The following is a 71,400-nucleotide window of genomic DNA, read 5'->3' on the forward strand; positions in this document are numbered from 1 at the left end:
CGGCCCCGCTCCCGGCAGCTGCTTCCACCCGGCGAGCGCCAGCAGCAGGTAGGGCCGGGGGCGCGGGGAACGGGCCGGGGGGGCCTCCGTCTGCCCTCCCTCCGCCATAGCGCTGAGGGGGCCGTGAGGGGGAGTCTCCTTCCCGCGCTCCCGGGACTGAGGGAAAAGCGGGGGGTAGGGAGGGAGGAGGCGGCGGGGGCCCCCTCAGCCCCTCAGCCAGGGGGGAGGCGGGCGGCGGGCGGCTGGTCCCGGCTGGGTGCGTCGCGGTTGTCGGTGACTTCCCTCAGCACAACTTTTGCGGTGCCTCCGTTGTGACAGTGACCGTCCCTCGGCGAGCCTTAACCCGCCCGCTGTGTCGGTGGCATCCCCCGGGGAATGAAGGGGCAAACCCCCCCCCGAGAGCGGCCGGTGTGGGCCCGGGGGGCGGCGGAGAGAAGCGGGGCCGGGAGGGCTCCGCCACCCCCCCCCGGGTCCCGGTGAGGATGGTGGGGGTCCCCGAGGGGATGGGAACAGCGGGGCTTTTGTTTGTTTTGTTCTTTGCCCGGGGGAAGAATGTCTGAAAGCTCTACTTGAGTAGAAATTCCCAAAACGTAGACACTTATAAACCCTATTTAAAATGTTTCCTAGGAAGAGTGTTTAAAAAAAAAAAAAAGTTATGGGGATGACTTGTTTCAAGGAGGCCTCATTAGTAAGTAGATCCTCTTTGAATGAAACTGCTTTGAATGTTATTTGCTTTTTGGATGTGAAAAATCCGACTTTTGCTAACAAGGATGATACTAGCAATGTTTCCCCTCGAGTCTCTTATTTTTCTTACTGATCATTACAATTTCCATTTTCCACTACCAACTTTCTGCATGATGCAAGTTTATCAGCAAATATAAATATATGTCTTTTGCTGGGGTATGGCATGGCTCAGCTGAGGGTATCCGGCTCTGGAGTCAAACGGGGGTGGGGGATCCTTAAATATCTCTTGTCCTTTAGGTTTCTCAAGCTATTTTACAGAATAATGTGTAACATCTGTCTGGGCAAATGAAGTGAAATCTGAGTGCTGAGGAGTGGGTCTCTCACAACCTTGGCTTTTGCAACTGGTTTCTCTCATCTTGTCCGTGAGAGAGTTTATTCCGTATTCCCCGCTACAGAGAGGTGAGAGATGGAAGTTTAACCCGTGCCATGAGCAGAGAGGAGCAGAATTTGCCCCATTTAACATCTACTCGGCAGGATGGCTGCTGCTGGCATCCCTGCCTCCTCCCTGCCCGCCCCAGGCTGGGTGTGCTAGCTGTGGTTCCAGGCTCTGGATTGAACTGGGTGGATAATGAGAATGCTGTCCTCTGCGCTTCTGCATCAACCCCGGGTGTCAGCGTTAGTTTATCTGTGCCATCGACGGGCCCCTGTTGCAGGACTGACTTGCTGGAGCGCTGAGATGTCCAGAATTCAGCAGGAAGACAGGGCAGGGATTGTAGTTACGTCTTATCGGTGGCACAGGTGGATGGTGAGCTTCTTAAATATAAAGTGTTTAAATACAGGGAGGGATTTTCCAGTGTTTGGCTGAGCGTTTAGGTAACAATTTGTTTTTGTGAGAGCTGAGTACCTGCAGCGTCCCCAGGAGAACGTCTCCTGGCTCTCAGGAGGGTGGAGGCTTTCTCCAGCTGGATGAAATTCCAGTGCTATGGGGAAAACAGTGGGGAAATTAAACCAGCCATCAGTCTTTGGCTGCTTCTCAATGCCTAAAGGGTGACAAAGCAAAAATGCTGCTGCTCGTTTCAACTTTGATTTTACAGGCACAAATCCAACCCGTTTGTGAATTTGTTCCTTTCATCGGCAGAGCAGGGGTGGGAGATAGCGCTCCGCAGGCGAGGTTCAGGGGGCTGATAACGTTACCAAGGGGGGTTGCTGCCAGCTCTGGCTAAAAGACAGGCTGCCTGACATGTTCCATTACAAAGCTGGTTTTATAGATACTTTATATACTTCTGTGAGTGCTTCAGCCACTTGCTGAGGTGGCCGTGTGGTCGGCAGTGTCACCAAGGGGCTGGGGGGGCTGCTCCTGTGGAAGAGAAAAGGCAAGAACCTTCCTACAGGACAAGTAGCAGCAGCTGTTTTCAAAGACCCACCTTGAGCCAGTGTTTCCCCCCTTCCCAAGTTCAGATAAAATAACTTTTTATTGTAGGCTGGGTATTTTACAGAGTCCCGGGGGAAGTAACCTTTCTTAAAATAGTGCTATGACATATTTTATTACTCAGGATTTATATCTGCTTTCAACTCACTTTACAAATACAGGCTTTCCATTTTAATCCCAGACTCGGACATTAGTGTTGCTACTGAGAAGCATGTGTGGGAAAGGGGATGTCAGACAGGAATATGCAGCTTCACAAGCTAACCATTTTCCAGTTTTGCTTTGGAATCCTCACACCAAAAGAAATAGGTTTTATCATCTTTTTTTTTTTTTTTCCAAATATGAGCTGAAGTGATGGAGTTGAGACTGGTTGCAGCAAAGCAGAATGTGGTTCAAGACAGATATAAAGTAGCCAGGGCACAATAACTGCTGTCTGGGAAGAGTCAGCTGCTCTTGGTTTTTGTTTGCTTTTGCAGCACTTAGGAATTGCCACGTGAATAATCTAGCTCTGAATTTGTCTCTGCCTGATTGCTATCAAATGCTTTTCATGAAAAGACAGACAATTCTGATATGGGCAATTTATCAGTAACAAGCTGTGTATGATTTCTGTTGATTAGTGGTTGACTCTCCAAATGAAGTATTTGGAGTCCCTTCTAAAAGTTTAAACTGAAACCCAAATTGTATATATTGATATTTTATATATCCACTTGTAATCTCTTTTGAATCCCTTTAAACTTGAGGCTCAAAAGATGTCCTGTGCTGTGGCTCTCAAAGGTCACCGAGTTTTTACATTAAGAAGAAACCCTTAGGTTATCATTTTTTGTGCAGCTTACCACTTTATGTACCTCTGTCATGTCGTTTGTTCTGCTTCTCACAGCATTCGTTCAAGTCCTTGTCTTCTTTTCAGCCTCTTAATCATTAATTAATCACTTCAGACACTAAGACGACTGAGGGAATTGGAAAGAAATGCTCTGGATGATTAATTCTTTTCCAATAAAAGCAATGAGCTTGCCAGAGATCTCAGCTATGAGCCATGCTGGAACTATTTTTCCCAAATCAGACACAAATTCTCTAGGTGGGGATAGTGCACAGCAGTTGAGCCTGAAGCTCAGCTGAGTTTGTTAGTTTGTGAAGCATTTTTCCGTCGGAGGCTCCCCAGAACAATGGCAGTGTGGAAAGGCGTTACGGTTGGACACCATCCGCGGGGCACGGGACTGGAGAAGCAGAGAAGTTGTCACACTGGTTCATTCATATCTCATCTCCCAGCTCACAGCAGATGTTTAGGCAAAGGAAGAGAATGGAAAAATCAAGGGCACCTTTTCTCAGGTGTGTCTTTGTGACTTTAGGCAGTCAAGTGATTAGGGATTTCCTGAATTGAAGATTGCATTCAGGTTGTAAAGATTAATAGCTGCTAATCAACCCTTCCCTTCTGAATTTATCTCAGCTGTTTCACCCCACTGGTAGTTTTGTCCTCCTGGGCACCCTATGAAAATGATTTCGAGTTTGTGCCTGCAGAGAAGTACTTCCTTTGATTTCCTTTATCATTGCACATGTAACACAGGAATCTGGTTCCATCTTTTCTTATAGAAACACCACTTTAATGTGATAATTTCTGTTTTCAATCTGCACTGCTGCCTGTGTCACTATCATGGCCAAACTGAAGTCCAGACCTGAGTTTCCAATGTAAGGGCAATCAGGAGGCTGCTAAGCCTTTCCTGGCCTGTGGAATTAAGAGGTCTTCAGCAAGACTGCCAAGTAGAAGAGTGCCTTCAGTGAAGCGCTTTAAAAGGGATGGAAAAAAAGTGAAAATTAGAGTGAGACCCTGAGATGGGTTTGTGACCTTAACTCAATCTCTGGGTGTTTGCTGCTCGCTCATCTGCTGAGGGGAAAATGGGTGAGGAATGATGGGGGTGGTGGAGGGGGGCATGGTGGTGTTTGGTGTTTTGGCTTTTTGAGATTAAAAGCAAATGAACTGGCATTAGGAGCGTTTGAACAAACTTTGTGCACCAGGCCTGGAGTTCAGAGGATATGCGTCTGCTTCCCAAGAAGTCATAGATGGTGGCAGTTTTCCAATATTTACACTACATCCTGCAGTCTTCAGCTCCCTGACAGCTGAAGTACACTGATTGCCAGCGTAGATTCATCAGCCCTCTTATTAGCTGCCTGGCACGCTGCTGGGCAACTCTTTATTGCACACAAACCAGTATGTTCATACCCTCCAGATATGGCCACGCTGCTGGTGTTTGCCTGATTGTAGGAGCCCACCCTTCTCTTGCAGTAGCACAAATCCTGTTACATCCCTCGTTGTACAGAGTCACTCAGAGCATGGTGCCTGCTGGTCCGGGTGCGTATCCAGGGCAGGGGGAGAGAGCTGCCTGATCGTACCTCACTGTTAAATCCCATCAGAGGGGAAATCAGCTCAGACAGTGTTCACAAGATGTCAACTTTCAGTCCTTCACACCAGCTCAGTGAAGGAAACATGGTCAGGAAAGTTAGGAAAGGAAGTAACAGCTTTTAACAGTAAGGGTTTGACTCTCAGCAGGATTGCCAAGTATTTATCTCTGATTATCCACTGATGATGCATTTGCGAGGTTAAATAGAGCTCTGACATTAGTGGAGTTAAATAGAGCTCCAGCAGCTTTTTCCTGGGGTGCTTTGCAGTGCTTGGCAACCTGCAAATGCCAGACTGGAATAACCATACCCGGGCACTGACACGCATCTGAGAGGGCCTGGCGATGCTGGTGGTGTTGGAGTGGTTGATCTGCTTGGTATTCTGGGGACTTCTACCTCTTCGCACTTCCCTCTGGAGAATAACCTTTGTTTTAGTTTGTTTGTTTGCTTTTCCCCACTTTGGGGTAGACTGGGACTTCACAGGTAACTGCATAGTCAGGTTGTCAGACTTTTTGATTGGAATTTGGCGTGTGATGGTGACAGGGTGGAAGGGTTAAATGGTATAGACTGTGAAGGTTTGTGTTTTTTTCTCCTTTCACCCATTTCAAGGTGTTCTTTTCTGACTTCAGGCTGTGGTTTTGGTCTTTCCCTTCCTCTTCTCTTTAGTCCCTCATCCACCTCCCACCGAGAACCTGAAGAGCTGGATCCGCTCTCAGCTGATGTCTCAGCACAACTAGGAGAGGGAGAAACAACTGTTTGCCTGTATTAGGAGCTAGCCAGTCAGCAGGATAGCATCCAAAAACAAAGTTTAAACATATGTTATTTACTGAATGTTTCCACACACAGTAAAAATACAGCTACAGTTCAAAACAGCATCTTTAAAACGCTGGAGGAAGTGAATCATCCCGGGATCTTTCAGGATGGACGGGGGCTGCTGCACTCAGAGCTATCACAGTAGGACTTCCCTTCTCCCCGGCTGTCAGCTTTGAGAATGCTTGTGGTTCCTCAACGCCGAAGCCTGAATCCTGCTAAAAATAAAATATAATAAAAACCCCTCTTAATCACCAGCAGCAGAGCTGCAAACGCTTTTGCTGTGAGGAGGAAGGGAGTATTTTGGCCTGTCTGTTTATAGCATTGCCCTCTTGTGGCTGTGACAGTGGAGATGGCAGCCGGCCTTTCTGCTGCCAAAGATGTGGTGCCAGTGGGTTTTGGAGCAGAAAACAGCCTTCCTGACAAGGTCTGTTCCCTCAAGCCAGAGTCATTAATGCAGTGGCCACACCTGCGTGCTTTAGGAGAACTGATAGCAAAATGGAAAGGGGAACTCTAATAACTCTGTCTCTCCACATCGATTTCCTCTGAAGTGGGTGTCTGTGAAGAAAACCACTTTGTGTGAAATTGGGGAGTGCTGTCTGCTCCCAGGGCAGAGCTGTCTGCACTGGTGTGTGCTGGTCAGGGCTGGAGGAGGCTTTGGGTCACAGCAGAAGGTCTGTCTTTTGCCTGGCAGCAGGGAAATACAGGTAGCAATAACCTTGTAATTCTCAGCCATGCCTTGTGTTCTGGTCATTGTCCCTGATCTAGGAGAATGTATATAAAGTGAGCTAATTCCTGTTAATTCTGAGTTGCTCCATGTCTCATGCAGAGGTTTCTGAGATGGAAAGAGAAATTCTGTGTGGAGCTGAACTGGAAGGCAGGGGCTCAGGGAGGCAGTTCCTGTGCAGACCCCCCCATGGTGGGTTTGCTGTGGGACTTGGACGTGCTGTGCTGCATCACAGTGGCAGAAGACAAAGTTTTGTCTACGTGCTTTTTAGTCACAAATCTTTTATACTCAACCCTACTATTTGCATGTACTTCTCTTATCGTTATCAGAGGGGTAGCAATGGTTGGTGTAAGCCCTTTCACCCCGTCGCCTGTCTGATGCTCACTTCCCCTGCAAGGCCATGTTTCATGCTTCCCTTTTGGACTCCTTTCAGTCCATCTCTTCTGGTTTCCAGCCCTTCTTCTCGGCTATTAGTTCTTCTTTGGGTTATGGATAATGGATTGAACAGGCTTCTGTACCGGAGAGGAATGTATTGGCTGGATCTCAGGGGAAAATCAGTTTGCCTAAAGTTGCAGCTCATTTCCCCTGTAGAGTCAGGACCTGGTGACAGGAGGAAGAACATCTGTGTCATTTCCCTGGAGCTGACCACAGGCAGGGCTTCACCGCCTGCCTTGATGTGTTCTGCCTGTCACCACCAGATCCGTCTACGGGACATGATATGGGATGGCAGTCATATTTTAATGCTCTGGATTATGTCTTCTGGGTTACATAAACACTCCTTTAAGACATGTTTTCAGCGCTGAGCAATGATTTGTGTTTGGGTATCATTCAGTTTTGCTCACAACTCGATGAAAGTAGTTCGTGGTTTCCACCAAGCCAGGCTTACATACGCTGTGTGTATTTAAGTGCATGATTCAGCTCTCACGTATGCTCTTAAGGTAGGGCTATTAAACAGCTGATCCTATCAGCAGATTTTCTCTGGGTATGCTGCAGATGGGAGACTTATATATTCTCCAAAACTTTCTCCCGTGTAAGTAACAATCTTCCCCATTTCCATCAGGGCAACTGAGAACAAACTCAGGGTTTTATGTCGAAGTTTTTTAGCCTTGGTGCATTGGGCTGAACCCTGTGTGTTTACTAAGTGGATCTTATTCAAAAGGTAGAGAGACCAGAATAGAGCTGACATGACTCATAGTGCAAACAAACAGCTGGAAAAAGTGAACAATACTCAAATCATCTGGGTGTTCTAATTTGCTTAAGTGGTTTAGTAGGAATTTTAACTTATGAATGCAAAAACCTACTTGCCAGTGGTACAGATAATGCTGTACTCTGTGTCCAGAACTGTTGATCCAAGTTCTTCTTGGAATCAAATGCAGATTTTAAAGGAAGGGGGAAGCTGCTGAAGGGACAATGCCAGTTGGAATTTTTTGGATTTGTGGCTGGCTGCATCTGTTAAAATGGAGCTGCTCGGAATAGCATTAATGATGCTCCTCTTATAGAGAACTGAAATAGTTTATGTAGTCACTGTGGCTGGGGTAGGAGGAGGCTTTTCCATGCCAATTTTTTTCTTGTCCCAAACAAGCTCTGTTTACTGGCTTCTTCAAGGGACAGAAAGAAAGGTTTGTTTTTTAGTTTTATGAATATATGAATTTAGGGCTGTCTGGAGACTAAAAACCAATCTAATCTATCATTTTAGGTATTTTTCAATGCCTATCAACTTGGCAACAAAGCTAAAGTCCCACCAAATTTATTTTCAATGGCTTACTGAGGAGTTAGTCATAGCATATACTGTTTTGGCAACGAGGCTATGAGGAATATACAAGTATTTTCATTTTCAGTATGCACTGTCATCAGCTGTTAATACTGTGCTGAACTGTCTTCCTTTCTCTATTTTACGCAGCATCATGTATTGAGGTGTTTGTTGTCAGAACTGGAGTGATTGTGTAGTGTTCACTCCCACAATCTTTGTAAATTCATCAGAGTTTTTATGGGCCAGCAAAGGATTGGAGAGAAAAGCGATGGCTGTGGGGGTAGTCAGAAAGTATAGATTCTCTTCAAAGTGCAGAAATAGCTAACTAAACCTGAAGCCAGCAAATAACTTTATTTGTGGTACATTTGGTCTCTTCAGTGTCATTATTTCAGAGAGTGACCTGGAGAGTCAGCTCTTACCCCGGGAGTGTTACTGTCACAAGTACAACCTGGTGATTTCCTTGGGATCTATCACACTGGGAGGATTGTACCACTTTGTTGCTTACAAAACACAGTGACTTATGGTTTTGTTGTTGTTGCAGCAGAAATACAGTAGCGATTTACTTCTGGCATTTGATATAGGAGGTCTGGAATGCTGAGAGACAAGGGAGTCTTTCTTTTCCTGAGGAGATATATTATGATTTCTTTGGAGCAGTCCATATTCTTCAGGCAATTTTTGGCAAATAAATAGAGGGAAAGAGAGAATTCACTGGGTCAAATGCAAGTGTTTGCCCCCAAGGTACAATAAGGGTTGGTGCACAAAAAGCATTTTTGCAGCGTGAATGTTGTGTGGGTACAGACTTTACTAAGATTTACTGTTCTCTGTTAGAAATTCAGTCTGTATTTGGGAGTTATTTTGATGCTGTGTAAGTGTTATCCATTAAAATAAAAAATAATGCAGCCTTTGCCATCTAGAAATGCAGAAATTGTTCCAGAAGTGAGCAGCAGGTGGTTTAGATACTCTGTGGTGTAATACTGTGTTGGCTGCAGACCTTCCTGTGTGGGTTTTGTTTATGCAGCAAGTTTAGACAAATTAACTGAACCTATAATGAACCAGACACTGGAGCTGGAAATGAGAACAACCACACGGTGATCTGGCCAACCTCCACTCATTTCAGTGTCATTTAATTCAGCCAAGCTTTCCTGAGCAGCTCTCTGCAGGTAAGTCCTGACTATATTTGTGGGTATATACATGTGTGAATTGCTACAAGACAACTGTAGCTCCAAAAAAAAATGTTATGCTCGTTTTTGTCTTGTAAGTGGCCAGATCCTGAATAAAAGCTGCAGGAGAGTAAACTCCTCAACAGGGGGGTTTCAAATGTGAGGGAGATGGAGTAGGAAAATAAGCCCCTCACCCCCAGAAGCACTGTTTCTTTTAAACCAGGATGCTGTTAATGCAGTGATCAGACCACTGGGCTCTCAGTTTCATGTAAATATTCACTTAAAATGTCTCTTTCCTTTGCAAGACATAGACCTCTTTACAGCTGAGTCTATTGAAATGCACCACGGCATGCACTTCTTTTCTCACCGACTATTTTTATCAGCAATTTTTCACCTCTTTTCCCATTACTCGTCCTCAGCAATAGTCCAAGGGAAAAAAACACACCCAGAAGCATCAAGTGGCTTTAAAATATATGTGTTCTTTATAGTCTTATCAAAAGTACAAAGTGTCGTGAGGAAAGCCCCGTAAGCTAATATTTGCTGTGTTGTCCAGAGGAGCTGGCTACTAAACATTTACACCCATTCCATCGCATTTAATCTTGCTTTAATAATTATTTAACTTAAAATCTGACTAAGTGTTGTCGTTACTGTCTTGTACATTTTGTCTTCTGAAATACTCTGGCAATACCAGAAGTCAGAGGACGTTTTGGGTGAGTGTGTGCATTCCTCCAGCTTTGGTAAAGCTGCTTGGAATGTTTGAGGTTGAGTCAGGAGCAAACTGGAGCCTAACAGAATAAGATGATATATTTTTTTTTTTTTTCTCCTCTTTTCCCCTCCCTGTCAGTTTTGGATGATATTGTCTTGTAGAAAGATAGTTTAGATAGCATCATTAGACACTTTAGATGGTGATAGGTGTGAAGACGTGATAGATTTGATGTGGAGGAACTAGGCATTAATTTTTCCCCGTAATGGACTTTGTGGCGTGATGAGACAGAGTAAGAGATTCCGGGCTCTGTGTCCACAGGTTTCTCTCGACTGGAACAGGCTGTTCCTTTCGGTGCAGTTGTGCTGGGCCACATGAGCAGTGCAGAACTGGGCACCTCCTTGGCAGAAACAAATTCAGAGGAGAGTAAAGACAAATGGTGAAAGTGCTGATGGCATCAATTTGTGAGGGCATGGAGTGACTCTGTAAGAGATGAGTGGGAGGCACGGCCTCAGAGATTAATGTGAAGAGCACAAATGGAAGTACTTAGGGAGGGAGGCAAAGACAACTGTTTATTACAGGTTGCAGGGTGAAATGAGAATGGAGTTTTGGACTGGATGCCAGAAGAGAAAACTCCAGAGCCCTGGGTTGGAGGTGGTGGAAGCTTCAGGTGCTGGGGCTTCCAACAGCACCATGGCAGAGAGGATGCACCACAGGGCAAGAACATCACGTTTGCTGAGCAGAGAGACTGTGTGGTCTCTCTGACTCCTCTGTCCTTTCCTCTGAAACATGCAGCTTCCAGCCTCAGGAAAATCACTTAATGCTTTTTTTAAGAAGCAATCTCTACATTCTGCCATTGTCTGAGGGCCAGACAGATGTTTCCAGTGTCAGTTTCCCCCCTCACACCAAGTCTCCTGGTTTGTGTTTGGTAAATGGGGGGCATATCCCTGTCATTGTTTCTATAGGGCAGCCCCCCCCATATGGCATTCCCAGCGAGGCCGGTCGGGATTGCGTTAACTGCACATCTGGACACCATAATAACTTGTTGTCTTCCACTGTTTGCTCAAGTCATTGGACTTCTTTTCTTCAGCTCTTGTTTATATCACCATGCAGCCAAGTGTCATTTAGAGGATCCATCTGCACTGAAATTCTGTATTCCAAGCCCTTTCCTTGTTTTCCTTAAATAACTTTCCTTTGCATAAGCTGTTGGCTCTGCCCAGGACCCTTTCTGTGAGTGAGCTGCACAGCTTTATTAACATCAGCTTGAAATTTGCCTTTTCTTCATGTCTCTAGCAGGTCATCCTTTTTGGTAAAGTCCTGGCAGTCCCATCTGGCACATGCCCTTGGTAAAACATCCAAAATACAGATTTCTGTGGCTTGATTTAACAATGCAACATTTGCTGACAGCAGTAATAAACCATACCGCATGTTGGAGTGTGTTACACTCATTCCCTTCTGACATGGTTCAGATTAATTTTTACCAAAGAATACTATAATATACAATTTATTTATTGTAGCTCTCTTTCCTTCTTTTGCCTGTATTTACATTCTGCACCTAATTGGTGATGCAAGTTTGGAGTGAGAGCAAAACTTATAAAATGCCAAGGTAATTGGAAGACCAAATAAATTGTTTTTCCATTATATTATTATTATTATATTATTATTATATTCCATTATTATATGCTTATGAGCAGATTAGAATATATTGTAAAATGGGATGCTACCTAGGTCTTTTTGCCTTCAGTCTGTGAAGTTTGGTGAAGTGTGGCAGTGTCTAGGCTTTTATTAATGAAAAGTGCAAAGTATTTTTCCATTTGGAAGGGACCCATCTCTGTCTAACGTTGTGCAACGCGCCCACCCTGGTTTGGGTGCTCTGCAGCTGCAGAAGCCTTTCACAGCTGCCTTCCTCCGTGTCAGGGATCCAGCATTTATTTTTTTTTCAGTGGGTCTTAGACCTCTGACACTCTGAACTTCCTTCAGAGACATCAGAAATACCAGCCAGACTAAGACATTGTTTTTGTTATCTGTTTCAGTTTGAGAATTTCCAGTGAAATTTTCAAAGGCACATTAACTAAAGCAGTTTCCCAAGGTGACATTTCAAAATAAAATGCATCATCTTGGACAACAGAGGAGCAGAGTGTTCTAATGAGAGAGACAGAGAGGAATCAAATATTTCATGGAGAGTGGAGAAAGCACAGACAAAGTGGGGTCTGATTTTTCCCTTGTGAAAGTTTTGTTCGAGCTTTTGCAGGTGGAGGACTTGGCCCCTTATTTAAGCAACTTTTGAGAGATTCTGAAAGTGGGAACCTCAGACTGTTGTTAATTCATCCCTGGGTATGTTAAGAGCAGCAGAATAACCAGCAGCACAGCCACATGCAGACATGGGTTACCTTCCTCCCAGCTCTCTTCTCTGACCCCCCCCAGAATTTGGCAGCCCCCAGCAGAGCGCTCAGCCCAGGTGGGACTCGGTGCATCCCTTGGGCAGCGTTTGGCAGATGCTGGATCACACACTGTTGCTTGCACCACAGGAGCCAGCCCACCCTCTGGTAAAGCACGGGGCTGTTCCTGGGGTGCTGCAGTGGGGTACAGCTCTTTCTGCACAGTTTACTTACTGCAAACACTTGGAAAATATGATATATTGGGTTGCTGGAGCATGAGATGGTTGGAAGTACGAGCTCTTTACTGGTGGCAGATCATTGGTATGCTCTGATCAGCCATACCAGGTTGTAATTTCATTGAATTGAGTAGTTTGATGGCTGTTATATTCCTGTCACAGGGTCTTGCTACACCCTCAGAAGTGTTTGGTTGCAAAATTATTGAATTAGCTCTTGATCTGTCACCTACGGGGCTGCTAATGCCCTTTCGCTAACGTGAGCTGAAATACATTGGTCCTTGTCGGCCCCCTCCAGAGCCCACCTTGTGTGGAGGTTGCATTCGGTGCAGGACACACAAAGGACATGCTGAATTTTACATCTTGCTCCTCTGACAAGTTCAGAGAGATGAGGGCAGTTCCCTCCATCCTCAGGTTATTCAGTTGTGTCCTTTCAGTGCTTCTTTGCTCTTCCCATCTCCAAAATCCCTTTCTCTGCAGCCCTTGCCATCTGGAACAGCCTTTCTGTTCCTCTGCGTCTCATCAACTTTCCATTTATTCACAGGAAAACTGACAAAACGTTGCCTCTGTCGCTGATGTCTCTTAATTTCTTCCTCTCTCATTGGCCTTATGACTAGATACTTGGCTTGTCTGAACGCAATCGCTGGCTGTAATGGATAGCACATTGTTTTGAGTTATTGCCTGCTGGGATTAAGTGTCTGTAGATGGTTGAAGGAGTCTCGGAGCCTTCCAGCAAAGACTGTTTGCACAAACACGTTACGCCCCTGTATTGCGGAGGGGGTGGGTGTGTTTGTGCCTGATAAAAGATTGGCTTCTGCGCTGCATCTTCACCAGCAGCGAGAGGAGGAGGGAGCTGGGACTCCCTGCAGCTTCTGCAGGAGAAGGGAGAAGCCCATTTGCTCTTAGAAATGGGCAAACAGGACTTCAATTATATTTTTCTCACCATTTTTTGCACGATGGCTCTGAAGCTGAACTGTGTTAGCTCCATGTCTCTTGCAGGGCTTGGATATGTTGTTACAGCAGCTGTTGTGCTTTCAGCTGTGGTAAGTGATTAACGTAACAATTAAACATTGAAAAACTTTTGTTTTTCAATTACTTATAAGAGTCACGCTCTTTTAGCTCTTTGTGAGGAGTCTGTCCAATTTTATAGCGGGAGTTTGGGGGAAAGGAGTTCAGGCTGAGTGGAATCATGCCGATAAAGTTCATTGTTTTCCATCTTTGTTTGATACCTGATTTCGGCTCAGGAATCACCTTGGTAGCTACTTGCTATTTTGCTTTCTAGTTTGTAACATTCTTCATTTCTGCCTTGAAAGCTGAGCGTATTGTACTTTTGTCCATCAGCTACTGTGAACTATCTTCTTTGTCAAAATCCTGGATGCTTTTAAAATAACCTTTTAATTTTTTCTCCTCTGTTATCTGATCCCACTCAAAGGCATGCTGTAATATACGGACAAACTTCCTTTGCCGACGTGATATAAATGTTTTATTTCCTTTCAGTATTACCAAAGTGAACTATTTTATAATATAGTTATAGAAAAGTGTTCATTATGTTTGATAAAGGAATGGATTGCATATTGTTAATAGGTTGCATTAGTACGACAGTAAACATATTAGACCAAAATTGCCAGGTATTTAGGAGAGGACGTTGTGTGTATCAGGGTAATTCCTATCAGGGAGCAGTTACACAGAAGTACTGATGTGGCAGAACAGAAGAGATGTAACAAACCTGTTCATTATCTAACTCTTTGAGATTCACAACATTCTGGATAAGATCACACAGGTTTTAGGAAAACTATAAGTTTATGCAGATGTACAACGTGTATAGTTAACATGGGTTTATTTTGTACAATCTTGAATATCATGCAGCATTTATAGAATGTCAGCATGGGGACTGATCTTGCACTTATGTACCACATTGAAAAGCTGTAAATTAGTAAAGAAAATATGCAGAGTAAAATCAAGAGGAGTAGAGAAAAATCAGAAAAGAGAGTCAGGAATTAGCCAGAAAGGAAAGTTGATTGGAAATTAAAATTAATAGTGGCCAATTGAGAGGGATTCACCTTCCCCCCTTTTTTTTGTTCAGAATTCAGTGCAAGAGGAAAAAAAGGAAATTTCCATTTGTTGCCTGGAACAATAGTTAGGAGATCAGAAGCAATGTAATTTAAACATGAGCTTCCTCGTGCTGTGCCTGTTGAACAACACTCTCTGTTCACCCCTAGCCTGTCAGCATGGTGGAACACGCCGAGTTTGCCAAGGCTGGGAAGGAACCTGGCCTGCAGATTTGGAGGATCGAGAAATTTGATTTGGTACCCGTGCCAAAAAATCTGTATGGAGACTTCTTCACAGGAGATTCCTATCTGGTGCTGAACACCATCCGGCAGCGGAGTGGGAACCTCCAGTATGACTTGCATTTCTGGTTGGGTAAGTCCAGTGGGAGTGCCCCTGCCGAACTGGGAGCCCAAAGTGAACTCTGTTCCTCTCACTTCACCAGCCTTCTCCAAATGTTACCCAAGGAAATAAAAAGACAGGACAGTGAGAAGGCTGCTTCAGGTGCATATGGTGCTGCTCACCTTAAATATTTGAAAGGGTTTCTGTAAAAGTGAGTGCAGCCATCTCTGTACCTAGAAATAGCTTTTTCTGATCAACATGACAGACTAAGGCCATGTTCTCCAGATGCTCACAGGGAAGACAAGATCTCAGATGAAAGGAGTGGCTGAAATCGTTTCTCTTTGATAGGATGGAGGTTGGTTGTTATCTCCCTGACTCAGTGAGTGGGGCTTTTCACCCTGAAGCTCAGAATTCCTTCTGCAGTAAATTCCCTGAGTAACAGGGCAAGGCTTTCTCCACATCCTGAAAACCCGAGACTCTTAGACAACATCATAGTTAAAGCTGTGTAAATGCTTGTATGATGGCTTGTCCTCTCTGCCATCTGCCAGTAGGTTTCCCACACCAAAGAGCTCCCGAGAGGCAAACTGCTGTGGAACTGCTGCCCAGTGGTACCCACAGCCTTCGTAAAGCCTGGTAACCTCTTCCTGCAGGTTCATCTGTGTTTGCTCCACAGCAAGTTTCCTCCCAGGACAGGGGGAAATGGCAAAAAAAAAAGCGAATGATACCTGTCAAAGAGACACTGGGAAGCAGTGGGGCTGCAGCAGCTACAATACTATTGTAACCCTCCCAGAAAAATGTACAGTTTATACCGCTTGGAGTCATGATTAGAAAAGTTTGGAAATGGTTATTCTGCAGACCTTCCAGGAAGCTAAACTTCCCAATAATCTGCTTTCTCCCTGGTGTTTTTGCACAGTTAAATGTAGAGCCAGAAACCTCGCATTCCCTCCAAGTTGTTGCCTTTTCATTTCTTAGGAGATGAAAGCTCTCAGGATGAGCGTGGGGCAGCTGCCATCTTCACTGTCCAGATGGATGACTACCTTCAAGGAAAGGCCATTCAGCATCGTGAGGTGCAAGGCCACGAGTCCTCAACTTTCCTGGGGTACTTCAAATCCGGCATCAAGTACAAGGTAGGTGATGACTGGGTCTTTATCTCGCCAGGCTGAATCAAGTTTGCAAGAAATGGCATCCTGCCCACTGCCCAATTCTCAGAAGGATAAGAATTGCCATTTTTCCAGTTGCAACCATTCTCAACCAGATGTTTTCAATGAGTTGGAGCTGACAGGGTGGAGAACAGCAGATCCCAGTGGGAAACCTTTGGCTGAATTCATAATACACAAGCAAAGCCCCAGGAAACTTTAGGAATCGAGGGTTTGTTTTTCTTCGAGAAGCAGAGGAAAGAACAGTCCCAAGACGTCTGGAATGAATTTGAGAAACAGCAATCTGAGTTAATGGAAACGCCTACCCAGTAGATTTAATTTCTCCCTGCTTACATAACAGAGTTTGACCTGCCCAGTCTCTTTCCGTGTTCAGCCCCCACCTCCTTAGCACACGTAGAGGAATGGTAGTGGGAGTTACTCTTCTGTGCCATTGCAGCAAAGTGGAAGAGAAGGGAAAACATACAGCCAAGAACAGCTCTGTTTCTTAGGAATCCAATAGCACAAGGAAAGTGATATCAAAGTCAAGTGCTTATGTTTCCTCATGTCTAAGACTTCCCTAGTCTTTCTGCTTTGCTTATTTCCCACTCATTTGTTGTTAATTTCATTCACTTGAATTTGGTTATGCTTTTTTTGAGGGTAACTGACGTGAATCCTGTTGTCTGCATTGATAAGTAATTCCAAGTATCTCTTTATCAGCAGAGAAGGTGAATCCTGAGGTTGGGATAATTTCTGGCATACAATGCACATGGAAATACCCTCTTCACTCCCCCAGTCCTATTAGATCCTATTAATACCTAAGCTTATTGTGATCTTCTTCCAATTTGGAGATCTGCAACTGCATTGCATCAGTGTCTCTTAGACTCTTTGGGAATGAATAACTGGGATGTATCAATAGATAAATGCTGTAGGAAAGCCCAGCCTGGGAAAACTGGCTCTCTCTGCAAGCTACTGCTCACTTTCTTTCTTGGGAGAGACAAAAACTGCTCACTGGTAGTAAATCTGTAGGATTTTCAATTTTTTCTGAAGCAACAGCACAATGGTGAATCGTTGTTTCTTCCTTTTCCCCAGGCTGGTGGCGTGGCGTCTGGCTTCAGACACGTGGTGCCCAATGAAGTAACTGTGCAGAGGCTTCTGCAGGTGAAAGGCAGGAGGGCAGTCCGGGCCACGGAGGTCCCTGTCTCCTGGGAGAGCTTCAACACAGGCGACTGCTTCATCCTTGACCTTGGCAGTGTAAGTACCACATAAAAGACAGGACTTTCAGGGGCAGGAGATACCTGATTGGCTCACGTGAGGATTTTTTTCCCCACTCTGTTGAAGCTATCTCAAGTGTTGAGCATCCTGGAGCACTGTCCAGCCAGTCTAACATCTTTCAGTCCCAGCCATGCTGCCAGCTCATCTGGAGAGGGGGTGGTTGTGCTCTGATACTTACATGGTCTTTCTCTTTCCCCCCAGAACATCTTTCAGTGGTGTGGCTCCAACAGCAACCGCCAAGAACGGCTGAAGGCCACGGTGCTGGCCAAGGGGATCCGGGACAACGAGCGGAACGGTCGCGCCAAGGTCTATGTTTCAGAGGAAGGATCAGAGCGAGAGGAAATGCTTCAGGTTGTTCACTTTGTCCTTTTATCTGTGCTGGAGAGGGCAGGGTGGTACGTGGGGGAGTGGGTGGGATGGGTAGACAGGTTTGGTGGTGTGAGGTGTTTGCGGTACAAACACTCCATTCAACGCAGACTCGGTCCTCTGCACCGCTGGGACATCAGGGTGTATTTTCACTGTTGTTGATCTAGAAGTTTCAATTCTACTTGTTCTTGTGGCTGGAGTATCTGGGGAGTAGAGATCCTCTTGGAATGGCTTGTAATGTCCCTTCTCTCTCCCAGGTCCTGGGACCAAAGCCTACTTTGCCACCAGGAACTGCTGATGATGTCAAAGCCGACACTGCCAACCGGAGGCTGGCCAAGCTCTACAAGGTAAAGAGAAACCCTGACAGACACCGTGTGGAGAATGGAGTCATCTTTGCACAATTAGATGGAGCAGGAATAGCAGAGAGGAGCTGAGCTGACCAGAGGACTACTTCTGCCTCACTCTGCTATTAGCTTTTTAGGAAGTTTCATGTATAAACCGTGGTTGCTTAACCAGCACGTCACCTGCTTTCTGCTGGTTTTATCACCATGGGCTGTAGTGAGACAGCTGGGACTTTCCAGGAATTTTTGAGGGTATAATGAATGGGGAAAAAAGGGAGTTTTGCTTTGTGATATCAGGCATTGTGTTAGGAAGCTGACAGGAAAGCCTAAGAACCAGGATCTACCTCTTTCTACATGCATTGAGCATGATGGAGCAGTGATTGGGAAGGCAACACAGTAAGTCCAGGAACTCAGACTATTGAACCCACTTGATAGAGGGAGGCCCATTCACAGTTACCAAGACTGACCCCTCCAGTTCTGGAGCAGCTGGTTTGCTTTAGAAGATATTTCTTGGTTGCTTGTGCACCAAAGATATTTACCATTTTGGATCAATCTTTCTTTGGTCCCAGCAGTATCTGCTTTGCTAGAAGTTCTTGAAATCTTGAGAGTAAATCTTATGTTTTTGTCATATTGTTGCTGTGTCAAAGGTATCCTGTTTGAAAAACAATAGTCTCTGAAGCAGCCAGTGCATTCAAATTTATTTCCCTTCCACTCCCTGAGTTTTGGACTGTTGCCACGAAGCTGGAGGGGGACAGAGGGAGGGTTCCTTATCTAATCTCTGTGCTGTGTTGTCACAGGTCTCCAACGGGGCTGGGAACATGGCAGTCTCCCTGGTGGCAGATGAGAACCCCTTCTCCCAGGCAGCCCTGGGCACAGACGACTGCTTCATCCTGGACCATGGCACAGATGGAAAGATCTTTGTTTGGAAAGGTACCATCGGGGTGTAGGAGAAGCTGGTTCCACATGCACAGGGACTTCAGCCACTTACCAGTTGTTTGTTTCTTTCAAGCTTGTTTCTTTCTTTCTTGTTTCTTTCAAGCTGGGCAGGGGAACATACTTTTGGTGGTGTTGGTGCTTTTCAGGGCAGGTTGGGATAGCAGTAGCAATCTCAGAAAAGCACTCTCCTCTGAAACATCAGGTGCTGAGGTACAGGGTCTTAGTGTAGAGAATTAAAGGGGGAGGTTCCTAGGAAAGAGGAAGAAAAAATAAATTTAATATCCTAAGTAGCGAGGCAGTTGTGCCCTCTCAGCCATCATAAAAGGTATAAAAGAGATTGAAAAGGAAGGCTGGGCCCTTCTTCTGGTGCAAAAGGTAGAAGTACCTGGGACAGGTTCTTCACCTTTATAAAAGTTGACCTCTTTTCTCTCTATTTTCATTAAAGGCAGGGGTGCCAACTCCGAAGAGAAGAAGGCAGCACTGAAAACAGCTTCTGAGTTCATTGATAAGATGGGTTATCCGAAACATACCCAGGTGAGGACGTGCAGCCCAGCTGTGGCCACCCCCCAACACCACTGGGGTTACAGACCATGGACTCCAGGCCACGCTTGTGTTACTGCCAGGCTTTCAAATAGCTCCTGCTTTGGGTGCTCAGCTCTTCTGCAGGGAGATACTGCAGTGCTGCTCCTGGGATTACACTGTCCTTAAAATAGCATTTACCCCAACACAACTAGTATTTAACATTTCTTCCTCTCAGATACTTTTTTACACTTTTTCCATGACCTTCTCCAAAGAGTAAAAAAGAGGAGGCAGAGATAAACCTGCTTTTCCTGCTGTCCCAGCAGTTCTCTGTCAGCTGGAAACCAGGGCTCACCTGAAGTAGGGAGCAGGCGGAGCTGGAGCTGTGTGGGACAGAGGACAAGGCTCCTTCTGATGGGCTGGTGCATTTCTTTCAGATCCAAGTCCTCCCGGAGAGCGGTGAGACACCTCTGTTTAAGCAATTCTTCAAGAACTGGCGGGACAGGGACCAGACGGAAGGGCTGGGAGAAGCTTACATTTCTGGTCACGTTGCCAAGATCGAGAAGGTCCCTTTCGATGCCGCCACCCTGCACACCTCCAAGGCCATGGCTGCCCAGCACGGAATGGAGGATGATGGCTCTGGCAGGAAACAGGTGAGCAGGGTCCCAATCCCTTTGGGGAGGTTTCCAGAATTTTCTTTTGCTACTTGATGCCATCCCTGCAAGAGCAGCGAGACAAATGGAGGCCTGAGAGCCATCAATGCTTCAGTTTTGTAAACGCTGAGGTAATTTTTAACACCAGAAATACCAGCAGGGTCTTGAGAACCTGCTGTAGGTATAGACGAGCTCTTAATTTGACCCAAAAATGCCCCTGGGGGCAATGCTTCACCCAACAGCGTGGACCCAGACTTGTGCCTTGTTCCTCCTCCTCTGTGATTCTCGCTGTTGCCATCACACATGTGATGGGTGATTGTCTCACAGCCCCCGTCTCACACCTGGATGTATGTGTTTGTGCGTAGAAGCAGTGGTGGAGATGAGCTTTGAAGAGCTGAGTGCTGTCCCAAAGCTCACACAACTCCTGGCCAACATTAGACTTTTGAAAAAGTCCTCGATAAAGCCTAAAAGCTCTATTTCTGAGTGTTTGACCGACAGAAATTGAAACGATTGTGTCCAGGTATGAAACGAGCATCAGTGCTGGTGGTGCTTGTGGGCTGACCCACGATTTATCTAGTGATTCTGAGGGTCCTGAGGTTCCGAGGAAGGTTTGGGAGCTCCGAGGAGGAGCTGATGTCCCCCGCAGCCGGGGGTGGTGCGGCCCGTCCCCAGCAGGTGGGGCTGCGGGACCACGGGAACTGGGGGAGAAAATGGAACTGCTCCGCCAGAAAAGTGCTTATTGTGCTGTCCTGTCAACTCGGGCTGTTTCTGCTCCCCTCCTTTTCTAGATCTGGAGAATAGAAGGCTCAGAGAAAGTGCCGGTGAATCCTTCGACGTACGGCCAGTTCTACGGCGGGGACAGCTACATTATCCTCTACGATTACCAGCACGGGGGAAAGCAGGGACAGATTATTTACACTTGGTAAGATGGGATGTCACTGATGGGAGGCAGGAAACACTGGGGCAGTGTGGGGCTGAGAGTCCACCCTTCCAAAAATGGATCGCTGCTGGTTCCCACTCACAGAGAATCCATGGGGGATAAAATGTCACCCTGGATAACCTTCCCTTGCAAACAAAACCCTGCCAGAGGTCTGGAATGTTTTGTTTGAAATAGGACAATGGGGGGAATTACTGTGCTAGTATTTTTTTTTTCTTTGTTTTTTTGGATTATTTTTTTTTTCCCCAGTATGAGTTACTCCCTTCTTTGGATCAAGCCCTAGCTCTTTTTGCAGAGTTCTTACATCTTTTGAGACCACCATAACTGGTATTTGATATTCATCCACCTCGGCTGTGGCTTGTGACTGTTAGAGCTCCCAGCCTGTGCCCGTACGGAGGAGTTTTTCGGGGGGCAGGCTCAGCCCAGGGTGAGCAGAGAGGGCAGGGACAGGTCTCTCACCAAAACCACAGCTGGTGCTGCCTGTGCAGGGGCTGCCTGTGTAGTTACTGGTTATAGCAACCAACAGGCAAGTTTTGAAACTGGCTGCTGGAAAGGTAATGGGGGATAGGCATAAAGATACTCAAGAATCTGTGCTTATTACCTAGAAAATGTTCCCATCTCTCTCTGTAATCACCAAGTTACAGCAAAGGATAATTAATTTCTCTTTCATGTTGAGTGAAGCGCTGCAAAGGTTTGGTAACAAAGGGTTTCCTTATAAACTCAGGTTTTGCCTCGTTTTTCAGGCAGGGGGCTGATTCTACTCAGGATGAAATTGCAACCTCTGCGTTCCTCACAGTGCAGCTGGATGAGGAGCTGGGGGGCAGCCCTGTGCAGGTAAAAACCACACACAACCAAACAAAAAACCTCAAAACCCCAACACAGTGGGAATAAATAAGATAGATGTGTTGTTCTGTGATACGATTGGTAGTGAGAAACCTCCTCGTGCAGCGACAGCCTCCAGCTCTGTAGGTGTTGGGGAGGACACGGGCCTCACCTACGCTTGAGTATTGTACTACTCAAGAAAGTTTTACAAATGGTCTGTAGGAGACAGGAGGGTTTTTCATTTGTTACCCCTGTGCCAGTGGATCACTCCTTGATTAAAATGGAATGGGAATTCTGAGAGCTCTGTTTAAACACGGGTCAGTTTTTGTGTGGGAGGTAATAGCTGAGCTCCTGTGACCAGCTCAGTATTTGATGAAGATTCCAGCTGGAATGTAAAGGTCGTAAAGGCCATTTCTAGCACATCCTTGTTACTTTTTCAGCAGTAGCTTAAAGCTGACAGTAAGTTTCTTTTTCTCTAGAAACGAGTCGTGCAAGGAAAAGAGCCTCCCCATCTGATGAGCATGTTTGGTGGAAAGCCCTTGATTATTTACAAGGGTGGAACCTCCAGGGAAGGAGGGCAGACAGCACCCGCAGACACACGGCTCTTCCAGGTCCGGTCCAGCTCCTCAGGAGCCACCAGAGCGGTGGAGGTAAGTGGGAGTCAGATTCCTGTGTGCACAGGCTGCCAGGGGGACAGAACAAAGGCCAAACAGAGCTTTCTTCTGTAAACTGAAACACAGCTGGAAGACTTTACAAACTATCAAAAGATTCCAATTTTTCCACAGATAAGAAGTGATAATCCTTATTTTCTAATTAGTTCATAAATGAATGCATTTAAGCCATTTTCTCCTCACTAGATGCTGTACCCCACATAGTATGACACTTTTCAAACTGTTGAAAACCATTCAGATCCAGACATTGTAACCTGTTCTAAGCCTGTGTGACAACAGTGCTGAAGACAGAACGTGCTAAATACCCCCTGTGCAAACAGAACTTGTGCTGGGACATGGGTGCTGAGCCCCGTTCCTTTGACAGAAAACACACACATGAAAACCCCCAGTGCAACAACAAAAAGAGAGAGTAAAATCCTGGTCGGTAGCTACGGGTGAGGCAAGAGGACTGTTCCATGTCTGCAGCAGAGTCCCAAGTTTCTGGCTTCAAGATGGCATGTCCTTGTTGACACAGAGGAGATCACGTGAGTGATTGCTCAGCCTCAGCAGCAGGGACACTGCTCCACCACCGCCTCCCCAGCCACTTCTTACGTCTCCTGTCACAGCCATAAAGCCTGGCAAAAGGACAGATCCTGGCATTCTTGCCGTAGGTCGAATGTGCACACAGGAACACACATTTATTTACTCTTCTCTAAAGAGTCTAAATCATCACTCAGATACCGGCAAATAAACAATGTTTTACAGCCTCGCGTGCTTGCGGGGAATACCTGTTTGCAGTTTGTTCAACGATAGGCACTGAGTTTTATTTTGAAATAATGGGTTTTATGTAAAGGACGATTACACCTGACACGGGCAATGGTCTTTTTTTTCAGCTGGATCCTGCTGCCAGTCAGCTGAACTCCAACGATGCCTTTGTCCTGAAAACTCCCTCCGCTGCTTACCTGTGGGTTGGCCAAGGAGCCAGTGATGCCGAGAAATCGGGAGCACAAGAGCTGCTGAAGATACTGGGAGCTCGCCCAGTCCAGGTTTCTGAGGGCAGAGAGCCAGGTGAGTCTGAGACAATTTCTGTATAGCTGCGTGTTCCCAGTAATTATTTCATGGATATTTTCTTTTGCTTCCCAGAACAATGAAATACGGACACAGGCCACAGTAGCTTTATTCTGTTTAACAGTGCTCTCGTGTTTGTAGGCCTTTGGGACTTTCTGACATAGAAGAGTGCTTCAAGTCCCACCCAAGCCATGGTTTCTACGAACAGCTGAAGCACCAGCATCTCCTTGTCTTTTTCAGATAATTTCTGGGCAGCTTTGGGTGGCAAAGCTCCTTACCGTACCTCTCCCCGGCTGAAGGACAAGAAGATGGATGCTCATCCCCCTCGTCTTTTCGCGTGCTCCAACAAGATCGGACGCTTCACTGTGAGTATCTAAGGTGACAGTCAATTAATTCAACATCCATCTGACAAAGCCAGGAGAAACTGGGTCCCGTTGTGCCCCCAGCCAGGCTGCTACAGCTCCTCTCCAGAAGGAGAGCGTGGGCACCATCCTTCTGCAGAGACAGTTGTGTCAGCCCAGCGATCTTCTGAAGCATCAAACTGGCCCTCCCCTGGTTAACAACTAGAGTTCAGGCTCCTCAAAGTTTAACTCATGAATCTTTCAATTAGGAAGAGGCAGCGTTACAAGTCCTGGGTATGAGTGAAAGAGAGTTTCTCTAGCGAGAGAGACTGATTTTGTGTTCTGTGGTGTAAGAACACTCGTGTGACACAGATGGAGTCACACACTTAAATGCAATGCCAGGATCTGGCTTAATGCATCTCACCAACAAGAGGTGAAACCAGAACCTGCATGAACTGGGTTTCTCCTGGAAAGCTGAAATGGCGTTGGAAGCATGAGCTCATCTTAACCTTCCATTTTCCAGATTGAAGAAGTTCCTGGAGATCTGACTCAGGATGACCTTGCCACAGATGATGTGATGCTTCTTGACACATGGGATCAGGTACGTCCCATCGGCCCCGTGACGAGAGGAGCAAAGAACAGGCACAAACTGGCTGTAGATTGAGACCCAAATCACAACAGCTGGAGGAGCTGTGGTGTTAGAGAGCCCTTTCCTTCAGGTGAACGTCACTGTGCGTAAATCAGCCAAAATGCAATTAGAGATGCATTTTTTATGTTTTCTGTAAAAATGTTCAAAAATCTGTGTTTTTCCTGATGTTAAGCTACTGTATAATTGGTTCATGTAGACAAAACACAGTCAAAAAGCTTCTCGTTGTTTACCAATAGCTTTAGTCCCATAGGTCAACAAGCCCAGGTACGGTGTTGGTGTGTGTCACACACCGTTCACTGGGACTCTGTCTACATGATCCTTTCTCTCATAAAGAGATTGATTGTTACTGAAATAATTCATATGGGGTTTTTCATCTTTAGGTCTTTGTATGGATTGGGAAAGATGCCCAAGAAGAAGAAAAGACCGAGGCTTTGAAATCTGGTAAGGACATTTTCCTCTCTGAGCTACCAGTTTCTTATTTCCCACTATCTGATCGTGAGGCAGGCAATTTAATACACTGAGAAACATACCTCAAGCACAACGTAAAACTCAGTGTTGTGACCAAAGAGATCACATCTCTCAAGAAAGGAGGATCCCGAGGTCAGTGTGCAGGGGGTAGTGTCCATCCACCCACACAGCACTCAACCCCTGGCAGTGAAAAGTCCCCTCGGGTGGAGGCTCCCACTGGGTCACAGCATCTTATAATCCTAACGTCAGTTTTCTACAAACACCTTCTGACAGGTGTAGCTAAAACCAGGGAGTGAAAACTTTTACAGAGTCACAGGGTGATATGGGGTTGGAAGGGACCTCTGGAGATCACCCAGTCCAACCCCCTGCCAGAGCAAGGCCTCCCAGAGCAGGTCCCACAGGAACGTGTCTGGGGGGGGTTTAAATGTCTCCAGAGAAGGAGACTCCACCACCTCCCTGGGCAGCCTCTGCCAGGGCTCTGCCACCCTCACAGGAAAGAAGTTCCTCCTCATGTTTAGGTGGAACTTCTTATGTTCAAGTTTGTGCCCATTTCCTCTTGTCCTGTCCCTGGGCACCACTGGAAAAAGACTGTCCCCATCCTCCTGACACCCACCCTTGAAGTATTTATAGGTGTTGATCAGATCCCCCTCAGTCTTCTCTTCTCCAGACTAAAAAGACCCAAGTCCCTCAGCCTTTCCTCGTAAAAGAGGGGCTCCAGGCCCCTCATCATCTTTGTAACCCTTTTGCGAGTTGGTTGGTTGTTTAAATGAACAATCTGCAATCATCTCTCTAACACCCAATTAGCTACAACGAGGCTGTTTCAGCTCTTGCTCCCTGACTCTCTGAGATTCCCTTCTACTTGTGTGTTTCCAGCCAAACGGTACATTGAAACCGACCCCTCCAGCCGAGACAAGAGAACCCCGGTCACAGTGGTCAAACAGGGCTTTGAGCCCCCCACCTTCTCCGGCTGGTTCCTGGGCTGGGACGACGACTACTGGGCTGTGGATCCCCTGCAGCGAGCGATGGCAGACGTGGATGTCTAAGGAATGAGGTTTTTCTTTTTTTTAAATGGAGCAAGTTTAGTGCCTTCAATGCCTTCACGAGCTACTTCCTCTTGCAGGATGCATGTTACTAAGGCAATGATGTTAATAGCCAATTAGCTGTGCAATAATTACCGAAAACAATCAATCATGACCAGTCATTGACCCTACTCCTTGCTTTGATTATATTTAATACAATAAAGCTTGTATGGAATAGGTGAAAAATAGAAATGGTGGGGTTTGTTACGAAGAAAACATTAAGTGGAACCTGTAGATCCCACATTTGAACTTGTTTGAAACAAAACACCTTAGAAAATGAAACCACCTTTGTGCCATCTTTTGCACGTGCACTTTTTACTAAATGGTTACAGAAATTATTTTGGGGGTTCTGGAATTGTTTTGCTTTCCCCTCACCAGAGTTATTAGCACTCAAGAACCTGATAAATAAACCGTATTCTGCTCTTTTGGAAAGTCACTCATTACTCATTAGTAAATAGCACAGGTTTTTTATTCAGGATGAGAGCAAAAAGTCTGCTTCTGGTGTCAACAACAATTCCCAGGGGTGGCTGTCTCCAGAGCACCCTGGGAGTTACAGAGTCACTTGTGTCCCCAAGGAGTCCCCTCGAGCTCTGTAGTTACCGTTTCCTGCTTCCAGTGCACGAGCACAGTAATGCTAATTACTACATCTTTGTTAATTGTATTTCTCCACCTTCTCCCTGCAAAAAGTCGAGCTCAGGTTCCATTAACTGAAGCCACTGACTGTGCACTGCCTTCATGATGCTTGTGAATGTTTTTTCCCCTCTGCAAAGAGGCAGAAGAGGAACAGCCCAAAGGGGCATCCAAACAGCGGCAAAGGCACAGTGTGTGAAGGTCCAGTTAAACAGACCCATCAGGACAGAAGTGGTCAGAGAACAGTGATAAAAACCACCTTAGGAACTTTATGCTGGCCTGTGGGTATCACTGATCTCAGCTTTTCATTTCCACCTCCAGTAATTAAAGACCCGATGCCAACTCAGTGGTGGTGGTAGCTGAAAGAGCCTCCCCAGCATTTAGACTCTCAACTCTTCTTATTTTAATCTGTAATTACATCTACTAAATAGGTACAAAATATGAATACAGTTTCACAGACTCGCAGCTCAAGACTAGATGAGCTGGAGGTTACATGCTTTTGGTATGAAGTGTAAGCCCTCAGTGTCACGACAAATACAAATCTGCTCAGAAGCAGCATCGACAGGTAAATCACTAATTGGGTAGAACAGATAAAAGCAGTGCAGCATCTTCTGCTATAATCACCCCTCTGCCAGTTACAGAGATCTCAAGGCCTAGAGAAGCAGGTTTTAGACCTGGATAAAACGCAGGAGACAGATAGACAGTACTTTGGCTTTTTAAAATCCTTTTAAAGAGAGACAGATAAAGGCATCCAACAACTTTTCAGTACTTTAAAGAATCATAAATTTATACAGGGACACCCCCATCCCAAGAGAACAGCCCATGGGTGACTGCAGGAATCTTGTGTCTGTGACTACAAGTTTATATCATTTGTCTGTGCCAGAACAGAGATGGAAAGTTCCACCAACAGCTGTTTCTCATGAATGGGGGATTTTAGGGAGTCTGAGCTGGATTTTCAGAAGTGCCCAGAAGAGGATTCTCACTCCTGTATCAACTTCCATCGCTTCCCTTGTGTAAGAACCAGGCCCCACAACAACAATCTGATGACTTTCATCACATACAGCTACACCCCAAGAGAATAGAGTCAGGGCTGTTCCACTTTCCCTACAGGGCTACAGACCCATTTATTAAAAGGAACACTTCTCTTTCCAAACGTTGGATCATCTCATCTTCACCACTGATGGTTTTAGATACTATTTGAAAAGGGGAGCTTATTAAAGGTGCCCCATCCAGGGCAGTATGGATATCTGTACCCACTTATTTGACATCACAATCTGCTTGTACTCATTTTGAGAGGTTTTCAAATTTAAAATATTTTGATTGTCCATATTCACAAACATTACACATAAGCTGTATAACAAACTTGATATAACAGAAGAGGTTCCTCGGCAAATCCACTTTGTTAATGCCTCCATAAGCTATAATACACAGGGAGTTCAGCCTTGCAAAGATTTGCTGTAGCTAAAAAACCCACCCCAAGCTCCCTCCCCCTGCTCCTCCTAGTGTTTTGCACCTATGATGCCCTGCAGCATATCGATGGGCAACGGGAAGACGATGGTGGAGTTCTTTTCCGCGGCAATAGTGGTCAAGGTCTGCAAATAACGAAGCTGAAGAGCAGCAGGAGACTCCGTAATGACCATGGATGCCTCTTTGAGGGCCCTGGAAGCATTCATTTCACCCTCAGCTGCAATCACCTGGGGAAGCAAAATGAACAAAATTGAATTAATTCTGGCACAGTAATAAACTAGGCTCTAGGCTGACTTCAACCTTAAGCCATAAACCAAAGACACTGCTCATCTCATTGGAGTGACCTCCCTGTACCATGTTCTTTGGCTGGTTCTGCCTTTTCTCTCAGACAGAAGTAACTCCTGTTTGCTCCAGGGCCCTGTGTGCCAGTTTTCTTCCCATTTGGTGTCACAAAAGCTGGCACCACGTCTTGAAGGTGCAATGGGTGCACATTTTCATAAGCTTTTGTGCTTCTTTCAGTGCGCCCTCTCAAGAACAGATGGCACTCCCCATAGAGATCCGAAAACACTTTTTACTTAAAGCTGTATTTTTTTGTCTCTACAAAGGCTTGACAGGTAAATGGCACATTTCTACTGGGAAAATACCTTTTTATTCCCTTTCTTTTGTGGTCATGCATTTCTTTACAAGCAGGGACCTTCTACATTGAGAAGGCATTTTGTGGCATTAGATGAACTTAAGTAAACCACCCTTTGCTAAGACAAACTTTTAGTATTTAGAATGCAGAATATGAAGAAACAAACAGAAAACAAAGGACTTGCAGAAACCCAAGGCTAATCAGGAAAAAGCTGGAACTAAGTTTGGCTTCTAATTCCCTGCAGGCTCCAGCTAATAACCTCTAAATTGTTCTGTTTATGATTTGCTCTTGGAGTGCGAGAAAAAATTGAGATTCTGCTTTTCTGAAGGAAATCTCACCTGCACAAACCACAACGAAACAGAGCAAGCACTTGGACATAAAATTCCTGCCCTGCATTCCTATTTGCTACAACACAGTCTGGCTGAGAATCTTCATCCTCTCCATCACCACATTAAATTACTCATGAAGAAAACCCCAAATGTTGTTATTACCTTAGCTCTGGCCTCCCGGGCAGCCTCGGCCTCTGCAGCCATCGCTCTCTGCAGCTGCACAGGTAACTTCACATCCTTGATCTCCACACGTTCCACCTTAATGCCCCAATTATCTGTTGCCTCATCAAGCGTGGCCTATATAAAGCAGGACAATTAATTAAGCACCTGCCTGGCTGCAAACAAATCTCCATATTTGAAGAATGACCAAGAAACCAAATTAATTATCTTACAATGTTTAGACTTTACGGGGTTTTGTATTTATACTATGATTTGATAGGGATAAAAGCATAACTATTGTAAACAAAAAAACCCCAGAGCTTAATATATTGAAGGGAATCTGTGCCATAATTTCCTTCAACGCAGAGCATTGACATAGTGACCTGGGGAAACCCTCCTCTCCTGTAGCCCCCATTCACACTTGCTGGCCCCACTGATCAGTTATTGCTTTGTTCACTCATTTTTATTATCCAGAATGCCATCCCAATAGCTCTGATAGGGTTTTGCCTAAAGCTCCAAATCACAGCTTGGCTGATCTCTTGGAAGGCAAAATAAATCCTGACTTGGAAGTTTTCCATGGGACCATGGGATTGCTGTGTAACTGCCTGTTTGACAGACTGCTCAAGTGAAGCCACTCATACCTGCATGCTGTGCGCGATTTCCTCACGATCGGAGAGAATCTGGGAAAGGTTTTTGGTCCCCAGGACGTTCCTCAGAGTAGTCTGTGCTAAAAGACGGGTGGCTGAGTCGGCATTGGTGATATTTGCTACAGCAAGGGTGGCATTCTGAACTCTGTAATAAACCACCCCGTCCACATTGATCGTCACAGAGTCCTTGGTCAAGATCTAAAAAGCAATGGGGAAAGCATGCAATAATTAAGCATATATTTCTTGAATATAATGATAATTACATATTTGTTTTACTAGACAAACTCCTAGGTTTTCCAGGGCAAAGCAACTGTCTTGAAAACAAGAGGTGTCACACACCTACGCTGCACACAAACATGTCTATGTACAGATAAACAAACTGTCCAGTGTAGCTCTGTGAAGCCAAGACTAAATACGGAATTAGAACACTTCCCACTGAAAAACATTCCATTAGTTTGCCATAATGTTATTTCTAACTCACTTCTTCAAATTCAGAGAGATCTGCATTACATACGGGTCACAGAAAAAAAAATTTGGAAATAATTTACACCAAAACATATATGCTCTTTGTATCTGGGAAACTTTAACCTGTTATTCTGAAACTCTCAACGTACGATAACCCAGTGGGTCCCCCGGCTGTATTTCAGTGAGGTGAAGAGTGACAGAGGTGTAAGGGGCAGAGTGAGGGCCCAGGGTGCAGGAGGTATGTCCTTAGGGAAGGACCAAGGTAATAGAAAAGGTTCACAGAACATCAGCTCTCAAAACTGTTTTGTTTTAACACAGAGACAGCAATATGGGACCACTATGTTCAAAATGGGTTCAAACACTCTAGTTCAGAGCACACACTGGAAACATTTATGAGAGGCTAATTTGATGTTTGTTCAGAGAAAAAGGCTGATAATGAATATCATTTCAAATATAGAACACATTAGATTTTCTCTTGTATTTAACTACAGTCACAAGACTATTGATTTAGTGAGACACAGCTCTGCAGGTGTGTCAGTTTATAACAGAAGGCAACAGGCAGGTGATTTAAAAAGCAGGCGAGGGAAGAAGGAGTGTATTTCAGCTGCACTTTCACAGAAACATCACAATGGAGTGTTTCCCATACAGCAGGTGTGGCCGAAGCTGAAGGCAGTTCTCAGTTATTCCTTATTCCTTAACACAGGACTGGCCCATGTACAGACTCCAGCACAGCAGCAGCTCTGGAAGTTACTTTACAGAAATGCAGAAACTTTCTAAGAAAGGCTGTCAGTGTGTAATGATGGTCAGAGAAAGGGAGAGCCAGACCCATGAGATATTGTAGAAAAGACTAGAAAGCTTCATGGAAGTATGTCTACCTAGGTACAAAATTGGTTTTGCCTGTCCCAACCTGACATATTTCAGCTGCCAGGGTGTCAGCCTTACTTCAATATTTAATGAGAAATATCTCCGTTATTATCCAGCACTTCATTGTCCTTCTGGGGGGTACTTCTGATTGAAATGCCACCTTGTGCTACTAAATGAGCACGTGGTGATTTCTAGACAAGCTGCAGAGGAAATCCAATTTGTGAACATCCCCAGAGCTAGATTCAAGTGATTTACTGAATTTAACACTTGTATGTTAAGCAATGAATGTACTTAAGAAGATAAAGAGAGATATTATTGAAGATTTGGAAGAGGGTACACCGGAAAGAAGCATTAATATTAATTATATTTTAAAGTTAAGTTTAAAAGAGATTGAAATATTCCACAGGACCATGAAAAGAAGTGTCCTAGTTCCACGTTAGGCAATTACTATCATGTTACTGGACAAGAGAGAGGGACATGGGAGTGAGTTACCTTCCAGCCTTACCTGCTCTGTCCTTCCCCAAACCACCTCTTTAAGCAGGCTTTTCATAATAGCATCAGGTAAGCAAAGGATGAGTAGCAGGAACAGAAATTATGTTGTACAAATACAAATGTATTTCTGATTTTACCTACTGAAAACAAACCAACCTAAATCTATAACTGTAATTAAATCAAGCTGAAAGAAAAACCGTAGAACTGATGGCTTCACTAATGGCACATCAGCAGCTGCAAGCACATTTTGCCTGCCAGTGATTAGGTTTCTACCAATTACCCTTTAGAGCGCACCATGACACTCACCATTTGTCTAAATCTACAACTAATGATGAGCAATAAACCAACCAGCAAATATGACAGAAACCAGACGCACCAGACAGGCTGCATCAAGCATCTCTGTCTTGCAAAATACACCAGATAGACAAGGGATACAGTTCTATTCATCAACATACAATTGTTCACTAACTTATTCTTAGAGAGCAAGTTGGTTTTTATCCTTTTGTTGTCCACTGAGTCGGCGCCACTGAGTTCAGCTAGCTTAATGCTGTGGACAGATTCTGCTAAAAAAAATGAAGATGTCCAAGGAAAACAGACTGGAAATAAAAGTAATTTTTTTGTTCTTTAGGACTTTCACACTGAAAGACATCAGATGACATTAGATGCAATACACCTTCATAATGCTCCTGTGCAAAGCAGGACACAGCAAGGCGTACACAGAACCCACACAGGACAGGGGACTGTTACCCAGCTGCTATTAATAGCATGTGACGTATGTAATAATTTCATCCTGTTATTTGAGTTTGTTTATACATCCAGATAAATTGGCATAGGAAAGATCACTGCTGCTTCTGGAAATCTTCCAGACTGCACAGAAATAATTAGAGAATGTTGCATGAAGTCCAGCAGTCTTCATTCCAAACCCCTCCCATTCCAGCTCTTAGGCAGAATTAAGTTATTTTATTTGGTCCTTAGAGGACAGCATAATCCATTTTCTTTCAGCCATCTTCTCTTATTTAATGATATTACTAAAGGTTATATGTATTCTTCACAATACATTGAAACTGCACAATAAATGAAACAACTATGTGCTACCCAATACCAAGAGGGGAGAAGGAAAAAGTGGAAAAAAAGAAAAGAACCTTTAGCAGATAGAAAGGCAAGTGCAAACTCACCTCTTGGGGAGGAATATCGAAAGAGATAGTCCTCATATCAACCTTGATGAAGCTGTCAGTGCAAGGCAGGACAAAAAACAAACCTGTACAAAAAAGAAAAACATTCAAGGAAATGTAAAAATAGCTCATTAAACTTGGTACTGAAATAAGCTTGAATCCAACCACTGTCACTGTAGTGAGCTCAGCAGCTTGTTCGGTAGTGGCTTTCAATCCAGGATAGGAATTTCAATAAAGTACGCTGAGAAACTTCAGTTTATTCAGGACTACACTTTTTTACAGATCTTTAACATTTGGAAAAAAACCACCCCAGAACTGTCAACAGCTACTTTTGAAAATCTGTCCCACATAGCTACTTGTGGGGCCAAATTCTGGCCAGCAGAAACTATCAACCTCCTTTTGTTCTGGTGGATCACTGTAACTTCAACTTTACAGCAATGTGGAAGTATTGCAAATCCTGGATGAAAATGAAGGAAGAAGCTATTGTCCCTTGCTGTCACTTTGAGCAACAGCTGAAAATAACATTCTTTCAAATCTCATCAGAATTTTTAATATACGTAGGAAACTTTTCAAAACTATCAAATATAATTGCTTCTCTCTCTTTTGAAGAACACCGAGGCTTTCAGACCATTTGGGTTTTAACTGACATACTAAACTTCTTTTTCAAAATGGCACATTTGATGTCATTATTCCTCCCTTTACATTTTGTGCTTTTGATTCTACCCAAAGGCTGTGCATTAACTCAGGAGATCTGGGAAAGGCTCACAGAACATTTGTTTACTGTCTTCTCCTTATAAAGTAACATACCCTCTTACTGGAAGTTACGAAATTCTTGAGAAATCCATTTGCTAAACTAATGCAATGTCTCTAGACAGCTATTATTTTGCTGATGGCTTAATGAGAACAAATATTAAGAATGCTCTCCAGGACATACCTGGTCCCTTTGCTCCCCCTTTTAGGATGCGTCCAAGTCTGAATATGATGGCTCGCTCATATTCCTTTATGATCTGTAAGAAACAGTTGGATGTCATGCAAGAGTTTCCAGAAGCCACACAATGGATTCCAAACCACATACACACTAGTCTAAGACAGTCCTGAGTCTCAAATGTGACAAACATTTCTACACTGTCTGCTTTTGAGAATTTTAGCCTAAACTTTGTCATAAAAAAGCAAACAGCAGAAGAAGGAAGTAGGACAGCATTCCACAGAAAGATTCTTCAGACTGTGGCACCATCTATCAACAGCAGAAGCAACAGCATGTCATCAGGGAATACCCTGGCAACAACAAAACAAAGCGCAATTTATGTGACCCAGCAGAGACTTTTCCAGCTCCGATTCTGACGCGGTGTCTTAGCCAAAATAAAGAAGTTACTTCCTCTGGTCTAGAAACTTAAAAAAAAAAAAAAAAAAAAAAAAAAAGCACAAACAAGACAGAAATATCCATCTCTTACTTCAACCCTTCTTATGCCTCCTAAATCTATTTCACAGTTTTATTCCAGAGGGTTGGCTGCAGCTCCACACTGGGCAGTTCAGAAGGAGAACAGAGAGGTCCCCTCCTTCTTCCCAGTCCCTTTCTCCCCAGGTTCTCCCCTTTGCCCTTGCTGCTGGGCCGTTCAGCCCCCAACAACTCGAGGACCCCAAGCTCTCCAATGCACATTTAATTCTCTCCCAGAACTTGACTAGATTGTATTTATTATTTTTTTTTTCCTTTTGGTACAGCAGTAACTCCTCCCACCTTCTGTCTTCCATGCTGTTTATGCATAAGTAACATTCTACAGGGACCACACCAGTCTATGTACAGACTCTTTTCAAGAAGGACCAGTTTTTTGGGTTGGCTTGTGTAACCATCAGGGGAGAAAACACAGAGAGTACATCACAGAAACAGTCCTGGGCTAAAAAAATAAAAAAAAAAAAAAAAAAAAAAAATCAAGCTCAGAGCAGTCAGAGATGACACAGTCTCTACGCATCTGTCACATACAGCCACATTTATGTATACACTTGGATGTTCATACGTACCTCATATTTACACACTACACATATAGGGAGAGATCTCCCTAAAAAAAAATTAAACTATCAGTCCTCCAAGAGTAATTATGCATTCTTGCAATTATTCTGATCTTCCAAACTAGCTTATATACTAATGACAACTGGGTAGACATAGTAAAGATGTCAATGCAAAACCACTTTTGACTAAATACATTAATGCACTGAGATGCTGTTATATACTGTCTGCTCTAGTTCAAGAAAGAATAGTTAGATTAATTTCTAATTAAAACAAATAAAACAGAGAACAATAATAATCACTGGGAAGCATCTGCACTGCTTTAAATTTTAATCCAACTTAGCAGTGAACAATTTTACCTTTATGCACATCCAGATTGATATAGGAAATGTAATAACAGTGAAAAAAAGTGAAGTGATCACCAGGATCCATCCACACACACCAAGGCCAGTATCGACGTCATCTGCAAGAAAAGAGCAGAGATTGTCAGATTTTTAAAACCAAGAGTGTCTGTTAAAGGAGTGCCTACAACGATATTTGTGTTGGATATTCCTTGATACAAGCCATTGTTAGCACTACTCCTCTGGCCTAACTCATTACGTTTAGATCGGAAGTCAAATTAAAAGCCAAATTCTGCTTTCATTTTTACTAGTTTCTACAAGTTGTGCAAGATACCTTAGGGCAGAACGTGATACAAGTAACATTTATGCAGAATTAAGTATGCTAACACTTAAGTATAGTCTTTCAAATGCCTCCCTCTTCCCCAATTTTCTCTAGCTGAATGACCAATATGCAGCAGTAGAAATTCTGTTCTCGTACTGTCTGAGGAAGTGAGAGCAAGACTTGCTTAATGAGTGAAATGCAAATACCCCGTAACCTATCAACTCTAGTGACAGGACATTTAGAATGTGGTTTATGTTCCAGCTGTCATAGGTGCAGATCTAAGAAAACCACAATTCTCAGAACTGTTATATCTAGGGAGTAGGATAAGATGCAGTGCAAGATTAAGTGGACGTGAAATAAGGTGTCTATAAACATTTCTTGGCCAAAGACGCCTTATGCTTAGAAGACAAACACGTTAGTTCTCTGTCACGAAATGACACCAACTGAAGGTGCACATACCAAGAGCTAGTGATTTCAAATGCTACACAGCTAAAAAAAGCAACACACCATGACAAAACGCGGATGTGCTGGGAAGCATCCCTAAAGCCAGAGGAAGTTTCTTATCCTGCCAGCTAAGACTCCTACAGGCTGCCAGGAGCCCACTGCCAAGGCGGGACATCCCAGGGTGAGACTGAGCACTCACCACCATCGCATTCCTACTCTGGAGGTAGACTAATTGCAGTTTCTCACTCCATCCTTTAAAAAGCCGTAAGTGTGAAACACCGTGAAGCACCCACAAAGCTTAAAAAAACCAATATTCTCACATTTAGAGGGAAGAATGTTGCTTCAGGACCACACTTACTGATTTTGCTGAACTGTGAAGACCCCCTTACAGTGCTGCAAATATGCAATATTTTGATCAGTGTCACAAATACTTAAAGGACTGGAGTCTTGTTACCTAATGGACTGCGTTCAGCAGCTCGCTTAGAAAGAAACTGCATTAAAGTTAGTTAAACTAAAACTAGAAGTTTTAGTTTAGTTTTGCCTTCAATTATATTTGTATTCGCCAAACACAACTATAGTTCAGTTTGTACAACAAAACTGGCCAGTTATGAGAAATAAGTCTCCAAGTCTTCACCCTAACAGTTATTTTAAGTAGGACTCACTTTATTATGAAGGAAAATACTGAAGCTTCCAGTCCTTGTATGCATTCATTGTGGGTCTCAGAGCTATTCCCAGCCTTTCCAGTAAGATGGAACACGGAGGCAGTGGAGAATATCAAGTTTTTTGGTCTCACACAGGAACTTGAGCTTTCTGAAGTCACACAAAGCTTCTGAAGGCAGTAGAATTTTATCCCTGTCACATGCCAGTATAATAACCCTCAAGAACACGTCACATCACAGTCATTTTAAAGGTCCTCTATGGAAAGTTACAAAAGATAGTCTCCAACAGATTTATTGCTACCTAGTGGAAATACCAGATTAAAGGGGTAATTTCTAGGCCTTCTGTGAAAGCCAAGGAAATGCATGACCTACACATACCGGTATTAAGCAGCTGTCAGCATTAAGCAACATCTGTAAACTCATTAGTGAAGGGAACATTACCTTTAATTCAGTGACAAGGTATTAGTCAGCCTGAAACCATAAAAAGTACTCACAATCTACACTGATAAGGAGGAAAAGTTTATTTCACTCTTGCTTTTACTCAGTAACTTTTAAAAACCTAAAGGAGCTGTGGATCCTGCTTCAGTTCCGCTCTACAGTTTAACACCAAGACTTCACCACCAACCACCAACCTGCTCTTACCAGAACTATGGCATGGAAAAAAAAAAAAAAGAGATCCATTTGCTTCCCTGTTGAACATGAGGGTAGAAGTCACAACTCAAATTGTGTAAAATTTAAAGATTGAGTAAGCGCATATTTTATTTAGCAACCCTGATTGTCCCATCGTGTTATGTATTTCACAATACAAAAAGCCAGAGAGATGCTGTCTTGTCAAAAACTGTAGGAAGTAGAGGAAACACGCTTGGCATCCGTGGAATGAGCTATCTTTTTGCCATTTTTGAACACCTCATTCATGGGGCTTGAATAACTTCATCAATGGCCCATTCTTGTAGATTTCTCAGTTAGGTTCATTGATACTGGACTCTTAAAGAGCAGCTACTTTACTGAAATGAGACAGACAGAGAGGGTGCAGGTGTAACACGCAGCCTCAGACACACCTCTTGCTGACGATGCGTATCCCTGCCCACCCAACCTGCTGGAAAACAAAAGATTTTATACCACACCAAGTGCTGGCTCCAGGAGACTGTCTCCCAGCCCTCTTTCACACATCACATACATGCACCTTTTAACAGAGACAAATTTATCTTTGTTTTTGGCAGGCTGTCAAAGAACAGCTCAAAGAGATATTCTTCTCTCTAAGTCCCCACAAAACAACTAGAGAATAATTGAAAACAGACTTAAGAAATAAAGAAAAATGTTTTTTGTAGTGAGAGTTCTGCCTGGGAACGATAGGGAACTGGGTTTTACTTCTCCCTTAGCCAGACTCCCCATGTGACATTTCTGGTACCATTATATAATCAAAATCAAGAAGGAGAAATACAACTTACTCCTCCCAAAGAAAAAAAAACAAACCCAAAACCCTTGCTCATACAACAGACACATGATCATTAACAATAATTGCTGGGGATATATATTTAAATATTAATATACTTTGATGTATGAAGCTGCTGAACGAGCAAGGAGAAAAACAACATAATAACTTCAAAAACTAGACATCACCACCAGTCAGACAATATTAAAAAATATAGAGTTTGTTGCGTTTGCTCCACTGCTATTGCTGCTGGGATCTCTGCCTCATTTTAAGGCTTGCAGAAACAAGGCCTAGAAAATGTAAGCATGAAAGAAAAAGACAAATTGATGATTGTATTACTGATGAGACACCAACAGCAGAAAGTCCATTTTTTAACTTGCAGTAACTCTAGCTGCTCACCTTCTGTTCTCTCTTGCTTGATTTTCTGAAGTGCCAAACACCCTGTCATGTACCCCTACGGCTTCGGCTCAAACACAGGGGATATTCTTGCCCTTTTATTATCCAGACACAAAAAACCTCACACCTGGAATTTGATCAGAGGCATCTTATTTATGGACAGTCTGCAACAGATTATGTACCTCTTCAAGAAATAAACAAGGAGAAAGAATATTAAAAAAAATTTTAATTGAATCAGCCTTCAATCCCTTTAACGCTGACTGGAACAGTTACCGTTACTTTAGCAAGAAATTATCACTTGGATCATCAAACAGTATTAACAATTTATAATAAACACTGAGTGCTGGAGGCTGAGATGGGAAGGGGAAGTTCTCATTACTGCTTGAGGTGTGGCATGCACTTTGCCTGTGACTTCTTTTCTTCTCCTCACCACACAAACTGAACAAGCACATCACAGTCAAACAGCAAAACCAGCAAAAATGTGCCAGAAGGTACCATGAGAGGAAAGGACCTTCCCTCCCGAGCTGTGCAAACAACTCACCAGATGGAAAGCAAAACATATATGGGAGATCAACCGGACTGAACACAAGGCAATGCTAGACAGAGATCTCCACTTTCATGCTGCTTGGTCAAATCCAGGATTGTCTGAGAACGACTGAAGGGTGTTACTCTACAACAGTTATTCAACTGTTTGCTAATTGGCAAACAAACAGGAATAATAAGGAATACTACTTTCAATGAAAACTAAATGTCTTTTCAGATGCTTCTCAACGGATTTCACATGGGAAATAGCCAATGTCGCTACACCTAATAACAAGAATTATATCTAATGCCATTTACTCCATCGATATTTTATCATGCCAAAAATAACTGGCAGTCAGCTTTAGCCTCCAAACAACCCGTCACACAGTATGTAGGGAAGAAACAACCTCTGTAGCATGAGAAGGGAAAGGCTTGCTGAGTCCCGGACAAGGTTAGCGTCACAGCGACCACTGTCACGTATTAATAACTAACATACTTACAGAATGAAATGTAGATCCTCTCCAAGGATACAAGAGCTAGTACATGCCATTAGGCATGGGGCCCAAATAGACCTACAGTTATTTATACAACAACTCAGATTACCCAGCCCGAGCCTTTGTATATAAAGTGATCTTATAAATACATTTCCGCCTCCAGTTGCAAATGACAAAAGCGTAAAATAAATCATGGCTTTTTTTTTCTGCAGCCTGTTTCTGAACAACACAAGTAACAGGAAAACGCTCCAGCTTCCAGGGACAGATACTGTGAGTTGTGTTATTTTAGTTCAGCATCTCCACAACTTCCCGAGGCAGGTGACACTCACACCTAAACTGAAAGGCCAAAACCCACTAGAATAACGATACCAAGAAGTAAAAGTTAACTGCGGCTTCATTGCCCAACTTGAGGAACTATAATTGACTTTTATCACTTCCTCCAGTCACACCTGTCTCACGTTTTACTCAAGCGAAGAGCACTAGGGATGTAAACAACCAGTTCCCAAATCCTTTTTGTTCTCATTTACCGGTGCAGCGCCCCGGGGATTACTCCTGTTGACTCTGCTCTTAATGATTTGTTTAACTTTCCCCTTAGTGACACGAGTTACAGGAAAACAAAAACCACACACACAGACAAAAACCCCAAGTTGCGCAACCGGGGCCAGCTCTCCGCGATGCTCCCCTGCCTGCCCCTCTGCTATTTCCAAACGGATGCGAAGCGGCGACTCGCGGCCCCGTTGGGCAACGGCAGCGCCCGGCTCCGTCCGGCCGCCGTTCCCCGGGGGCAGCGGCGAGGGGCCGGCGGGGCCCGGCCCACCGTGGGGCCCCGGGGCCGCAGGAAAGCGGGAGCCCGCCCGGGAGCCCAGCCAGGACCGCTCCTCGCTCTTTCCAGGGGATTAACTTTGAAGGAGCTACAAACTTTCCTCAGCGCCCAAATAAAGTCAAAAATTAAAACCGAAACAGAAAACCGGAGAAGGACAGGGAGGCGCCCCGGGCTCGGAGCCCGCGGGGAGCGACCGGCTGCGGGGCCGCGCCCCCGGCTGCTATTTAGGGAGAACCCCGCTCCCCGCTCCATCCCGCCGTTACCTTGCACCCGCCGGCCCTTCGGAGCCATCCCCGCTTCGTGGTCCGCCATGGCCGCTGCCGCCGTCCCTTCGGAGAAGCCGCTGTCCCTCGCGCTCGTCGCCCCCTCACAGCCCGGCTCGCGCTGCCCTCAGCCTCGCGCACCGCCCCGCGCTGCCCTGCCCCGCGAGGGTGTGGCGGCGACCGTTACGCGCTGCACACCGCCCCCCGCTGCCCTGCGCCACCTGGGGCGCTGAGGGGACGCGGCGGGGGGGCCCCCCTCAGCGACAGGGAGGCGAGGGACCGGCAGCGAGCTGGGGAACGGCCGCGGGAAGCGAGCCGGGAAGGGGTGGCAAGCGGGACCCGGAGCGGGGAGAAGGTGAAGGGGTAGGAGCGGAGCGGTGCGCCCCGGGAGGCCTGAGGTGAGCGGGGCCCCGGCAGCCCCTCCTGAGGGGAGGGGAGTTCCAGCTGCGCCCAGGGCTTTTAAAAAAACCTTTTAAAAAATTCACCTCAAGTTTCAGGTATTACCGCTTTCCTTCCCGACCTGTTGCAGGACACCGATGGAGAGTTTGGAGCTTTCATCCCTTTTGGAAGACACCAAAGTTACAATCTGTGCTGCTCTTCTCCAAGGTTCATCCCACGGAAAGGAGGTTTGTGTAGAAACACGACATTACACACACAGTCGTTATGTGCCAGGTGTCATAAAGATTGTCACGTTTGAAAAAAGTTCCAAGGTTCCTACCAACCTAACATAAATTCTATGTTAGGGTGGATTAAGAGGGCTGTAAATGATTCACAGCTATTCTTTAACCTTTATTCATGCATGGGGTGTTGATAAGTACTGGGCAGTGAAGGGCATGTGTGAACTCATATTTATTGTATTGCTTTGCTCTACTGATAGTGTGTAATTGCTGTCTTCTTTGTCAAAGAAGTTGCATTGCAACCTGTGAACAAAATATGCTATTAGACTACTAGAATGCACAGAGATTTATTTCAAGCGTTGATATTATAATACTGTGGTTAGTTTCCTCCTTGGCAGTAGCTGGGATTTTGCTTTCCATTATATACCAGAGGAATAAAGTTTTTATTAGGCAGCAGGATTGATTGAGAAGAATGTGTGGGTGAGTGGAGCTCCAAATGCTGAAGTGTGGTCCTGTTTCTTCAAGTCTCCAAGTGATGTGAACAGCAGCAGCAAAAGACCAAAACACTTTCTCCCAGTGACACTAAGATACCTCATGAACACTCCTTTTGTTGCTGGCGTGAACTCCTACTGCCACACTTCTGCTGGTTGATTTCAGACTGCAGACAGGTCAGAGCACTCATTGCACAATTTTGATGAGAACACGTTTACAGTAGAACGGAACAAAACCGTAGAAGATACAGTATTGAAGCTCATAATACTATAAGGAAGTTGAGAGCGTCTGTGGTTTTATCATTCTTTTGTGCTGGCCTTAGGGTCTTCTGGCAATAAACTGCTTAGAATGTCTCAACGTTCATTAAGAAGGAAGGAAGGATGTACTTGAAATGGGAGGAACAAGCTCCGTAAAAACATAGGGTAGATAAGCTGTGATGAACCCTCATCACCCACAGAAAATTGGCACTAGAAAAATCTAAGCTGGTGCCAATAATAAGATAAACGCTTTTAAAATTAATATGAATAAAGCATTAAAAAATGTACCACACTGGTTTACTTTATTTCAGCAAAGAAGAGGAAACACCTGTTCATTTGCCCCGTCACTGAAAGTAAAAAATATACAAAAAATATGTAAAAAAAGACCTTTACCCTTCACAAAGCTGGCAACCTGACATCCTCTAAGGCTGCAGTATTCAGCCACACAACGTTGGCGTTTTACTCAAAGAAGAGAAAGCCTTTTATCTAATTTTATATAGGCCCTCATTCCATTTATTTTACTGCTTTTGGGTGTTTGCCAGTGAAGTTGGACCCCCCCCGGGCGGGGGTGGGCAGCGGTACCTCTGCTGTGGGTTCTTGCTGCCATCTGCTGTTATCCTCTGCCGGCTTTGCACGTCCTTTCCAGAAAGTTAAGCAGTGAGGTAAATCCCGGCTCCTCTCCCTTCAACTGTGGGAACTGAGGGATGGTATCATGTTATTTAATGCCATTTTAGTTTTTCCTTAAATCCTGAAGTTAAGAGAAGCGTCAGGATTAGGAACAGGTAACTCAGAAGTCCTTTACCACGCACAGGTGAGATGCCCCAAGGGGTCTGAGTTAGAGCAGATTGCTCCTGCAGCCTGTGCAGGCTCCTGAAATGCCGAGTAAGTATGAAAAGAATAAAATGCAAAATGTAACCCTTAGTAAAGTATAATGTCTGAATGGCTTCTTATTCTAATTTTTGGTTCAATAAATAAAGGAATTAAAGAATTTGATTTTTGTCTGGCAAGAAGACAACAGTGGGCTTGAAAATTGATTTATTAATCTCTAGGCCTCGTGAAGAGAAAAATTTCATTGGATTTTGCCTCACTTGCTTACGTAAGTCAGTTTGATTTCAAATATGGAAGTTCCTGTCAACAGTAACTCCTCGGTATTACTCTGTGGTAAAGCCTGCATTTATTTAATCATTCCTTGAATTTCCACTACTGTGTCTGGTAGGCAGTTAATTCGAAAGAGCATTTGTGTGAGGTGTGTCAGTTTTGGAAACACCGGTTTTGTTTCTTCTATGTGCAGAGTAACTGCAGCTTTCTGTTGTTTTGCAAAAGGGAAATAGTCTACAATCAGTATATTTATTTACCGTATGTTGTTTATGAGTATATGATTTTTTTTTAAGTAGGAAAACCTGAGAGCAGTTTACAAAGCCACCATTAGATGTCAGCATGATATTAACCACAGCGACTACCAACAACAGTCTTGTCTGAAGCATGTATTAAGTAATACTGATCTTTGTCACCTTGGTCTTCGTTTTAAAACCTTTTCTTACAGTAAATTGTAGTCCATTGTGTTTATGGAATAATATCAAAGGCTGTTCCTGAAACTGTCTTTGATTCTTACTTTAAAAAGCTGCTGGATGTGGAATGTTTAGCTTCTGGATCTTGTTTGGAGCTGCTCATACTACACTGAATTTTATGTGAGAGTTCAGTTATACACACTGTCTTCTAAGTTCATAAAGTGTGATGTGTTGTCAGCTTCCCACAGGGATTCTACATGACAGTTTGGGAACAAGATGTGTTATTGTGCTTTATTTTATTGTGCTTTTTCCAGTTTACAATACATTTTAGAGGAGTCTCACAAATGCTGTTTTCCAATGCTGTTTACCATTCAAAATTTTCAAGGGTGAACTTAACTTTTAAGTATGTCAGGAAATCTACTATATTCTTACTATATATGTGTTTAAATATTTTGTTGAATTTTGAATTGGAGCTTTGTCTGTTTTACTTGACATTATACAGTTTGCAGTAGCTCTGTCTACGTATCTTTTAGTTTCATTCTGAAAAGCACTGCTTTGAGTCAGTTTCGCCTAAAACCTCTAAAAGTAATCAAAACCAGAATACTGGTTCAGGAAACATTTCCCACATTATAAAAGTCTGCATTTCATTTAGTTGCCTATTTTTATATCATGGGATTATTTGCTTTCTGTGGAAACGGAGTATGTATATGTTGGAATCAATAATCCCAAAACAGAATTGTTTAAAAATCGGGTTTCTTTAAACGGAATCATTTTTCCCACATTAGAAGATACATTGTTTAAAATATCTTTGAGTCTGGGACATTCATTATTTTTATGTTGTTTACACTTAAAGGCTACATACAAAAGAGCAGTCAGAGCAGAGCTTGTCCTGAGGGAAGGCTGGGTCCTTGTGCTGGCCGTACACGCACTGTGACGGAGAGAGCAGGGCTCTGCTACAGTCTCTCTCTCCTCTCATTTGCTGCTGCTGGGGATATTGGAGCTTTGAATCAAAGTAGTATGTAAGATAATACATACAATATTTTTTTTCTGACCTAGCATGCTATCAGTATTAAAAATATAAAGAAAATCTGGTTAAATTATTTTGCTTCCAAACTACCTATGAGCATTATATGTATTTTGGAAATCCAGCAAATTCTACAAAACTAACTCCTTTAAATTCTCCTATACATCCTGTTAAGGGATATTTGGGTCCACAAATACAGATCAAAGTCAAATTAAACTGTCTTTGCTGATGATACTTGCCTACAGAGAATATATTGGAAAGAATTATTTTTTTCTGAAGTCCTTATGGTTCAGAGAGGTAGGAGGCTGGGTTTTCATGACTTGTTCGCAGTCTGAGATCTCCTGTCATGGCCCTGGAGCCAAGTTAAGGTGACCTGTTGCTCCTCACACCACGCTCCTCTCATCCTTTGGCTGGATGCTGTGGGAAAAGGGCTGTGGGAACCCGCTTTGTTGTCATGGTGTTGAACTTCCCCTTCAGAAGGAACTGTCAGAAAAAGAAGGAAAAAAAAAAAAAAGAAAAAGGGATGTAACAGTTCCAAATTTCCCAGTGCTCTCAGATAAGTTTCTTGTGAAGCGTTTCTCCTATTCCCTCTGCCATTTCATATGCTAGTCGTGTGCGCAAAGGTTTTACTTGTCATTCTGGTCTTACCCAGAATCCATCTGGCCAGCCACTGCTCTTTTTGATTTTTCAATATAATGATTTCTTTGCTTCTGTAGGTTTGGCAAAAGAGAAAATTTGTGTTTAACAAAACAGAAAAAGCCTTAGGTAATACAAAAAAAAAAAAAAAGTAGTCTACTAGAACAAGTCAAAGTCATCAAGGTGCCTTAAAGCAGCAGTGGAATGTCACTTTACTATTCAAGCAACCCAGTCTCAGAAGAAATCTTCTTGTAGTATGTCACTGAAATTGCAAGTTTGTCTCACACTTACATAGCCTGGAGGTTTTAGCACTTGTAACTACTGCATCCCTGGAATTCAGGAGCAGAACTGCATTCCAAGACACTGGCATGCTTGAAAGAGTTAGTTGCAGAATAAGAGATTATATTACTGAAAAAAATAGGTACTGAAGTGCTGCACATTTCACTCTATTTGTGTATTTGGTAGTTCTATATTTTAGAATAAAATGACTGTGTAAGGTACTGAAAGCGTTTCAGGACAGGCAGAACAATCTAAATCCAATGACAAAAGCAACAAAGCCTCTGAGGACATTTTCTGTTGCAAATACATTTCTGGCAGCAGTGATTCGACTACATTGGATTCATAAAAGAACTAAAGGAAACTTAAAGGAAATAAAGACAAACATTTGTATTACTTCACTTGTTATCTACATCAAGATTGACTCTGAGCTGGAGGTCAGTGGCAGTAGAGTGTATTAGTCATGGTAATAGATGTCAAAGCTGTGCACATGGTGGTTTTTATTTTCCATACTCACATGAGCCTCACTGCTAATATAAAGGGAAATTGCTAGGTCAATTGTAGAAAACATAAACATTGTCAGGGACACTACTCTTTCTCAGCCTGTTGCCTATCGGAAAGTGGTCTGGAAATTGATTGTAAATCCATGGGTTGTCCAAATAACTGTGGATATGCAAAATGGGAGAAATATTAGGAGCCAAGACAAGGATTCCGTATTATTTGTGTGCTTTTGTGGAAGGAAGCACCCATGGCAACAGCATGCAAAATGGAGTTTTTGAAAGGTTAGGTAGTCCCTGGGTTTAAAGTAGAGTTCAGTTTCACACCTTTTATAAACACAGCATCATTCTTGATTTCAAAATATGGTATTTTTATGCAGAATATGCTTGTGTCAGAAGGTTCACAAAATGTCCCAGACCTGTGTTCATCATTTGCATGGCATTGCTTTTTTCAATAATCAGTGTTCATATGAGGCTTAAATACCTTTGCCGGGACATTTTAAGTTCAAAGACAGAGATTTTACTAGATAACCAAAAATATTATTTTCCCTGTTGCTCCCTTGTCCATGCAGCTTTTGTTCTTCTCTTGCCTTTTTCTTTTCTATTAGTGGTGTGTTTCATTCAGTGAGACAGGTCTGTGCTTCAGATCCAGATTGCAATTACAGTCATACAGGTTTTTACAAATAAAAGCTTGTATCACACTGGAACCATGATGACACAGTTCAGATAATGTCCTTAGAGTCTGTGGAGCGTTAATTCTGGTGTGACGGGCTGGGGGGGTGAATGAAGTCCCTGCCCCTTATTCCCTTTCTTTGCTACTTTTCCACCTCAGAGATGCCCCGTTATGATCAAGTTGAAAGCGAGACACTCCATGTATCAGTGACATGGTTCAGATCTGTCTCTCTGTACTTCCTTCACTTAACGTAAGCACAAAAGGCTGGAAGAGCACTAAATAATGAAAGAGCTAATTGGTGTTTTTGAAAATTTAACATTAAGTAAAGCTGAAAGTTTATGAACGTTTAATAGAGAAACCGAGAGACCCATGATGTGTTTCTATGGAAACTACAGTTTAAGGTTTTATCTGATGAGATTCTAAAAAGAGTACAATCTGCCTCTCTTTTTTTTCTGATTTGGGTAGACAGAGGATAAATACAGCAAAATCAGTATTGCAAAGTGATCTTTGGAAAGATAGGTAATGGAGTGCTTCAGGATGAAAACTGGTGTATAAATGTAAGGTGACATTTCTGTCTTAATTATTGCCTTAAATGAGGAGATTTTTAGGACAGATTGCTGGTGAGAAGCTGCAGCTCAGCAGTCAGCGTATTGGTATGTGTTTCCATTCAGCTGCTGCTCTTGTTGAAATATTTAATTATTTGTACTTAGTCTGAATATGAGAGCATTAACATCTTGCTTAGGTCGTAGGTTGTGGAAATTTCCTGTGCGCGTCTCTGGTGATTTCCAGTCCTGACTCATCACATTTCTACTTTCCTCATTCTGCCTGGTCACCTCTGCTGGTGGATGTCCCCACTGACCTCCCGAGGTCCCAGATTGCCACCCAGCTCTGCCAGTGGCCTCCTGGTGGTCTGCAGCACTGACCTCTGGTTGCACGATGCTGAACCAGCCTTAGTACAAATGCTGTGATAGGGACTGTAGTGCAATGGTGGTGCAGCTGGGACTGTACAATTCACTCATCTAGCATAAGTGAAACACACTGCTCAGAGATGAAAGCTGTGATTCACTAAGCTGTTGTGCCACTTCTGTCCATGCTTTTATTCACTTTGATTTCACCTTCTTAATCAACGTAGATCAGCTCACAGCCTCAGAATTCATTATGTACAATCTATTCATCCCCACTTTCTACCAGATCTTTCAGTAGTTCATGACAGAGACTGATCCTCACTTAATCAAGTTTTTGTTCAGAAGTCAGTGGCACCCTGTGCTAGCTGTGATTAATTCCTTCACAATTCCATGGGCCATACAAATAGCTTCATTATGAAAATAGCATATGGTCATGTTTAGAATTGGCTGAAGCTGAGACATTTTCATCTTTGACTGTCTTCTAATATTGACTGTCAGAGCAAATGAAATAACATATGTATTTTTACTTTCACTCTAATGAGGAAAAATACTGAATTTAGGCTGTCTGAATAGTAATAAATGCTGTCTCTCTTCTCTCACACAAAAAGAATCCTACCTTTCTGCATGGTGATGGTTTCTTACCAAGCAACAGATGGCCCTGGCAGCCAAGAACAAAAGCCCTGGGACTTGATTCTCACCTTTTATATGTGTTGTACCTTCTGTATGGATTGTAAAATCTCAGTACAGCTAAGGTGTTTGTAGAGATTTTAGTAGCGGAATAAATACTTTTGGAATACATTGTAGGTATGGAGAAAATAGCCTGTTCTACTACATTTCTCTTATATGGATGTGAGTATATTATTAAACAACCTCACCCAAAATCTAAGAGAAACCTTTTTTAAACAAAGCATCTATTAACTTACACTTTTTTGGGGGTCTCAAATTAAAAGAAGAGATAAGAACATATTTCACAAAAAAGAAAATAAGTTTGCCTGTGAGCAAATGGGAGTCCTTTTCCGTCAGGGAGTAGTGCTTTTTGCTTTGCTCATTATGCAGCATGTTCTGGGATTTCTACTGCTGAGTGAAATCTACATCCCCAGAGAGGTCAGCTTTATTATGCCCATTTTACAGGTGGTTAAAGAAGGAATTTACATTGATTTCAGACACGTACTACAAATTACTAACAAGACTGTGTATGAGGCAGAGGGTCACTGATTTTAACGATCACCCGTGCGTTACATCTGGCAGCTCAGACTCTCTTCCTCGTGATGGAGGGTATGGTTCCTTAGCATCTAAATCTTCTGTGTTTACCTCCATATATTTTAGGAATTGTATTCATGCTATCAGTATGATTAACTACAAGTCCTTACTGACCTGAAATTGTGACTGTAATTCCAAATATGTTATGTGCAGTATTATATACTAGAACAGGAGAGTTACAAGGAAATGTTTACCCCACAGGGCCAGCAATAACATTATTTAGAAAGAAAATAGAGATGGTTAAACTGTTATTGTCTCTGATTGTCTCAGTTTGTTGACAAGGTCTAGTTGGTTAGAAGGTTAGATAAATTTGATGACTACGTTTAAATTGCTAGATATGGTGATAAACTTTTTAAGAGGATATTGATATGTTTACTAAATCTCTCTGATAAAGCACTGCTTCTAGGAGCTTTTACTCCAGCTTTCTTTAGAGCTGTCACGATGGCTCTTTAGTCAATGACTTTTTATTGCTTGTCTCTGTGCAGTGTTTGCTGAGCAGCTGATTATCTGGTAATAGAACCCTTTCTGGTATGCTCTGTGATAGAAATATTTTACTTTTATTTCTACTGCTTCAGCAGGACAATTTCATATCGAGTACATCTGTTCTTATTAGTCATAGCTAAAGTAACAGGAGGGAGCCCCAAGAAGCTGTATAGATTTTGTTTTGAAGTTTTGTGACAGATATATTGCTTTATGACTCCCCACTGGCCTGATTTTTGCCATATATTGAAATTTGTTTAGCAAGAAGCCTTTTTTAGGATTATTACTGTTAATTATTTTATTTAAAGTAACAAGATGCCTTTTTCATTTTCAAAATGAGAGAAGTTGGGTATATACATAAAACAGAATAATCTGACTTCAATGCTGTTGTAGTATCTAGTTTATTTTTAATTTTTAGTTGAACTAGATGAATTAAGAGCAGTTATTTTGTATGATATGCAGTACAAATGTTCCTGAAAAGTGGCTGTTTTTCTGTGTATGGTCTCTTTCCTTACATTTAACCCACAGCAGTTTCGATGTACTGGGCAGGGCCTGGTTTTAGTAAGAAATCTCTAGGGAACACCACAGGCCAGGAGGGAACTGTGCTGTGATTTCAGTAACTGCAAGTGTTTATTGGTAGTCAATGCAGAGCCACAGTTAAAAAGCTGGTAGTGGAAGCATAAAACCATCCCTGACATCTTATGCTCCCTTCGAGATCTGGTGACATCTCCTTCTAAACCGTTGGCCTTTGTCTCATCTGAATTCTAGTCATGAATCGTTTCACTGTGTCTCACTAAATTATCTTGCTGTGTCAAAGGATTGATCTGTCTCTGCTCTTGGTAGGAATATGACTGTAAGTCACGTGCCTCTGACTATATCACAGGGTATGGTATCTCGAGTTAAGAGTGAGATATAGTAAATTAATATGGCTAATAGGGCCAATAGGGCCCTTTTAATCTGTCCTGGTTTATCTGTGTCTCATGTCCCTTGGATACAGTGGTTTTATTACAGACATTACTACTTGCTGCAGTGCACTCCAGTGGTGGATGAAATAATTCCAGTGTAGCTCATATGTTGCATTAATTCTGCAAAATCCTGTTGAGTTCTCTGGCTGCCCTTGTGTTATCACATCGTGTTGTATTTTTACTGTAATATGTATATACCTACTTGAATGTTTGGTGTAATTAGCAATATGGCATATGACCAGCTCATTGCTCTTGCCCAGGCTGGGTCTGTGCTGTACACAGAAAACTGCATCCTCCTAGAAAAAGTCCATTAGATTGCTAATTGTTTGGCCCTTGCTGATATTCCCACCTATTTTTGTTCTGTATCGAGGGGGTGGACATTAGTATGAATGTCTCTTATACAGCAGCTTAAGATGCACTTCCTTCTAAGCCTGCAATCTATTTCCTAAATGACTATTTTTGTTCAATTTGCAAAAGACTTGAGGTCTTGTTCCTTATGAAGTTGTTAGTAAAGCTCCCTCTGACTTTGGTTAGAATGGAATCAACGTGGACAATGGGTGAAATACCACTGCTTGCCTCTCCTTTAATCTAAAGGACTGGGTCTTAATGGGTTGCAAGCTTTCGCAGCTGAAGTCATGTGTTTGGAAGGGATTTATGTTTCTATTTCTTGCTGTATGGATTTCTTTTGATTTTTTTCATGTAGGTTTAAAATACACTGGAAGTGGCTGAACAGTCTGTCCACAGAGATGCCTGTTACACTGAAGTAATTAAAGTTGTGCCAGTGTTTCCACTATAAAATGCATTTCTCCAAGTTTTATTACTCAACTGCAGTAGTTTATTCTTGTAAGCAAGATGTACGCTCAGACACAAATTGTTTTGAAACGTGTTTTAAATGTCCGTTTGCAAATTTTTGAGCTATAACACAGCTGGGGAGAGACCTGAGCAGTCAGCTGACTTTTGGCTTTCATAAATCATAGAGAAATGTATTATTTTTCTTAGTGAAATGGTGCAGCTTGTACCTAATGAGCCTCACTGCTAGTGGGGATGTTAGGCTTAATATTTGTTTCTACTACGATTGCAGAGAAACACAGAAATGATAAATAAACATTTCACATGGACTTTCAGCCTTTGTGCCCCTCCAAGCAATACACATACAAGGATGTACTTTACAGTACCTTATGAGTTTCTTTCCCCCTAACATGCTCAAAATCGGTGTCGATACACGTTTTCCAATGCAGATTTTGTAGCTGATATTTTTTTGCCTTCAACTTTTCACATGAAATTGAGGTAAAAGGCAAGTGCAAAACACGTTAACAGGAGGAGGAGTCAAAGCATGGAGGAGAGCTCTAATCTAAACTTTCAGTGAATGGTAGAAAAGAGGGAGAAAAGATTTCTGTCTAATATATACACACATACATAGCTTTGGTGTGGTATGCTAGAGTTTGCTAATTTGAAGGTTTGTAATCTCTTTTTTGTACTTGTGCTATTTCTACTGTACCCAGTGATTTAAGAAGTGGAAAGTCAGGAATGGCTATCAGTTAGAGCCTGTCAAAATGGAATAATAACTGTTTATTTGCATAGACGAAATCACTGAAAGGATGCAGTTGAAAATATCTGTTGGAAAAAATTACCCTTTTCAGCTGTCATTTTGGTGTTGCAGATCCTAGCAACCCGCAAGCCAAGTGTGCTGGCAGAGTGGAGGAGATGGTGACCTGCAACATGGCGTGGGAAGAGAAGGCCCAGGAATGGAGAACTGGGGAGCAGATGGCACCTTCAGACCTGGTATGTTCTGCATTGTCTGTCTGGGTTTTGAAAGCTGGCACAGGCTGCAGTAAGTACTTGTGAAAGTCTCAATATTGCTGTAGAGTAAAATACATTACTTATTTTGATATGCAGGAACTATTTCCTTTACCTCCTGTAGACCACACATTAATTCTCTCTTGATATATTCTTTCTGTTGGGCTATTGCCAATACTACCAGGAAGAGACATGAGCTACCATCTCTTTTTACAGTTATTCAGACTTCCTTTCCTTAAGGATAAATAGCAACTTCATAAGAGAAGACAAAAAGAAGACTTTCATGATACAAGCACTTAAAAATAGAACTATACAAATAATCAAATGCATATTCAAACTAAAACATGTCCCCAAAAAGCCAGATTCTGTTTTTTGTGGAGAAACAAAAAGGTGGATTGAAAGAAACGTATTGGTTGTTTCTGCTGTCTGATACCAAATTGAATGTTTCTTTTGTTATATTAGTTTTCTTCTAAAATATTTTAAAGTGTATTAAATTTAGTCTAAAAACGTTAATTAGTATGGAGATAACCCAAAATGTTTCATCTGGAAATTAAATTATTTTCCCCCATGTTCCCATTCTGTGGCCAGTTTGGGCTACCTCATATATGCTGCCATAAAAACTTATTTGTCAGAAACATTTTGTCCCTTTGACCAATTATATGAGCCATGTTTCCCTGGACGTCATTGATAAAATTATTTCATTAGAACTTGAAAAAAAAAAAAAAAGAAAAACATTCTGCAGTTTACTTGGGAACATACTGCTCTAAATGATGTCGTTTATTCAATCTGGGAGAGTAAGGGGGAAGAGTGCAGGGATGAGGAGGAAGAGTCTTGCCCTTTAGTATAAATTATTTTATTACTTCCTTCTCCCAGTTTCAGTCTGTGTCCTTTTGCTTTCTCCCTCTAACGTGGCAAAGCCTGGCAATAAGCCTAATGTCAGTTCTCCTCTCGTAGCTGGAAATGTCTAATGAGGCAGCACATCCCAGCATTAGCTGCTCTCCTCCCCTGTGCTCCAGTCAATTTTTTCAGGGTTGGCAGAGTCCAAAATCTGAACAGGTCCATCTTTTGCTCTTGAGGGACATACTTCTCTGGGGGTTTAATTACCAGTGAAAAGCTCTGTTGATAGGGGAAGAGGACCTCAATTTTTCACCTAAGCCGCTCTTTATATGGAACTTCAGTCTTTGCAGTCTTAATTCTTCTTGCCTTAGCAGCTGCCTGTGTGCCAGCACTGCTCTGCCGGCTGCTTTAGTGCTGTGCTGAAAATTCAGAGGAGGCTCGGTTACATGCAGTGCTCAGAACAATTTTTGCACAAAGTTTTCAAAGAAGGATTCCTTTCATCACCCTGTCTCCAGGCCCCTTCTCACACGCCAGGATGTAGGTACAGCCAGAGAGGCCCCCAGTTGTCAGCACTTTGCTGCAGATTTTTCATCCTTTTATTACCTCTGCATCTATGTGTAGCCAAAATGTCTCAAATTGTTGTGAAGGACACAGAAACTCATTTTCCCTTCACAAATAGAAGCAGAAGACAAACTCTTCACCCTATGGGGCTTCTGTCCTTCTGCAAAGATGTCAGTAGCCAGCTTCCAGCACTCGGCAATCTTAATGGGTGTTTGCTGTAGAGACAGCACAGATGCTTCCGACTGTACAAATTTAGTCTGTTGCTATGAGTGTATGTGTATTTCCAATGGCCAAAAAAGCAGTGTCTCTTTATGCCACTACATACCATAAGTAGGTGCTTCCTAACTGGTTTCATGCATCCACCTGGCTTGATGTGAAATAGCTTTATGTTTTAGGGTGCAGTGCAGTGTGGGCTCCCTCGTGCTCACACTCTAGTGATCTTGTTCAGTCTCAGCTTTTGTCATGAACCTGGACCCAGCCAAAAGTAATTAACTCTGAAAAACAGCAAGAACAAACCCTTGTAAGACTTTATGACACTTGAGAAGTTTGGAAGACTTGAAGGAGAAATATAATTTCAGTAGCTTAGATGTTGTCAGAAGTGCTCGGCTTAATGGCTGAAAGGACAAACAGATGATATTAAAAGTAGGATATAAAATCCTTTCCTATGAGAAAGAATGTAAGTGCCAAGGAGTGCACGTTATTTGCACTGGAGCTGGATTAGGTGAGTAAATTGCCATAGAAGGTTTGACAATGTGAATGCAGTTGAACAGAAGGTAAGGCCATAATCTAGAAACTCTGCGGAGAGGAGCAAGGTGAGGAAGCTGCAAAATCCAGGTCTGCCAAGAGGAAACACTCAACACAATTACCATTCCACATTATATTAAATAACTTTAGAGGATGAGGTCAAAATTTAATTTATGAATGGATACAATCTAGAAGGATTTGGATGTCTTCTGTTCTTCTTTTGTTTGTTCACACTGCAGAATTTGTAAGCTTATAGTGCCCTTTGCCCACAGTTGAAATGAAAAGCTGGGTTGTTAAAAAAATAAAAAAGCTGGGTTGTTTAAAAAATAAATTCAAGGACAAGCAGTTGACTCCAGTTAAAAATGTATGCAATGAAGGGGTATAGCTGTACTGGGATAGCATTTTGACTACCATGGCCTTGATATCTTGTTTATGGTGCTGTAAAGCTTTATTGTAAGAAATGACTCAAATGCTCTTTTTATTTCTTGAGTTTATTCTTATATATAGGCTTTGAATGTGAACATTTCCTGAGTGGTAAATTCTGTTTTGCCTTTGTATCTTCTCTACCCATCTCTGCCATCTCATAAAATGTTCATTATGTTGCACCCAAAGCAACTGGGCTGAACTTTCATTAGATGATTTGAGCTCAACAACAAAGCACAAGATCCAGTGCACTTGCCTGATCTCTTATCTCTGAGTGAACAGTTGTAACCTCCACGGATCTGTCGGGCTCCTCTGACTTTGTAAAGTGCTTTTGAGACTTGTGGATGTAAAACATTATGTATTGTTTTATTTATTTTTAGAAGGTAAATATTGATGCTCGGAACTACACTAGTATTTTAAGAATTAGGCTTTGGTGAATCAAAATCATATTTTAGTGTGCGTATGACTGAGTTCACAGTTTGTGGGTACTTTAGGGTACAGATATAAGAAAAGGCTCTTGAAATAATACTTCAGATGCTGCTGCCGGTGTGTTTCAGCTTTATCCTCTATATTTGTTTGTAATTCTGTTTCATTCTTGGCCTCTCTTCATCTGTCTTGGGAATCAGGACAGTAAAGTACATTTCCATGTTTTCTATAGTAATTTGCCTAAAATCTTCAACAGCAGATGACATCAACTAAATTTGGAATGAATAAAATGAAGAGTATGAAGTTCCTGATATGCTCCCATACTTCTTTTTTTTCTTCTGTTGAGGTTTTAGAGTATGCTTTCTCCTTTTTGTGTGTATAGGATAGAATATAGGGTATAATACAGGTTGGAGGGGACCTCAAGAGGTCTCTAATCCAACATCCTGTTCAAAGCAGGGTCAGCTCTGAGGTGAAATGAGGTTTCTCAGGGCTCTTTCTTGTCTGGTATTGAAAACCTCCAAATATGGAGACAGTGCAACCTGTTTCGGAATGGTCAGGAGACACAGTATGGGAAAAATTGAAGATTTAAAAGAGAGAGATTGATTTCTTGGCAAAGTCTGCTACGGTCTTTCTGTTACAAACCACGTTTTCTCAAATTACCCACAAGAGGGAGTTTAAGCCTTTTCTATAGGGAAACAAAAGGTAGTACCAAAATGCGCCATCAAGCATTGGTCCTGAAACTGGTTTCTTCAGATGATCCCAGTTAAAAAGGCTTAATGCTTTGATATCCCTTACCCCAAATCCCAGGCTGAGGGAGTGGTAGGTGTTCACATAGTTGCTGTGCTTTGACCACGGAGTCTTTAGGGAAAGCTGTTTTCTTTGGGTGTCTCCATGGCATATATTTAGGTGCTGGCTTGTCACTTAATTGTGTGTGTTGTTGGTAAACTGTGATTTAACGATGATGAGCCTTCCTGCTGTGCAGGCAAGGAGCCGCTGGAACATGAGTTCATCTCTTAGCTCCAGGTTTGCTGTAGCCTTTGTTGTGTGGTAGGTAGGTGACTAGTGCCAAGCGTCTGCTGGGTGTCAGCTCAGCACTTCTTTTGTCATATGGCTGGTGAAAAGCCCGTTGACATCCTCATCCTCTTCTCTGAAGGGAAACCATATTAACTTCTTCACTGTTGATCTACCTCTGCAACCGCTCTGCTGTTCCTGTGCCAGCTTAGTTCTACTTTCTCTTGTAAAGAGGCAAATTAATCCCATCAGCAGTTACCTGAAATGGCTCCTTTGAGGAGTTCTGTGTCTCCACAGAAAAGCAGTAGGATAGAAGTCTTTTGTTTGTAAGGATTCAATCCAAATTAATAGTAACTGTGTTTTGTTCATAAGGTACCTGCTCAGAAAATACTGAAAAAAATATAACCTCATGCCAGTCTTTAAAAAAAGGTGGCCATTTCAGAAAGTAAATCATCGTCATAAGCGCTAATATGCCTCAGCAAGTTCATCAGAGAGACCCTAGCCCAGGTGGAGTCTGGGATTTGTGTCATTAGCTTCAGAGTATTTTTTCACTGTGTGGAACTGTATTTGGTTATACTGAAGAGCTGTGAAAAACTATTTCTTCTGACTGTCCTGATGAAATCTTTTTTCTTGACATTTTAACTAGAAATGAAATGAAGAGTTTCAAAGTGCCTGCAGCCATTCCGTAGTCTCTGTGCCTTTTCCTGCGTTTTTACATTTTTTGGTACACAAATGCAAAATGCTTTCAGTTAAATCACTCTTGAGAAATCTCACTGTGTGTAGCTCTACAGTCATTCTTTTAGGAAATGCAGTATAAGGGGAAGGTCTTTTGGTGAGAGTGTTGGTCTGCAAATGCGAAGGAGCCTCACCAACAGTTGGTCACTTCTGAACTTTTACATTGGAGGCAGATGCAAACACCATCTGTTGTTCAGGTGTGTTTTTCATCCTCTGACTAGAGGGAATTAGTCCAAAAGCTTAGCTTAGTCAGAGGGAAATACAAGGATGAATATCAGATGGGTTTGTGGCCTTGAACTGACAAGCCGAGTAAATGATGTTGATTGATACTGAAAGGCTCAGCTGTGAGGAAGCCAGGAATGGTCTTGCTCTTCACCCTTTAACTGTAACTGTTCCCCACTTCTGGGTGCTTCCAGAACTCAATGTGCTCAGGAAGGTGAAAAATATAAGGGCAGACTTTGAAAGTTATTCTGAGCAATTGATTATGATAATAGGGATGTTACTCTCCTTGCTAAAATTATTTGTACAGAGAACAAGGCAGAGTGTGGTTGTATCATGCCAGCCAGCTTCTCTGGTTCTGAGCTGCAAATTGTTAAAACTAATATAAAAAAATTAAAGAGCCTCAAATTTTAGTGAATTTGAAAAACCTCTCCTCAGGATGAAAGTAAGGAATAAAGGAAGAAGTCTATCTCTGCTGAACTTCTCTGAAGCACTAGATCCAAAAAGGGCTTGCATTAGTAAAAGCTAACTGCTTTCAATCTATTGTAAGACTGCACTGTTATGAAAAACCTTCTGGCTGAATTATACATTCACTTATGTTTAACTAGAAAATCCATTAGAGGCACAGAGGCCACAGAATAGATCTTAATTTCAGATCAGATAAAAGAAAGCCAAGGCTGAAACACCAAGAATATGTGGCAGAAGCTTAAAAAACTAAGTTAAGGGAATCAAATTAAGGAATTCAAAGAAATACGAAATTATTCAAAGGCCAAAGGAAGACTGTCATGAAAACATTTTATTTCTGATGCCAATGAAGAGAGATGACCCATACACAGTTCTGCATTCACTATTTTAAATTATCAAATGTATTCTTTTCAGGTAACAAGTAGTATTTTTGGAACACCTCCCAGTGATTAGTTTTGACCTGTGTAGACTTTCCTACTTTCTTTTGCAGAGAGGAAATACTGTGTTCTTGGACACGTTAACACATGGGGAATAGCTCTTTATGGGCCTTTCTCCAGTGCAGTCTCTCTGGAACTCCTGCATCATGAAGGGATATTTATGTCCTTAACGCTGTGTATAGTGTGCACAGTGTGATACAACTGGTAGCTGTATGATCAGGAAGGTCTCCACAGCAAACACTTCTCTTTTCATACAGAGAAAAACACAATTACTTGCAGCCAAGTGCCCTCCCTGCTTAAACAGCTCACTTAATGTTGATTTAGGGGAATGGTTATTATATATCAAATGCATACTCATTGAAATCAAAAGAATATTCCTCTTGGCTGAAGATGAGTGAGGCTTAATACAGGGTAAATCTCGGCATTGGTACTCCTGTATTTATGTGTGGTTCTGCTCTGTGGGAAGGAATTGGGTCCTTCTCTAAAGAAATCCATACTCCGTGTGTTTATACAGTGGGCTTTGTTGATATGTTGGAAGGGTATGGCCTTCCTGAAGCTTTAGCTGCTGTTACATGGTTTCTTTCAACAGCACAGTATCTTCTATTTTTTCCATCTTTACATTTTTAATAAAGGCAAATAACTTCCCACGTTTATTGGTCATACATACACCAACAAAAATAAAGGTTCTAAACAAATTTTAGGAATTCTTATTTTAAAATACAAGGTACTGCTGCCTATGAGTTTAGAGAAAAGCCAGCACAGATTCTGTGGTAAATCAGTTTATGAGATTCGTCCAGAGATTCTATAACCCTGCAGTCAGTGTAACTCAACATCTTTTCTCTTTGTTAAAGAGAATGCTCAAATCCATTAGTTAATTCAAGCTGAATAAACTCTGTGGTGTTTTCCTGCCAAATACTATAAAAGGGAATATTGAATTGTTCCTTGGAAAGGCCCCTAGGATCTGTCATGTCTATTCAGTATTTTTTTACTAAGATGCAGATATACTCCTGTGTCTTTACAAACCATTATAATCTGAGGTTTGTTCTATATGCCAAACTAAGAATATGAGCCTGATGCTTCTTCAAATTACAAAGCTTTGAGTGCGGTGAATCCAATGGTCGTGGTTATAAACTGCAAAAAGGACTGGAGTTTAGATTCAATCTGATGGGGATATATTTCTGTGTACAGATTTATTTTGGTGTATTTTCTCTTTGCATTGCCAGCATCTCCTTCAGGGTCCTGGTAGCAGCTACCTTGCCAAGAAGGGAGTGGTGATGATGGAGAAAACTTCATTGAATGATATTGGTAGATGACCTGTGATACAGTTGTGCTCATTTCCTCATAGTCGTGCTACAAGAAAACGCTTGCCCTCCTTCAGCAGTGGTCTGTGGCAAGAGTAGCATAACACGTGCTGACATCTTTGGAGAAACCCCCAATTGCAGCAGTTCAGAGGAATTCATTACCATTGGAGTTATTAATGACAGTATCACGCTAGCTCATTTGCATGCCATTTCAAAATTACTCAATGCCCTTCCCAGTGAAAGGTGAACATAGGAGAAAGTGGGCAGGAGGAAAGAGAGTATCACTGGAAATGCTGGAGTTTGAGTGTTGCAGCACTAAGCAGTGTAGCAGTGCTCTTGTATGCTTCAGTACACAGGTCTTGGCATCTGCTATGAAGGTCAGGAAACAGATTACCCAAGCTGTTTTCTCTAGCTAGTTAAAATATGGTGAATGGCTGGAAGATGGGCCAAAGAAACATTACAGGGCGTGCATGAAGACAAATCTTGGCAGAGGCTGCTATAGTGGGGCTGTCAAAAGCAATCAGGCGAGAGCAGATTGACACTTTCTATGCAAAAGGCAGCAGAGAAAAAGCAAGTGCAGTGAATACAGGAGGGTGTGCCCGTGACACCTGTAACCCCTGCTGTACTGTGAAGCCCGAAAGGTGAACATTCACCTTTTCTAACTGGTAAGAGACCCTGTCCTGTAAGCTATTTGTAGAAATCCATCTTTGCTTAGTGATCTTCCTTTTGTCTGTATCATGCTCGGCCTGAGTAACCAGTCCATCAGAGCACAGAACTTTTCCTCCAAAGCAAAACATGGGAAAAATAAACAAGAGATCTTTATATGGTAGTGATGTAGCGGCATTGGCACATCTATGGACTTGGAGCTATTCAGCTGTTAGAGAGCAGTTACTCCACAATACCGTGTATCATTTGTGAGCATAGCTGTAAGGAGATTTTACAGATGTGATTTCTCCATGTTTAATTTATGCTGTGTGTATTCAGATAGTGAGAGATCATCCAGGGAGACCTTTTTGCCACCAGAATAGCAATGCCTTTTCTTTACAGTCCTTCTTCCTCTTTGTCCTGTTTTGAAACTTTATGCTATTTTTCTATAACTGTGTGCTATCTTTATATAAGCCAGGTAATATTTCACAAGCATTTCAATGGACAATGGTGCTGTCAAGGACTGTGGTGCTGCTTCCCACATTACATTGCTAAGCAACATACAATATAACAGCATGATATCCTCCTGCAGTTGGTAAGAAGTCAAGCTCCAATATTCAGTAAAATTATTCTGAGCTACTTTTCCATCACACAAGAATATACTTGTTTCAGTACATAAAAATTGTATTAATAGTAACAAACTCATACAGAAGTTGGTTATTTTTTTAATTTTCCAAGTGCTAAATACGTATACATTCATATTTTTTCCTAATTTACCCTGGAAAAGTCGGTCCTTGCCTTTTTGCCAGTTGTGTAGCTTTCACTGACAAGACTTTCTTTTATTGAAGCATCAGTTAAGTAAAATGCTCCAACTTTGAAGGAGGTTTGTTTTCTTACCTGCTTAAAATGTGGGCTCGAAATCTGTTCAGAAGCAAACCAGTACATTTTCGTAACATCTGCTTGAAATGCAAACTACAATATTTGATGAGGTGAAATCACAGTTATTTCATTTATTCCAAATTCCTCTAGTGCCAAGTTAATTATGAATTTGAAAAAATCTGATCTGTAATCCAATTTGTAAATTCACATATGACATTTCTTAGTGGAGATCACTTTCGCCAGCTGATCTCATCACTGTAGGAACAGATGTATATTTCAGCTCAATTGTTGTTTATATATGTATTTTAAATAATGCAATAGGGTCATCACTCAAGATGTTAGCTCCCTTTCTAAAGGATAATGTGTCTCTCAAATAGTCCAGTAGATCATGAGAAGAGAATTCTGGCACTTGCAGATTTAATATAGCCTTTCCTCTTGGTTGTTTTGCACTGGCTTTGTAAAAACATTGATACCAGTTATGCTTATTGTGGCTGAGTGTGCAAAACTTTCACATTGTTGCTACCAAAAACTGTTTCAGCATTTGACTATTAGTATTAGCCATTCTGATAAGGAGCAAAGGAGACTTTGTATTATTCATCTTGTGTCTTAGAGGGTTGGAGCGTGAGGTCAAAATCAGTGTTATTTCCAGTAATGAAGTCGTGAACTGTGTAATATCAAGCAAGTCAGTATTGGCAATACCAGAAGTGGGGAACAATCGTGACTTGGAGTGCTTCAAGGAGTTACTGCTAAGAATGGCTGGGCTGATCTGGTGGAGGTGAGGGATTCTGGTCCACCCAGAAGCTGGTTCTCAAGAGAAAGCTTGTTCTGCACAGAGGTGCTCTCCCCTGCCTGGGTCTGGAACCGGTGGGTTTCTGTGCTGCTCCGAGAGCCAGAATGGTGTCAGGACTGCCTCTTTCTTTGTCATTTGCACCAGCATTCCTGCTGCTCATCACTGCTTGGGCATGAGAGAAAACCTAAACCTGGACCTCTCTCTTCTTTCCCATAGATCTTACTTTTTAGAAGACAGACAAAATTTTTGGAAGATCTGTACCTCCGGAAGGGTGGTTAGCTCTCTAGGTGGCAAACGGAAGAAAATGTGGGCTTTGAGGATAATAATAGTGTGTATGGGAGTGAGACAGAGCAGCTCAGTGTGTGAGAAATGGTCTTCATTTGAACAAGAGCAGAGTAAACAGATTGGCTGATAATGCTGAATACCATGCAATTTCCTTTTAAATTAGCAGATGGGGAGGGAAAGGAATATAAAAGGAAGTAAGAGAAAAAAAGAAGCTAATGATGAATGTTGAACGGGAACAAAATGTTGCCAAGACATCATGAGAGAATGAAGAATTGATGAAGAAAGGGAAATTAAATTGTTGCTTCACATGGGAGCTCAAAGAGCTTCGAACCCCTGGCTCCAGTGTCTAAGGTGCACTTTATATAATCCTGTGAGAGACTGGTTTTACTGATGTGCCCACTGTGGCCAGAGAATCAGCCACGGGGGGGAATTTTGTTTGATGATGGCAGAGACCTGCAGCAGAAGAGAAGCCCAGCAGAGGATATCATTGCCTGTGCAGGCTGCAGGGCATTTCCTAGAATCAGGCGAAGCTCGTTTCATCTGACACTAAAATTATTCTATCAAGTGATGGGAACTGATTATAGAAATCTGCTGTATCTCCCAGTCAGAATAAGAAGGCAAACCAGGACACTGCTAAATCAGATAAAAGTAGGCTGCCAAAAAGGAGAAAAAAAAAAAAGTACTTTAAATTCTTCCAACCGTTCTAATAATTTCAGTTACTCTAATTTAGCTAGAAGAGAAGACTGTAGAGTCTGAGGATGATACCAGTGCCCAGGCAGAGGAGTACACGTTTGCAGACGATGCTGAACAGTTAATAGCATCAGCAACTGAATCTTAATGCAGTTACAGACTGCAGTGAGTCAACTTGGTAATTCCAGTGATATACCCCCCAGTTACAGCACACGCAGCGTTCGCAAGGTCGTGTGTTTGTGGAAGTAGAGCGGAAAAGCTGTTGGAAGGGGTTTGGTTTTGAATCTGCTTGAAACCATGCATGGATATCACAGGTATTTTCTTAAAGTTAAGCCACCCAGAGTGGAGTTTCCCAACCTGTGTGGTCTGCGGACTGCTCATGGTCTGGAAATTAGCAGATGGTGTGTGAAATAGTAGCAAAAGACAAAGTTATGGGAAAGTGACATGTGCTGTCTCCTGTATGTGAGTTTGGAAACACACAAAGGAGAGGGAAAATTAAATAATAAATAAACATTGAAAGTTTATGTGAAGTTTTTCTTGTTTGTACACGGTGGTTAGATGACAGAATACAGTCCATAGCTCTTTCCAGAAAGGTTACACGTTCCTTAGATTTCAAACAGATTGTGAAACAGTGACCTAGGGATTGCTTATGTAACTAGACATTGAAATTGGGTTTTTTTTTGGCTGAAATGTTAGCAATCGGTGTTTTTAGAGTCTCTGGTAGGTAAATCAGGGGGCAGGTTTCAGCTCCACCCCGAGCATCTCAGGCCTCGGGGTGGAAGAGGAGGTGCCAGTCACAAAGTTGGGGCGTCCCGTCCTCCCATCTGCTTTATAACCACAACTGGCCTTTGCGAGGTCTGAGTGACTGGTTTGCATGTTCACAGGAGATCCTTTATAGAGGGAGATTTGACATAAAGTTATAGCAAAATGAATGGTGAAAATTAACTGGAATCAATTGAGTTGGATTTTTTTTTGAGCTGGATTTTTTTTTTTTTTTAAGAAAATAAGGCGATTTTCAAACTAAAAAAGCAGATGGGGATGAAACACTCTATTATCACTGAAACAAAATGAAATTGTCAAAACAACAATTGAAGCTTCTGCAGTTTACCAGGAACCATATGGGAAAAAAACAAAGGGAAACCACAGATAGGCAAATTATTAAATAAAGGTGAATACAGCTTGAAGCTAATGAGAAAAAATAAATTTAAAGTGAGCAATAAGCAAAGCCAAAGTTACTGGATGAGTGTTAAATTTTAAAGGGTTGTTCAGATTCTTCAAGAATCGCACGAGTGTTGCATCTCTGTAAGTTAAATTGGGGGGGCTAAAATCCATATAGCTTCATTAAGAAATTTCCAATTTTACTGCCTCATGTTATAATCCATCGGTTTAAATGATAGTTGTGTTTATTAAGAAGGTAGCAGTTTTACAGAGCAAAATAGCCAGAAGACTGGGGGACAGAAAAAACAAAGACTAACCCTTACAGTAGCAGCATGGACTAATCAGGGAAATATTGTAGGGGTCAGGAAAGGAAGAGAATGACAGATGATTAATTATTCAGGATTTTTTATTCATCAGGGTAGTGAATAGCGGGTCTGAACCTTGCAGTCTCTTGTCACACGTCAAGATGAGTGTTTATTTTCTGTCTTTTCACCTTACCCTTCCTCTTCCTGTTGGTTTCAGTGAAGTTTCTCATTTTCTATCCAAGACTGAAATGAGATTTGCTGTATATGCTTCATACCCACACCAATATCTCAACAATTCTATGGAAACATTGGGTTAAAAAATGGTTTATCTGTGTCAGATAGTTAGATCTATTTCTGAAGTCTTGGCTCAGGCAAAACTAATTGAGTAGGAACAGAGACTGTATTCTCATACTTTTGTTCCGCCTAAAGCAAGAAAGAGTATTGAAAAAGTGAATGTGAAATTAGAAGTTACTGGACAACAAAAAGGAAGAATGACAGTAATATTCCAAAGAAGAGACATTATAAGCCTTTTTTATCGGAAGCAGATTAGAAACATGAGGAAAGAATAAGACATCATTTATCTTGTGTTTCACTTTTCAGGTGACAGCAACAAACAAAAGTTAGTTCAAAATCTTTGCTATTTGTTGTGTGAATTTCACATAAAGCAAGAGACCATATGGAGTAATTCAGCCAAAAAGAAAAAAAAAGCTATTAAAATGAAGAGACTGCTTGATCTGCCAGGACAGCAACTGGCTGAATCTCTAAGCAAAAAAAAAAGAGAGAGTAAGGGGAAGACAGGCAACAATAAATGAAGGAAAGGAAAGAAAAGAAAAGAAGATTGAGCAGGCTCAGAGCGAGCAGACTGACAGCTTTTGAGGATTCGAAATATGTCTGTCTCTCAGTGCAGTGGCTTTGTTCATGTGCCTAAACACTGGCTGGGATTTTTTCTTCTAAGTTGCATGCATTTCTGTAGAGAACTGCAAATGGAAAGAAATACTTATTTTGATACAGCATTTCTCTGCTGTAAGTCTAGATTTATGGGAATCATCTACTGATTTGTGGTAACCAGGATTTCAGAGGAAGACATCTGGGTGACACTTTTCTCTCACATTTATGCTCAGTGTGACACGAGCTTTCATCTGGACAGCTCTGGTTCCATACAGAGGCAAGGCCTTATCCATGTTACTTGCTTTCCTTCTATCTGTTTTGGAATCACATAAATTAAATAATCTGAGACACATCTGAACCTTATATTTGCTTTTTCTACCCTTTCTTATTTTTCTAAAATTTTACAAATGTAGAAGGATGTACCAAAAGCCCTGGGAGCCCTGATCCAGCCTGGAGAGACAAATACAGTTAGTCTTGGTCCCGTCATGCTCAATCAGCACCATGCAGAAATAGGAGCAGCACAGCCCGTATCTGGAAAAGGGAAGAAAAGATTATTTTCAATGTACAAGAAGAGATTTATATACTACAAAGGCTCCACCAGGGCTGTTTTTTTTCCAGCAGATGTTTTTACGGATATATTAGTTGATTGGGACAGTACATTATTTTAGCCGGAACCTTCACAGAAACCTCTAATGGAAGGTTTCAAGAGTCCACGTTTCAAGAAACTGCACTTACTATTCCCCATTTTGCTGTTCAGTAAGATGCCCGTCAGAAGCTCTATTCGCTATGAATTTAGCTTGATGCAAGAAGGAAGTATGTGTAACTGTTCAGCATCCAGTCTGCTCTTGTAAGATTATTAATCCTGTGTTTGGATAACCTCAGGAATCTGGTTAAGTATCTAAATGTTTGTGTGGGTATTTCTTTGAATTGGACTTTCCATTGCTACTTTTTGTCCAAGTTTTTATTAATGATACATCGTTATGCCAGTTGCTATTTTATGACATTTACATAACATGGTATCAAAGAACAACCCATTCTTTAAGGCTGTCTATTGATTACGGAAATACACATTGATTACTGGTGCATCCTGAATGTGAAGAAAGCTGTTGCAGAGGTTTTCAAAAGAGCTGAGAAAACAGCAAATGCTTCTTGTTCCTGTTTCTAGGAGACAACTGCAGAAACATAGTTAGGAATCTGTAAAGTCAGCTAGGGTGGAATCTCAACAGACAGCTCAGTAAATTGTGCACAGAACTCTGCGTGTTGCAGACCTTTTGTTATTTTTGCCCAAGAGTCAGTTTAGTTTTATTTTCCTCCGTTAAACTGCCAGTAGGATTTCACTAAAGAAGTTCAAAGACACTTTCCTCAGTCTGAAGTGTACAGTAGCAAGAGGTAATGTTATATTCTAGTTATCCTGAAACAATGTCCTGACAGTGTTATTAATTTTTGGGGTCTTAAAAATATTTACTACATTAAATAGATTGTTGGCATTTTTCATGGTAGAATATTTGATGTGTACTCCTTTCATAGTCGTATTTTCTGATTGTGATTACTATAGAGTCTGTAACTGAAGCATTTTGTTTGGTTTATTCTTTAGAATTTTGTTTGCTAATGATTACAGGATTTAGTAGTTTGTGGCAGAGGTTTGAATAGAGACAGAAGGCTCAGTCTTTTCAGAAATGGAAGAACTGATCTATTTTAAAGTTTCTGAAGTTAAAGATGGTTCATTACGCTACATGTTTTGGGCACGTATCAGATACTGAAATGCTCTTACACCAGAAAATAGTTTTATAAACCCAAACTCCTAATGGTTCACAAAAGCAGAGAGCACTGAAGGGAGGGATGTGACAGACACCAGTGCTTGCATTGATGTCCTCAGGAATGTCTTTCACATACACTCTTTCTCCAACACAGGTCTTCCAGCTTTTCACGCTCCATTTAATTGTTACACCTTTTTTTTTTTTTTTTTTGCATATGCTTTTTTTCCATAGCGGAGCTTTGCTGAGTTGTGACGTATCAGATACTGAAATGCTCTTACACCAGAAAATAGTTTTATAAACCCAAACTCCTAATGGTTCACAAAAGCAGAGAGCACTGAAGGGAGGGATGTGACAGACACCAGTGCTTGCATTGATGTCCTCAGGAATGTCTTTCACATACACTCTTTCTCCAACACAGGTCTTCCAGCTTTTCACGCTCCATTTAATTGTTTCTCCTTTTTTTTTTTTTTTTTTGCATATGCTTTTTCTCCATAGCGGAGCTTTGCTGAGTTCTGGATGAAAAGCTGCCACCTCAGATGTGTGATTAGAGCATCACCCTCTTCAGAAAATTATGATAAAAGTCTGCTGCTGATTTAATAGTATAAATTTCCACCTCCCCAATCAAAGGATCCTTAGTGGATGTCTGTCCCATTGCTGCAGTTTATATGGTGCATATTCCAAAAGGGGACCCAGCTGGGAATAGAGGCTTCCGTGTGGCACTGGACAACTCAGCAGACAGATTATCCATTTGCAAGTTCTTGAATAATAAGCTTAAAATAGGTTATAGTCATCTCTTGACCAGACTTGTCCTTGCTGGCAGGAGCGTGCACAGGTAGAGTCTTAGTAACTGGGGCTGCTCTGCAACCGAGGCTTCCTGAAGATCCCAGTTATATTTGAATTTATTAAATTAAATGGTTAAATTGCTATCGGTTTCTATTGAGGCAGGGGGGGTTGGATTCTTCCTACCAATATAAAGTAAGCAAGGATGTGTCATTTTTCATTTGTGCTTGTGTCATATTGAAGCACGTTTGTGATAGATGTAGTTCAGCTCAAGCAGAAAACCAGCACAATGGGGCTTTGGCATGAACTTTTGGAGTCGGATGATCCCTGCGCTTGCTGTCCAGGGCAAGATAAGCTGTGTCTCAATGGGAACAGACCCAGCCATGAGCAGGGACTTTGAAAACTTGCCAGGTAAAGCCAAAGAAACTGTGAAGCGGGTTACTTGGTATGAATTGTTATTCAGCTCTCACAAAAGAGGAGGCTTTGACAATACCCCCAGTAACCTTGGCAAACTGTTTTGTTAAGCAGGTCTGTGCTTCACTGGCTTTTCAACTTGCAGGCATTCATTGCTGCCTCCTACATATGAATTTATGTTTGAAAGAAGGACTTTGTGGTGGCGGGCAGCTGTGGCATCATGCTGATCTTTTACACTGGCTAACAACGACCGCATCAAACAGCAGGCAAAATAATGTACCACTCTTCCGTTTCTCAAGGGGAAAAGCAGCTGAACCTCTTCTCACTCATTTGTGTAGATATGCAGCCTAAAATTTTTCTTCTTATTTTAAGTAATGGAGATCTTGGAGATCCAACTTGGTCTTCTCACGTAGTGTGATGTTACTAAGGGGGCATGGTGAGAATGGATCCTCAGGAATAATTTTTGCACAGATATTAACAACTAAAATAGCTATAACTATAAACTATGTCACATTCATGACGGCAAAGAAGGTGTCCTCCGGCTCTGTGTTCTGTGTCTCATTACAATGTTTTCTTGGTATGAGCAAGGCCTGATTAATGCTTGTGAGGTACTTTGGTGTTGTTCTTAGGCTGTTAGAGATTGGCTTTATGACAGCAAAATGGTGTGTTACGAGGAACAACAATGAGGAACAGTGACATTTCATAGTCTGCATTGGCTGTAATCCATTGCCATTATACATAAAGTAGCAAAACCTGGTTTAGACATACCTGAGAAGCAAATGCTATCCCTGGAAATAAACCCAAGACCAGTCGTAATCTGGAAATATTTAATTACTTTATGAAGAAAACCAAACAGATTCAATGCAGATGTGTGTAGCTGATAAAAATAGATGAGGTGATTTGCCCAAAGTTTTACAGAAATCTAAAAGCAAGTGCTGTCTTTCTTGTTTACAATTCTCATGTTACAATGTGAATTAAGGGCCAATGTGAGCTATGATTCCCATCTTTTATGAAAAGAAATAGGAGTTAAGAAGTAGTAGCTACCAGTTCCTCCAAAGTGAAGTCTTACTCTTACTGAGAACAACTGGAATCTGGTATATTAAAGATGCTGAGGCAAACATAATGCAGACATTATGCAATTAGATATAACTTCTTTTTTTTGTCTCAAAACTAGCCATCTAGGGGCATGCAGAGATGCTCTGATTAGACAGAAACAGAGTACATTTAATTTCCACTTCCTTCCAACCATTTCAAAATTCCTTCCTTGAGGAGTCAGCTTTCCAAAACTCTAAATGTTGTGTTCTACTTAACCTCATAGGTATTCCAGAGACTATGCTAGCAAGACTTCTCTTTCCACACTCATTAGTTCAGTGTGTTTGGCTCATTTCCTAGGATTTGGTCTAGCACAGCCTCTGACCGTTCAGGCCATTTGTCTGAAAATCATTTCCCTCTTCTCTTCTGCAATTTTCCATTCAGCGCCTGAGCAATTAAAATCCCCAGCGATCAAAGCCCTGGTCTTCCAACTGTCCCTTTCTTTTCAAAATCATCGCATGAGCTACTTTTCCTAACTGCATGAGCTGTGCTCTCACAAAGAACGTATGACAATTGCTCAATTGTTAGAAATTGTGAATAGTGTCTTAGCCAAAATATTGACATCATTCTGACTTGCACATTAAGGATTAATTTTGACTAGGGCTGTAACTACAAATGAGCAAATCATTTAGATGACATTAAAATCAAATCAGTTGTCATATAAAGTCATTGAGGTCTAATAACTATGATTTTTGACTTCCCTAATTTGATTTCTTGATCTTAGCTATTCTGTAGCATTCCTGGATTATTCCTGACTCTCCACAAGGAAGGATTTCACAGGTGTTTACTCTTTTCTGGCTCTAAATTATCTGTGAAAAGTATATTATGTGTGTGCAGCATCTGTTTCATGGAAGAATAGAAATTCTTTCTCTTTATATAATTTGTCTTGACTCAGGTGTTCATTCCAGAGCTATGTAATCCTTTACATTGACAATTGTGATTCTCCCGGCGTTTCTAGTCCTCCGTGGTCGAGGTGGGCTGTGCTAATGACTCACTCTGTGTGTCTGTGTGTCTGTGTGTTTGTCTCCACATCCTGAGATGCAGAATAGACAGATGATATCCGTTCAAGACTCCCCACCCTCAAAACTTCTCTAAATCCCTTCTATACTATTATTACCAGCTTTTGTTCATTCAGATTGGAATGCAATATGTGTCAGTCAAGAGTTAACACACTTTTTTTATCATATACCAACTCCTAGACTGTACACATGACCCAAACCAGGTGGAGGACTGTTGACAGGCAGAGTGCCGTGTTCCTGTAGTCACAGAGTAGGTGGTTTTGTGGGGAAGGTGGAAAGGGGGAGGTTTTTTGTTTTGTCAGTGAGTGGGAGAGGTAGTGAAGTTGTAAAGAACATAGGGAGCGTAGGGTGCGAGGGGAGAGAATACAGGGTTTGCAGCACTGTAATTTAGACCAAGGCAGAGATCTCAGCACATTATTTAATCGGGGCTGTGTAGTGTGCAATACTTAAAACAAATAGATGGAAACGAGTTGTTCTTCTATTAATATGGCATAATCCTCGGGAACAGTGCTGAAGTGTTTTTGCAAGGTACAATTACAGCAGAGTCATATCAACTGCTAGGTTAATTTCTCCGTACAGAACTGCGTGTTTTTCTCCCTTCAGCCAGCCATTCATTTGTCCGCCTCCAGCTTGTAGCACCAGGCGTGAACAGGCTCGTTAGATGACTCTGTAAAGAGTGAGCTCCTACGGCAGAAGCATTACCCGGGAGCCCCAAAATAGAAACCCCTGCCTGCCTCAGAATCCTGTGTCATCAGACGTGACAAACCCAAAATGCACTAAATCTGTTGTAGATGTTTAGACTCATCCTTGCCTTAGGTTTAGACAAAAGCGTTCTTTTTTTAACAGGATATGTTTTAACACTTTAGCTGGAGTATTAAAGACAGAATTTGAATTGGAAGTTCAAAGTGAAATTGATCCGGAAAGTCTGGATTTGGAGAATTGTTTCAGGATTGTTGTGACAGCAATATGAATTTACCTTTCAGAGACATATCACGGTTTATAGTTGCATACTGATGCCTTTTCCTGTTATTTTGTGGAGGTGTCTTCAGAAAAAAAGAAAATTTTGTATTCCTCAGCCAGGTGACAGGTCTTCCTCATCCTTGTACCGTATCATTTATCCAAGAAGTTCAAAGCACGTAAAGCTGGGAGGTTTCAGGTGTATTCCTGTGAGATAAGCCATATTTCAATGTCACTATCACAGAAAATTGAGGCACAAAGAAGAGTTATGAATGATGTGAGGTCTCAGGGAGGTAGTGGCAGAGCCAGCAGCAGAATGAAGGTGACCTACTACTACTACCACGATCCAACAGTCAGCTAATAGTGTCTCTGTTGAGAGAGTCTGCAGTTGCAGGCTGATATAATTTGCCGTATGATTTTAGCAAAGCTTGCACCCCCTCCCCAGCTCATTTGCAGAAGGTTTTTGAAAGGCTGGCTTAGCAGCAGCTCCTGGCTTGGCAGAGGAGGGAAATGTGGGACGAGGTCTCCAGCCGAAGGCTGTTGCTGCAGCGAGTTCCAGCTGCCCAGCGCGGAGCCGCCGAGTTGCCTCCCTGTCAGGCAGCGGCTGCTCTATTCATTCTGCAAACAGCCTCTTTCCTTTCCAAGCCAGCCCCAGGGACACGAGGGAATGGCAGAGTTTATTATAAACTGAGTAAAGGAACAGATTATTGCTGGAGGAGATCCAGGGTTATAAAAGATTGTAGGGGGGGGG

The 71,400-nt window shown here is 42.4% G+C and overlaps 2 protein-coding genes across 2 annotated transcripts; one reads left to right on the plus strand and one right to left on the minus strand.

Annotated features, from left to right (window-relative positions):
- The first annotated feature begins 13,120 nt into the window (after positions 1 to 13,120).
- On the plus strand, positions 13,121 to 26,075 carry GSN (gelsolin). Its single transcript, XM_014942866.1, has 17 exons — positions 13,121 to 13,305; positions 14,482 to 14,683; positions 15,623 to 15,777; positions 16,876 to 17,037; positions 17,260 to 17,409; positions 17,682 to 17,771; positions 18,563 to 18,695; positions 19,147 to 19,235; positions 19,658 to 19,873; positions 20,662 to 20,795; positions 21,554 to 21,644; positions 22,112 to 22,282; positions 23,176 to 23,350; positions 23,591 to 23,715; positions 24,215 to 24,292; positions 24,721 to 24,781; positions 25,682 to 26,075. The coding sequence occupies exons 1-17, from the start codon at positions 13,171 to 13,173 to the stop codon at positions 25,849 to 25,851; spliced, it is 2,337 nt and encodes a 778-aa protein (XP_014798352.1). The 5' UTR covers positions 13,121 to 13,170; the 3' UTR covers positions 25,852 to 26,075.
- A 263-nt stretch (positions 26,076 to 26,338) lies between these two features.
- STOM (stomatin) lies at positions 26,339 to 40,602 on the minus strand. The gene is made up of 7 exons (XM_014942865.1): positions 40,445 to 40,602; positions 35,108 to 35,211; positions 33,681 to 33,753; positions 32,750 to 32,832; positions 29,748 to 29,951; positions 29,110 to 29,244; positions 26,339 to 28,211 (listed from the first exon to the last, which is right to left on the minus strand). The coding sequence occupies exons 1-7, from the start codon at positions 40,491 to 40,493 to the stop codon at positions 28,017 to 28,019; spliced, it is 843 nt and encodes a 280-aa protein (XP_014798351.1). The 5' UTR covers positions 40,494 to 40,602; the 3' UTR covers positions 26,339 to 28,016.
- Between the last annotated feature and the right edge of the window lie 30,798 nt (positions 40,603 to 71,400).

This window comes from Calidris pugnax, unplaced genomic scaffold (assembly GCF_001431845.1).
Source record: "Calidris pugnax isolate Ruff unplaced genomic scaffold, ASM143184v1 scaffold102, whole genome shotgun sequence".
Taxonomy (NCBI): domain Eukaryota; kingdom Metazoa; phylum Chordata; class Aves; order Charadriiformes; family Scolopacidae; genus Calidris; species Calidris pugnax.

Bases quoted from the DNA above. Each gene is read 5' to 3' on its own strand.
- STOM (XM_014942865.1), bottom strand. From the start codon at position 40,493: ATGGCGGACCACGAAGCGGGGATGGCTCCGAAGGGCCGGCGGGTGCAA. The intron at 32,833-33,680 runs GTATGTCCTGGA...TTTTTTGTACAG, and splicing joins AGGGGGAGCAAAGGGACCAG to GTTTGTTTTTTGTCCTGCCT. The intron at 29,952-32,749 runs GTGAGTTTGCAC...ATTGCTTTTTAG, and splicing joins TCGATATTCCTCCCCAAGAG to ATCTTGACCAAGGACTCTGT.
- GSN (XM_014942866.1), top strand. From the start codon at position 13,171: ATGGGCAAACAGGACTTCAATTATATTTTTCTCACCATTTTTTGCACG. The intron at 13,306-14,481 runs GTAAGTGATTAA...GTTCACCCCTAG, and splicing joins CTGTTGTGCTTTCAGCTGTG to CCTGTCAGCATGGTGGAACA. The intron at 20,796-21,553 runs GTAAGATGGGAT...CTCGTTTTTCAG, and splicing joins GGACAGATTATTTACACTTG to GCAGGGGGCTGATTCTACTC.